Below are 72,089 nucleotides of genomic sequence, written 5' to 3' on the forward strand. Positions count from 1 at the left end.
GCTCCATTAGCACATAGAAATGAAGAATGTATGGATGGTTTCAAGAACTGTGGCAATCCCAGGAGGAGCATGGAGGCTTGGGGGACCTCTGGAAAGTCCTTCGCATACACAGAGGCTGACTGCTATGACAGAGCTGCCACTTTCCAAAGCCCACTCTTCCTTCCCTCCTTTCACTCCATGAAAACATGTTACCCTGAGGCCTGGTCTTGAGAAAAATGCAGAGGAGAAGACCTGTCACCAATGATCCAAGGACTCCCCACAAGTACATTTTGACACAGTGCCAACTGGTGCACATAATAGGTGCTCATTCAATTTTTATTGCTTGAACAGTGCAGAATATCTGAGTATGAATGACCTGCATCAAAAGAATGGAGATATCCTCTGAGTGAGCATCTCCACTTGGCAGGAAAAGGTCCAGGGAGTGTGGAGGAGAATCTATCGGGGTCTGACTCCCAGGTAGCTGATAAAACTCAATCCTCACAGATTCCTCCTCCAAAGAAAGACTCTATCTTTCCTCTAACTAAGGTGCCCTTTGCTGAGGACAGTGGGAAGCATGTGGTTCAACTGGTAGTCCTACAATTGAGGTAGATTTTAATGCAAGGATTATAGGTGTGAGATACCACACCCTTCTGATCTTGCTTTTAGATATTTGTCCCTATACCTCAACAACCACAAGCATAAACATCTTTGTATAAACTCATCATGGTCACAAAACAGGATGCAATGTGACAAAATTAAATTGTCCTTGGCAAATTTGCACTGTTTTCCATTTTGTCCATATTAAATAACACTATGACACATTATTTTGGTCAGTTTATTAGAAGCATGTATTAAAAGGTAACCCATGCTGTAAGATTTAACTAAAAAGGTAAGATGGTACCTTGGAGGTTTCTCTTCTTTTCATTCTGAAGGGACTTCCTTTTCTTTTCTTTTTTTTGAGACAAAGTCTCACTCTGTCGCCCAGGCTGGAGGGTAGTGGTGCAATCTCGGCTCGCTGCAAGCTCCGCCTCCCGGTTCACCCCATTCTCCTGCCTCAGCCTCCCGAGTAGCTGGGACTACAGGCACCCACCACCATGCCCGGCTAAGTTTTTGTATTTTTAGTAGAGATGGGGTTTCACCGTGTTAGCCAGAATTGTCTCAATCTCCTGACCTCATGATCCACCCACCTCAGCCTCCCAAAGTGCTGGGATTACAGGCGCGAGCCACCACACCCAGCCAAGGGACTTCCTTTTCTTATGCTCGGATAATTTCTAGTTATTCTCGGGTAAATTTCATTAGATATCTCAAGATTCATACTGGATAGAGGATGCTATGGACTGATGCAGAGGAACCAAGGGATCAGTAGAAGTGGAAAGGGTTGCCAAAGTTGTTTCATTTGGGGGAATTGCACGAAGGCTACCAACAGCCAGGCATTCTGACTTTATGTCTTCTGAGTAGGGAATCAAGATAGAATTTATGTCTTCTGAGTAGGGAATCAAGATAGAATTTCTCTATTAATAAGTATCTTAATGTAAAAGCTTCATGAAAACTTCTTCCCCTTTGATTTCTACCAAATAGTTTTTTAAAAAGAGTTCTCAAAAAATTCAGTGTATATGGCAATTTCTTTTAATATTAAAGACCAATTTCTCTATCATATATTTATTATACACTCCTCTTATAAAATGAAACATTTTTATTCATTCATTTTAAGATTTACAGCAATGGCAATTAACAATATAGACCAAAAGCTTCGAATTTAGCTGCATACTTTTAAAAAATGGTTAAGAAGTAAAAGATGCTTTAAAAGCTATCCATCTCAGTTCTTAAATGGCATCTAAACCTTAGAAGTCAAATGTTATAGCAAATATTTTTAAAAGCAACTGTAAATAAAACCGAATGCAACCGCAGCATAATATAACCATGTAGCCATAGATATACGATAACTCTAAACAGCAGCTTAATATTAGGACCATTAGTCACAGTGGCAAAAGTTCTTAGATATTGAAAAGAAGGTGTATTAGGTCAACTTCTAAGATGGTTCACAGTGATCCCTGCCTCCTGATATTCACAATCTATGATCAAGATAGCAGGCCATCCCAGGACAGCAGTCAAGGGAAAATAGCTGATGACCAACTGAGGCAATCAGAGCTCACCGTCTTGGTCTTCAGTTGTCTTCCCTGGACTGAGGTGGTCACTCCCATGGAGCTGGCAGGACCTGTGGTTTACTTCTAACAAATAGAATATGGCCGAAGTGATGGGATATCGCTTTTTTGATTCAATTACAAGATTGTTACTTCATCTTGCTAGCAACCTCTCTTTTTTGCTAGCTCTGATGAAGTAAGCTGCCTTGTGGGAGAGGTTCACATGGCTCACATGAGTATAGCCTTTGGCCAATAGCCCAGGAGGAATTGAATCCAGAAAACAACCACATGAGATGCCTATGTCTCTGGTGAACACCTACATTGCAGCCTCTGAGATACCCTGAGCAGAGGACCCAGTTACGCTGTGCCTGGACTCCTGACCCTCAAAAACTGTGGGCTAGCAAATGTGTTGTTTTAAACCACTAAGTTTTGGGGTAATTTGGTACATAGCCATATAGACAGAAATGTCATTCCTTTGCATCTTTATTATGGCGCAAAACCATGACTTAACGTCAGTTAGTATTGCTTAATGGAATCAACATACATATTGTTATACCGTGAATCATTTTCAGTTAAGACCACATTTCTCAGAGTTTGCCAAAACAAGCCTTCTGCCTTCGGATTGTCAGGCCACTGGAGGATGGAGCTCTTACAGATCCGCTGTCGTAGCCTCAAATACTGAGAATGCTGTAACACAGGCTCCAGCAGGATAAATATAATCACATCCATGTTCTCATCCATTAGCCTCTGCAAAGCCAAGTAAAAAGCTGTTTTAAAGTTCCAGCTTTTTGCATATTTTTTGGTTAAAACAAATACTGTTTTCTTGCTTTGGTTGATGCTCTGCATGAGGTTGTCGATGATGGCCAATCCCGGGTCCCAATCCCTCTCCTCTAGACAAAGGAGAACGTTTTTGTCTTGGCTCTCTTCAAGGTGGTAGCGCAGCTCATTTATCACCCAGTCAGTAACAGAGGCATCTTTGGTGTCATAAGAAATGTAAGCATCATAGAAAGTTTGGGATGTGGAAAGAGACCTGTAGCCTTTTACCTTAGCTAAACACACATTATATATAAACCAAACATCCCAGTAAAACAAATGGTGAGCCAGGGCAGTCAACATAACCATGGTGGTGATAAAGAAGGTGAAGAAAAATAATATCACTGCAGTGACATCTGAAACACAAGTTGTTAGCTCCAGACTCACAATACTCTTCCCTCTTTGATCCCCAGGACTGGCACAAATGACATCTACCAGTCTGGGAATTGTGACGTTCAGATGTTCATCCATCCATCTTCGGAAATCTCCAATGTCACAGGTGCATTCGAAGGGGTTTCCGTGTAGTTCCAAAAAACATAAATTGGTGGTGGTCTTAGTTTCAAGTGCGGATTTGTTGATCGTTTTTAGCAGGTTGGAACTTAAATCGAGGCGCATCAGACTACTGACTTCAGAAAGAAAGCCAGAGGGTAGGTGGGAAATCCTGTTATGACTCAGCAGCAGTGTCTGAAGGGAAGATGTAAAGTCAGATAGGCTATCAGTTAAAAAGAATAGTTTGTTTCCACGTAAGTCAAGCAACTGGAGATGAGGAAACTGCTGGAGTAATGTCCAGTTAAAAAACTTTAACATATTATCATTTATATGTAGTTCAGTGAGACTCGCTGGCAAATTAAGGAATGCTTCATTTGGGATATGCTTGAGCTTATTAAGGGATAAATCCAGCTTTGTCAGATTTGTGAGACCTTTGAAAATGGAGATATACCTGTTATCATCATCATTCCACAAAATGTCAAGGCGATTGCCACTGAAAACTAATTCTACCAGGGACTTGCTTTCCAGATTATACTTATCTGTTAAAGTATAAATGTTGTTGTGGCTCAAGTTTAAAACTTTTAGATTTGTAAAATTTTGAATAAATTCTAGATGATGTGTTACCCCTGCTATTCTGAAATAGTGTGAATTATAGCTGAGATCTAGAACTTCCAAGTCGGACAATTCAGTAAGAGCACTAGCATTATCGAAATCTAGTCTATTGTTTGTCAAATCCAAATATTTAACATGAGGAATGGCTGAAAATTCAGTTCCACTTAACACTTGAGCATTGCTATTTGCAGACAGATTTAAACAGGCAATGTCAGGAAGATTTTCAAATTGGTTTGGCCCAATGAAGAAAATATTGTTGAGGCTTAAATCTAAGGCTTTTCCATAAGCAGCACATTGTGGCTTTATTAAAGGACGGGTGAAATGATAAAAGTTCGAATGTGGGTCAAACTCAAAATCTGTTGAGCGACGTTTCAGGATATGACGTTGAAAAGAGGAACTATTTGCATAACTCTGCCTGGTATCTTTTACCAACGGTGATATTCTGTTTTCTGACAAGTAAATGATTTCCAGGTTGGGGAAATTTTGGAAAAGGTTGAAATCGATTTGCTTAATAAAATTAATACCCAAGTTGATCGTTGATAAGTTTGGAAGCTGCATCAGGGGCTGGAAATCGTCTTTTCTGAGTTCCTGGAACACATAACCTCTTAAATGCAATGCCCGTAGAGACAAAAGTTTAGAGAAGTTTTTGGAAATATTAATATGCTGTGGATAACTCCCCTTTATATAGTTAAAAGACAAGTCAAGTATTTCTAAGCGGGGCAGCATCGTTAAAAATTCCCCAGAGGCGATTTCTCCCACTAAATAGTTGAATTCAAGATCCAGCACCTTCAGATGAGGCATATTTTTAAACCAGGCAGCATTAATCTTCCTGAGGGAAGTGCTAGAGAGGTTTAGGTATTGAAGTTGGGTCAAGTTTTGAAAAGCAAAACGATCTATATTAATTGAAGCACCCCCATCACAAGGCACGCATGGAAATGGGGCATTGAAGCACCTCGGACAATTCCCGCTTAAATCTAGTAATGTTAAATTTATCAAACCCTTGAAATCTTCTTCACCAATGTATTTGATCTGGGTGTTGCTCAGAAAAAGTTTGCGTAGGGAACTTGGCAGTTTGGGTGGCACATGTGAAAGAGAATTGAAAGATAGTGATAGCAACTCCAAATTTGTCAGTGTTTCAAATACCCCATCTTCTATGTTAGTTTTCTCACAAACTTTGTTAAAATAGCAGTTCCAGGCCAAATAGAGATATTTCAAGTTTATAAGTCTTGAAATGCCCTCTTTAGTTATGTTGTATATATTGTTTTGAATGAGACTCAGTTCTGTCAAAGACTCTGGCAAACCAGAGGGTATTTGGGGTAACTGGTTGTCTTCAAGCAGTAACTCCCTTAGGTTTTTTAGGTTGAGGAATGCCCCGTCTGTGATATTCAAGCCATTTGATTGCATGCCAGGATTTCCGTTCTGGCGCTGTACATTGGGGTTGTGGTTTAGATTTATTTTAGTGAGATTTTGCAGCCCTTGAAATGATTCATTCGTTATGTGTGTGATGAAATTATCAGACAAGTCTAGTTCTGTCACATATTTGCCCACCGTTTGGGGAACTTCCCGTAGTCGACGATTGCTGCACTCTGCAATAACAAAGTCATTTCGCTTTTTCTCTTGACAAGGATAGCTTCTAGAAAAATTTTCTTCAGGGCATAACTCACAGGAACCAGGTATTAGCAGGAAAAGGCAGGTCAGCATTGACGACTGAAGGAACATGTTTTCCTAAGGAAAATCAAAAGCAGAAGCACAGTATTAGAGTAACGGTATTTGCCAGGTGTTTTGTAAATAAATTAGCAGTGCTACACCATACTTGTATGAGTTTTGATGTGTGCATTCACTTAACAATTAAATAAATTGCATCAGATTAGGTCGAGAATGATTTTACTTTTTACTATGTTCAGCTTCATGGTGCTAAAAGAAGTTGAAGATGGGCTGGGTGTGGTGGCTCACACCTGTAATCCCAACATTTTGGGAGGCCGAGGTGGAAAGATGATTTGAGCCCAGGAGTTTGAGACCAGACTGGGCAACATAGGGAGACCCTGTCTCTACAAAAATTTTAAAAATTAGCCGGGCATAGTGGTGCATGCCTGTAGTCCCAACTACTCGGGAGGCTGAAGTGGGAGGATGGCTTGAGCCCCTGAGGTTGAGGCTGCAGTGAGCCATGATTGTGCCACTGCACTCCATCCTGGATGACAGAGTGAGACCCTGTCTCAAAAACAACAAAAAAAGGAAGTTGAAGATGAAGCTCTCTGAGATTATGATGATGAGAAGACCTGGGAAGCTTCTGCAGAGGCCATTAATCAAGATACTCCACCACCATAATGTGTCTAAGCTGGACCACAGCTTTGGTTTATAGTAAGTCTATAGCTTAGCAAGCTATATATTGATAGCATCAACCTACTGACATGACACTTGATGAAACTTTGGCCAGCCCCCATGGAGAGTTCAGAGGCACTTCTAATACGGTATCATCCTAGATTTTCAAGGCAGTCATCTTTACCTTATTTATACAACTGTATCTCTCTTACTGGTATTTCCCACAATTATTCTATACTTCTATGGTGACATATATTATGTTTTCTTCTTGCATGACTGGAAAGTGGGCACCTTATGTTGATAATAAGAACAAGCAAAATGTCAGGTATTGTGCTAAGTGCTTCATAAACATTTGATCACCCGCATTAATGCTCACAGGAACACAGTGCAGTAGGTCCTATTATTATTTCTATTTTGCAGATGAAAATACAAACAGACTTAAGTACCTTTCTGAAGGATAGTATGTTGTAGCACTGGGACTTGAGCCAATCTGATTCCAAAATCATAGTTTTAACAACTAAGCCATCATGCTACACAATCTCCTTTTGAAATCCTTGTGCCTGAACAGTGCCTCAAATGTAAACAGCACTCAAAAAATTGTTTGTGGAATAACTACTACTCATATGTTCCTTATCACACAAACATTAGCATTAATAGCTATTTGCTTGCTAATTTGGAAACTTCTCTAGGGAAGACACATGGTGCTTTATATTTTTATGCACCCTCAGTAACACAGGAGAGTGCCTCACTTTCTGTTACTGTTTCTTAATAAACAGAGGGCTGAATATGTCACTTTTGGTAACCATACAATGCACTAAACAGATTAATGTGATTGGTTTGATTAAGGGTAGTAATTAAGAGAACTCTCAAAAATCTTATTTCACTGAACACAGAAACCAGCCTAGATTTTTCGCTAAAGCCCAACTCATGTCTTTATTACGGGTTAAACCAGATAAGTGCCTTTTTTTTTTTTTTGCGACGGAGTCTCGCTCTGTCACCCAGGCTGGAGTACAGTGGCACGATCTCGGCTCACTGCAACCTCCGTCCCTCCAGGTTTAAGCAATTCTCTGCCTCAGCCTCCGGAGTAGCTGGAATTACAGGTGCATGCCACCACACCTGGCTAATTTTTTGTATTTTTTTTTTTAGTAGAGATGGGGTTTCACCATCTTGGCCAGGCTGGTCTTGAACTCCTGACCTCGTGATCCACCCACCTCAGCTTCCCAAAGTACTGGGATTACAGGCTTGAGCCACTGCACCCAGCCATAAGTGCCTTTTTAAAAATACTCCTAAAATTTAGGGCCGGTGAGCTAACACCTTTATATGTCACACCTTCATTATGTTATAAAAGATTTTTATGTGGACACTGATTATTCTGAGGGTCAATAATTATTTCCCTTTGTAACAGCCAAGGAAAAGCCAGCTCCTTTTGAGATGGAAATTAAAGTGGAGCAGAACTCCCAGACATGTTCAGTTGCTAGTAGTTATTTTCAAATGCAACACTATTGTGTTGTTGCTGCTTAATGTTTAACTTGCTCTAAAACAAGGCTCTACTATACCTGGTGTGGTAGGCAGAATTTTAAGATGGCCCCCATGAATTTTGTCCTGGGTGTTACTGCTGTGATGACATTATATTATATGGCACATGGGAATTTATCTGGATGGGCTTAATCTAATCATACGAGCGTTTGAAGATGGAACGTTTTTTCTGGTTAGCGGCAGAAGGAAAAGTCAGAGGGGTAAGACGCATGAGAAGAATTGGATGCAGTATTTCTGGCTTGAGGATGCAGGAGCCCCACAACAAGGAATGCAGGCAGCCTGCGGAAGCTGAGAGTGGCTCTCTGCAGGCAGCTAGCAAGGAAATGAGGTTTTCGGGGTGGTGGTAGGGTGGTGAGTCGAACAACAACTGCAAGGAACTGAAATCACCTGACAATCTGGATGAACCTGGAAACAATTTTTTACTCAGAGCCTCCATATGAGAGCCCAGCTTGGCTTTGTGAGGCTTAGAGTGGAGAACTCAGGCAAACCTGCCCAGATTCTAACTCACAGAAATTTAGGCCAATGAATGGGTATTCTTTGAAGCCTCTACATTTGGGAGCGATTTGTTCTGCAATAATAGAAAACTAATATATCTAGATGCTATGGATTCTAAGATGATTTATGGCTTGAAAACATGGAGCTCCTGCAGAGGCAGCCATGGGTCTCCAGGCTTCACATCTGTACTGGAAGACACAGGCACACCAAAAGGAGGGGCAACGGGGCTCAGACATGCGAGGCACTTTGTGGGAGACACCGCAGGCAATGCTATATTTGCTCAGGCACCTGAGCAGATCTCAGCCTGTGTGATTTCCAAGTCCCAACATTGCTAGATTTCAAAGTCACTTCCGGACTCATCCCTGCCTTGATTAGCTAGTGGGTGACCTGGGGAGTCTATTTGATTACACTCACAATATATGAATTGGCTCCTAGTCTCATGGGTACAACAGATATGACTTAAACACATTACAAGGTTTCCACCGTGACAAAAAAGAAGTGCATGACACTGTAAGAGCCTAACAAGAGGGGACTTTGGCCTAGTCATGGCAACTGGGGAAGATTTCCATAAAGAAGTGAAACCTAGGCCGAGGTGGGCCGATCACCTGAGGTCGGGAGTTCGAGACCAGCCTGGCCAACATGGAGAAACACTGTCTCTACTAAAAATACAAAATTAGCTGGGCGTGGTGGCGCATGCCTGTAATCCCAGCTACTCAGGAGGCTGAGGCAGGAGAATTGCTTGAACCCAGGAGGCAGAGGTTGTGGTGAGCCAAGATCGCACCATTACACTCCAGCCTGGGCAACAAGAGTGAAACTCTGTCTCAAAAAAAAAAAAAAGAAAAAGAAAAAGAAAAAAAGAAAAAAAAGAAGTGAAACCTGAACTGCAATCCTAAGGTTGAGTAGGCATGTGTAAGGCACAACGAAGGTGTCAATGGAATTTTTCAGGAAAAGGGAGCAGCATGTGCAAAGGCCCTGTGTCTATTCCCGTGAGTTTCCCAGGCTGTACCTCCAGAGAAGCCCTGGGACAGGAATCCAGAGAGATGTGGTGTGGGTCTGAGACAAGGCACATCAGCTTTCATGTTTGCCATGGTACGACTGCTTGCCACAGTAGGGCCCAGAGGACTGGAATGGCACAGAGGAAGTGGCTAATGGAGATGTCGTTGAGATTCTCAGTATCTCCATGTCACCAAGTTCAGTGGACATTTTTTCAGTCCTCATCTTACTGAGAACATAAGTTTAAGAGACTGAGAGAAAGCCAGGGACTTGTGTAAAAACCAGAGTGGGCCAGGCACAGTGGCTCACACCTGTAATCCCAGCAGTTTGGAAAGCTGAGGCGGGTGGATCACTGGAGCTCAGGAGTTGGAGACCAGACTGGGTCATGTGGCAAGATCCCATCTCTACAAAAAATACAAAAACAAATAGTGGGGCATGGTGGTGCATGCTTGTGGTCCCAGCTACTTGGGAGGCTGAGGCTGGAGGATCACCTGAGCCTGGGAGGTGGAGGCTGCAGTGAGCCATGATCGTGCACTGCACTCTAGCATGGGGGACAGAGACCACCTATCTCCAAAAAAGGAAAAAAAAGACCAGAGTGGGTTTTAAAAATATTAATTAAATTGACAACTAAAAAGTGTATGCATTTATGATGTACAACATGATGTTTTGAAATATGTATACATGTGGAATGGCTCAGTCAAGCTAATTCACATATGCATTACCTCATATATTTATCATTTTTTGGTGGTGAAAACACTTAAAATGGACTCTCTTAGTGATTTTCAAGTGTATAATATGTTGTTATTAACTATAGTCACCATATTGCACAATAGAGCTCTTCAATAGAACTTTTTCCTCCTGCCTAACTGAAATTTTGTGTCCTATGACCAACATCTCTCCAATTCCCCTATCCCCAAGAATGGATTTTGATCTTCATCTGAGAAGTAATGCGAGCCTTTGAAGGTTTTTAAGCAGGATGGCACCATGCTTAGATTTATTCTGTAGTGGTCACTGGCAAGAGGGCACAGAACTTCAGTTATGAGATGATGGGAGTTTGAACTAGGGTAGTGGCAATAGAGATAGAAAAAAATGCATTCAAGAGATATTTAGGAGGTACATTTGAGAGACATAGCAATGGATGAATTAAGGGAGGTAGAGGTTGTGAGGGAGAGGGATGCAATCAGAGTGACTTCTAGGTTCCTGGTCTGTGCACCTGGATGGATGAGTGTCATTCACTGAGAAGGAAGATTGTTTGGGGAAGGGCTACTATTAATTAAGTTTAACAGGTTGCTTTTGAGTTGAGTTTGTAATATTCAAGTAGAGATGTCCAGTAGGCAGCTGAGCATGTGGGTCTGAAGCTCAGAGGAGAGTTCTGACAGAGGAATGAATTTGGAAGTCATGACAATTGAAGCCATGGGTGTGAATGAGATCACTCAGGGCAGTGTAAGGCATAAAGGATCTTCCACACTTCAGTTTTAGGAACAATTTTCTCATCTTTTTCCTAGTAATTTTTTATGATTTCATTTTCTTATCCCACTGGAATTGTTTAGGTATGAAATGTGAGGTGTAGACCCACATTATTTTTTTCTAAATGGAGACCCATTTACCCTAACGTTATTAATTGGATGATCTTTTGCTCACTGATTTGATAAGCTTCCTGTATCACATACTAACTCTTCTGCTATTTGGATCTATTTCTAGGCTTTCTGCTCTGTTTCATCAATGTGTTAGTATTTAATACATACTTGGTATAAATATGTAATAGGTATATGCATTAATGAAAAGACAAATAACCCAATAGAAAAATTGAAAAAATATATTAACAGACAGTTCACATAAAAAGGAAACATAAATTGCTCTTAAAGCATACGAAAAGACACTCAACCTCACTCAAAAATTACACCGTCATACCATTTTTCACTTATTCTGTTATGCAGTTGAGGATGTGGGGAAACAAATACTCTTAAATTTTGCTGGTAGGAGTCTAAATTAACACCACCTCTAAGATGTAGGGTAATGTGTAATATCTATCACAATTGGAAACATATACTTGGAGTCAGCAATTTCAATTCTAAAAGTAGATCCTAAAGACACACCCTCATATATGCAAATGTTTATATACAACGATGTTCACTGCAAGGGCTGTTAGCAATAGCAAAAGACTGGAAATAATCTAAATGCCTATGAGTAGTAGTCTGGGTAAATAAATGATGTTATGTTCACACAATGGAATACCATGTGGCAATTAAATGGATAAGGCAGTTCTATATTCATTCATTCATTAAATATTTATTAGGCAGGTATTTTATTTCAAGAACTGTATTTGAGTTGCAGATAAAACAATGAACAAACCAGATTAAAATACTTGCCCATTTTGAAAGATAGAGTGTTAGACAGTGGAAAGTACTGTGGAGAAAAATATAACTGGGAAGGGAAATGGTTACGTAGAATGTCCCTCAATGGGGACTTGTCTGATGCTTTTGTCATGATTCTACCGAGCCGATGGGTCTAGGGGAGGCAGATCACAGAAGTGCAGGGCCATTCTAGCCATATCATATGAAGGGTGCATGCTATCAACATGACTTTCACTGTTTATGTGTACCTTGATCATCTGACTGAGGTAGTGTTTGTCAGGTCCTTATTACAATTTTTAACTACAGATTAACACAAATTATTTTTTTAAAAAGGTCCAAGGAGAATACGTCAGGGCAAGGCCAGATTCCAGACCATTCCCTTTACGTGCTAAACAAAACATTGTTGTTAGGTAACTCATGTTTAGGTGGACACTTGGGCGGGTCCAGAGGGCAGGATCCATCTTGTGTGGCCTCACTAGCCTGGAGGTAAGGCCTCAACATCCTGTTTCAAATCCAACTCTATTTCATACGAGGCAGAGAGCAATTGAGGGGAAAATCCTCTAGAGGCTGCTAGAGACCAAAAACTGGAGTCTTTTGAGCTCTGCTCTGTTCTTTCTGGATGAAAATAGCCTCCGGGAGTCTAAAGCAGCTTAAAAGCAAATTATGGGCCATGGAAATGGCCAGAAGATTCCAAAAGACATTTTTTAGTTAAGAGCTTGAAGTTTCTAATGCTGTCCTCCCAAAAAAGTACTAAAGTAAGAAACATGAGTTGACAAATTCCAAATAATCTGATTTTGAAAAGTACATAAATGGGAAGGGCAAGAAATGGTGAACAGGTTGCTTGCAGAGAAGTTGGGGAGAACTTCATTGCTCCACCTTCTATATTCCGTGTGGGGCTGCACAGAGTTTGAATGGAATACTAATGCTCACCTTACAGGGTGCTCTGCTCAAGTCCATAGGAGTGCTGTGTAACCATACCTGGCATGGGGGAACCCCAGGTCCTAGCAGGCACTGATCTCAGAAGACAGAGCAGAGACCAAAGGCCCAGCAAGAGCTGTACCTTCTGAGCCAAGTTCTTCCTTTCAGCCACACCCATGCCTGTGACTACCAAAAGTTGTGGCTCCAAAAAGATATCAAAGGGCATCTGGTCCCAGATGAAGTGAGAAAGGTACTAAGGAGAAGTCACCCTCATTACAGCAGAACCAATCAATAGAAACAATCCAGCTTGGTAGAAGAGAAATATGCAAATAGAATAGAGAAACAGCAACTCTACAATAACAGAGAAATGGCAACTCTGCAAATAAAATAGAGGAAAAAAAAAATACCACTATGCAAATAGAGAGAAAGAGAGAGACAGAAAGAAAGAGAGAGCGAGAGAGCACAACCAACTTCTGTTGGTTGAACCTAACAGTTGGGTGCTCCCATTAAAGCAATAGTAAAATAATAGAATCCTATAAGATCAAAGAAAGTGTAGGAGAAGACAACAGTTGACAAGAATTGTCTACAAAGTTTAGGAAAATGGAAAGCAGGTGGATGAACAGTAGATGGGGCAGAGAAAAGCAGAGAAGGCTGAAGCCTACAGCCTGGTGCCTTCTGTGCTGAAAGAGAAGTCCACCCTTGATGTCAACAGCTGATGGTATAATGGGGCTCAGGCCAGGCCCCAGGGACCAGTTAAGATAAGGAAGAGGGTGCTTACTAGAAATAAGATAAGTATTAGATTGGGAGCTGATAAAGTGAAGAACCTGGATTGAGCAGAAGTGGAAGAATAGAGAATCAAAAAAGGGGAGTGTTTAGGTTGAATTGTGCCCCTAATAGATAATTTGAAGTTCTAACCCCTGGTACCTGTGAATACAACCTTATTTGAACTTTGCCTATGTCATCAAGGTAAAATGGAATCCTACTGAATTAAGGTGGGCCCTGATCCAATAACTGGTCTCTTTATAAGAAAAGGGGAATTTGGAAATAGACACACGGGAAAGAAGGCCACCCGCATGAGGAGAGAGGTGAAGGCTAGAGAGATGCAGCAGCAAGCCAGAGAACATCATGGGTTGCTGGCTACCACCAGAAGTTGGGAGAGGGGCATGAAACAGATTTTCCCTCTAACCCCTTAAGAAGGAACCAACTCTGCCAACAACACATTGGTTTCTGACTTGTGGTTTCCAGAACTGTGAGAGAATATATTTCTGCTGTTTTGATCCACCAAGTTTGTGGTACTTTGTTTCAGCAGTCCTGGGAAACGAATCAAGTAAGAGCAGAGAACAGGTAAATGACAGTCGTTCTGTGACACCCTCTGCTGAGACAAGTTCATGCTGCCAGAAAAAAGCCCTTTGCCTGGCATGCCCTTGAGCTTGCTGCAATGAACACGCTGATGATGAGGATGACTGGGTCTTTGTGGTCCAGATCTTTCACTGGGGTTGTCTTGGAGCACCCAGAGAAAAGCAAAACCCACTTCTTTAAAGAAAACATATGAATCATGAAAAAGAAAAAAAGAAAAAAAAGTCTGCCCAACTTCTCCTCTCCCTGCCAAATACAGCTATTGCTACTGAGGAAGCAATTTCACAACAGTTTTTCTGCTTTCTGTACATCATCTGTTCTTTGGTTAGGTCCACAGTACATGACCTGCCAATTTTCTTCTGCAGATTCTGAAGGAAACAGACAGCACAACAACAACAACTCTCTCAGTCCTCACCCAAATCTTTCTTCTGAAATTGGATGCTGATGGCCACCAAACACATTTTTAAAAGACCAGCGCAGTTTGAAGAACAGCTCAGAAAGTCTGCCTTCACGGAAAACTCATTCCCTGGGAATTGCAATGAGCAGACAGGCCACACCCAGAATTTGCCTGAAGGGGAGGGCTGCAGCCAGGGCGGAGACCAGATGTATGGGCACAAAGGTAGGGATGCTGCCATGTGAGGCTAGAATAAATCCCACGTAGTGTGCAGTGCAGGTGGTCTGGGAGGGGCCTAAAGCTGCTTTCCTGGAATTAACAGCCTTTTACCTTTTTAGACTCCTTTCCCAGGCTGCAGGAGCTATTTTGCAAAGATGACTCCTTCATTCTCCCTTTCAAAGGCTTCCTTCAAGGTCTCCTGGGATGGGTCCTGCTGATGTTCCCTAACACTGAAGTGTCAAGAGAACCTATTGATTATAAAATGTAATTAATCTCCTCAACTGAATTACTTAGCTGCTTCAGCGCAATGTTTGGATTCAACCAGAGTTGAATTTTTGCCAGATTGGAAATAGTTCTAATTTTTAATGGATTCTGATTCATTTGCAGTTAACAATGTTGACCACTGATACATGATGAAAGGAAATTAAGAAATGGTTATGCAGGTAGGATTTGTCACTTTAGATGAAATTTACAATTAATAATAGATACTTTATTTTACCCATGCCAAATTCAATGGATTCACTAACAACTTTGGAAGACAAAAGAAAACATGACCACATTAAGTACACTTATCAGAAATGAGATGGGTCCTGACTTAACATACACAAAAATATGAAAAATCGTGTTATTGGATGCTGGGAAATAGCGTAGGGAACATTTGTTTAATCCTCAAAAATAAATAAATAAATAAATGAAGTCCATGAGGCCCCTGCTTTACAGACATGGGACCTGAGGCTCAGAGAGATGAATGTCTTCAAGGTCACTCAGATGGTAGGTGGTAGAGTTGAAAGTGACCCTAGATTTACCTGAGTAGTTAATGAATTAGGAGGGCTGAAGCCAAGGGGCTAGTTGGCCATGATCTGGTTTCAATGATCAGCAGAGACCTGACAGCCCTATGTGGAACCTCCAAGACTCAAATGCTAGTGGCAGATTTTCCATGTTCCCTTTCTGCACTGAGCAGGCTACCACAGAGAACTTCCAGATTCTCTGTCATTCCTTAGAACCACAGGAAATCTACTGATTTTAGACATACACACCAACTAGCAGCTCTTTGTAACTGTCTGCAAAATCAACACAGCCTATATCTCCTAATGCCAATCCAGAACCACAGGTTATGCATTTAAATTACTATGTCTTATAGCAGGGTGTCCAATCTTTCGGCTTCTCTGGGCCACACTGGAAGAAGAAGAATTGTCTTGGGCCACACATAAAACACACTAACACTAACAATAGCTGATGGGCTAAAAAACAATCGCATAATATTTTAAGAAAGTTTATGAATTTGTCTTGGGCTGCATTCAAAGCTGTCCTTGGCCATATGCAGCCTGTGGGCCGAGGGTTGGGCAGGCTTGTCCTATGGTCTTGAATAGTCATAAATTGGGGCTACTAATTTAAAAATAACAAATCCTTCAACTCCATTTAATAACCCAGTTGAACTCAGAGATGTTCCATTGGAATGACGTTCCCCTCAATGGATCCTGGAGGTGACACTAAGATGCACTTACAAATGATGTCCAACATTAATGTTCAACAATGTCCATGGTTAGTTTCAAAGACTAAGCTTGGGAAATGACATCCTTCCCTGTGAAACACGCCCTAATATTCTGTAAGTCTGGGGTCTTCCATAAGACTGCTCTCTCTTTCATAAACTCTGAGGTTCTTAGGTTATTATAATGAAAAGATGAGAAGCAGTGACTGAAAGAGGAGAATGAACTCCATCAACTGCCTTCACCCTTATCTAAAGTCTCAGTTTCTCAGAGAAAGCATACTTAGAACTTCTATTTTGCTTTCTAAAATCAAACCAAGGTGGCTAGTAAATACATTTCAGCTTTTACTGGAGCATTTCTAGCCACCTAAAAAAAGGGACTGTGCTTTTTAAGAAAGACCAAACAACTGTTGATGCTCTAAGGCACTGATTCTTAACTTTGGCTGCACAGTAGAGATACTTAGGAATTCTAAAAGCTACAAATGCCAAGCCCCATATCCAGAGATTTTGGTTTCATTGATCTGGGGTTCAGTCTGGGCAGCAGGAGTTTTGAAAGCTCCCCCTCTGATTTGAGTCCATTGCCAAGGCTAACAACCTCTGCCTTTAGGCAAGAGGTCAGCCAGGTCCTTGACCTCCATTGGCCAACAGTGGGAGCAAAGTGGCCATTTTTGCAAGTTTAATTTGATTTTATTATTACTCTATTTACCAGGTTTGTGTTTTTGTTTTTTTGGTTTTGTTGTTGTTGTTGTTGTTTTGAAACAGAGTCTCACTCTGTTGCCCAGGCTGGAGTGCAGTGGCACAATCTTTGCTCACTGCAACCTCCACCTCCTGGGTTCAAGCAATTCTCCTGCCTCAGCCTCCTGAGTCCCTGAGACTACAGGTGCGCACCACCACACATGGCTAATTTTTGTATTTTTAGTAGAGACAAGGTTTTGCCATGTTGACCGGGCTGGTCTCTACCTACTGACTTCAAGTGATCTGCCCACCTCGGCCTCCCAAAGTGCTGGGATTATAGCAGTGAGCCACCGGGCCCTGACTATTTACCACTTTCTTATAATACAATTATACTGGCTATCGCAGTAGCTTACAAATATCAAGTAGAAATTGGATAATTTCAACTGCAATCCCATATGTGTCATTGGCCCAGTTGACCCAATTGCATATGGGCCACCTACAGTCATTTTGCAAAGCATCATAAAATTTTAGTGCAGAATTAATTTACCTTCAAGATCCATAATGAACATTAGGTGGGTATAAAAATTAACTTCAGGCTGGGCACGGTGGCTCATGCCTGTAATCCCAACACTTTGGGAGGCTGAGGCAGGCGGATCACCTGAGGTCAAGAGTTCGAGACCATCCTGGCCTACATGGCGAAACCCGGTCTCTACTAAAAATACAAAAATTAGCTGGACTTGGTGACACACACCTGTAATCCCAGCTACTTGGGAGACTGAGACATGAGAATCACCTGAACCTGGGAGGTGGAGATTGCAGTGAGCCGAGATCGCGCCACTGCACTCCAGTCTGGGTGACAGAGCGAGACTCCATCTCAAAACAAAACAAAACAAAACATTAACGTCAAAAGACTTAAGTGTACATTAAATTGTCAAAATTAACTCCAAGGACTTTGGGGGAAAATATATGGTAATTTTGGATGAGACTCTGGAAATCAGACTTTTCAATTACTCTTAAACCTCATTGAATTTTCTAGAAAACGTATCATTTAAAAACAAGTGTAAAGTTTGTTTTTAGTCTGACAGTTCTTGACAATAACAAAAACGGACCACCTGCTATATCTAGACAGTGTAAAATAGTAACTACAGAAATTGTAGCATGTTATTAAGTTGGTGCAAAAGTAATCACGGTTTTTTGCACCAACCTAATTCTTTAAAACTCTGACCAAGAAAAGTAGCAATTCATGTTGAATTGTAAGCCTTCAACAGTAGATTAAGCTCAGGCTTCACTAGGCTTTAGCAATTGACCTATGTATGTGAAGGAAGAGAGTTTGTCCTTTCCTACAGAAATAGCAAAGGAAAAATATTTCCCTCACCTTCTCCTCCAACCTGCTGTTCTGGAAGAGGATGTTGTCTCTGGTGGGGCGGGTAAGTAATATTTCCAGTTCAATTTCTAACTTGGAATTTTCTTATTTTCCTGTTCACATTAGTAAGATCATCACTGCATTTGATTTTCAAAATTTACTCTCTAGTTCTTTTATACTAACATATGCACAAATTAAAGATCACAGCAAAAGCCGCTTTACCTGCATTTACAGTTGTTTTGATCTTTAATTTTTATCCTTATTTGCCCATTTATTACTTTCTGGGCTCACACTATTTGCCACCAACCCAGATTTCTGGGTCAGAAATCCCATGTTCTATTGGAAAGCTTTGCTAAAGAAATAGAAGTGGCTTACCGTGTTTCTGTTGTTCTAATTTTTCATTCCGTAACTTGCAGCAGTGCAGGATGGTACCCTCTATGCAGGAGGTGGCCGAGAAGAGAAAATGGCTAACTTCCTGATGTGGGTCTATTTACCATCAGCAGAACCTAGCGCATGTGTTTTACAGAAGTTTACATGAAAAGAAGGGAACTTGTGATTGCTTAGCTGTTGCCAAATCATTAATTGACTGTGCTTTAAAACTTTGAAACTGAAGTTGCAGGAAAAAGTTGTTTATAAAATGATGTAAATACAACCCAAATCAGACACATACAGTGTATTTTTTTAGTTTTTGTGTATTTGTGTGTACAGGGGAGAAAAAGGGAACAGTATTCCATTCACTAAGAAAACTTCAGTGTATTCTTTTTTTAAAAAAGTTATCATAAATTTGTACTGAACTTAGGATTTCTCAAGCTCATCTTCCTTGTATAATTCACAGATGTAGGCGAATAACGTGAACACTGCTTCATCTTTGTTCCACATGTTTCTGAGATAGCACCAGTAGGTGTGGGTCTCCCTCCCACCAGGCTGTGGCCGCAAAGCGAGCATCTTTCTCCTGGGTGCCCCGTGCCTCCCCCAGCACCTGGCGTATAGTATAAGCTCAATGAGTGTTCATTGTATGAACGAGTGAGTCAATGGCTGAGCATTCATGAGGCTGGAAAATTTAATCTTCCCGATTTAGTCTGATAAATGGATTCAATTTTATGCTCGCAGAGCAAGGGCCTCAAAAGGTTTAACCTAGAGCAGAGGTCAGCAAACTGCAGCCTTTGAACCAAATCCGGCCCAGAAGTGAAAATATTTTTAGATGAACATTGGCAAAGGATTTGATGATAAAGAACACTAACTTTAAATTCCAACTAAGCAGAATGTTATCACCTCCAAAAATGATTCCATTCTTCTCATTATTAAACCTATGCTACAAAAAAACCTGCCTTCGATGATTATTATTACATTTTGAGTTTCATCAATTAAATAATTGTGGAAATTTTTATTTTACTCTATAAGTACCTACATAATATTCCAAATTTGCTTCTTGGCCTGTAAAGCCTAAGATATTTGTGATATGGCCCTTTACTGAAAAAGTTTGCTGACCCCTGGCTACAAGAATAAAGTTTAGAATGGGATGTGATATGTTTCATCTTGCCTTACACCCCAGGAGAGGGAGAAAACCAAATTGGCAGCAGAGTGGGCAGAGATGACATCCATATATAAATGGACTGTGGAACACCTTGTTATGAAGGAAGGCCTGTCAGCAGTCAAAGAATGGCTTGGGTGGGTATGCCTAGATGGACCTCTAAAGATCACACCCTAAGGGAATTCAAGACCTGGTGCACGGTTTAAGAAGTGATTCCTATGACATCAGAGTGTGCAGCCTGGGCCTTTGTGGGCAAACCAAAAACGTTTGTGATTGTGAACCCAAAGACCTCGGCTGGCCGCATCCCAGTCTTTTGGTTTCCCTCCAAACATTTGCTCGGAAATAAAGTAAAGAAAGTAAGTAAGAATGGACCAAGTGCAGTGGCTCACACCTGTAATTCCAGCACTTTGTGGAGGCCGAGGCAGGAGGATGACTTGTGCTCAGGGGTTTGAGACCAACCTGGGCAACATGGCAAAACCTTGTCTCTAAAAAAATACAAAAATTAGCCAAGCATGGTGGTGTGCACCTGTAGTCCCAGTTACTCAGGTGGCTGAGGGGGGAGGATCGCCTGAGCCCGGGAGGCAGAGATTGCAGTGGGCCATGATAGTGCCACTGCACTCTAGCCTGGGTGACAGAATGAGACTTTGTCTCAAAAAAAAAAAAAAAAAAAAAAGAATTAAAAATGACTTCCAGCGGCTGACTGAGCAAGGATCCTCAGAACTGGAGAGTTTGTCAGCTTTCTAGAAAAGGGGGACTCACATACTCTGGCTTCTAGGCCACCAAGTGTCAGCCAATTGTAGACCAGTCAATTGACCTTATAAAGCATGCATATATATATATATATATATGTGTGTGTGTGTGTATATAAAATGTATATATGACATATTTTTTATGTACATATGCAAGTTTATATGTATATATACACACATACAGTCTAGTATCTATGTCAAGCAAACTCATAAAAATGAGTAACTTACTTATACCAAATAAGCCTTCAGTTTTCTCCATACAACCAGTACCTTAAAAGATGAAAATGAAAATGGTATTGACACCAGGGCAGGAAGGTTGCTGAGAAGCAGAAGTTCCATCTGCTTGTAAAGTAGCCAGATGATTGGCTTCTGCCCAAGCCCAGAAACTGGTCCTTGGTGGCCAGGTCTGCTCTCCCCACCTTACACTGTGCGGCTGAAAGCTCCTGGGCATCTCCTAGACCAGTCTTTCCTTGCTCTTCCCCTTGCCATCCATGCTGACACAGATCTTCATTCCAAAATGGAGAAGACCTGTCATGAACCGCTTCTGCCAGGCAAGCCTGCCAGACAACGTGCACTTCCCAGACACATAAATCACCAGCAGATAAGCCTCTCTGAGCCTTAGTTTTCTCGTCTGTCAAATTGGGATAAGAATACTAGTATCTTTTTCAGATGCTGGCTTCGAGGATTAAATTGCTCATATTGTGGAACTCTTAGAAAAGTAGCTGGCACAAAGTGAGTGTTCAACTAGTAGAGCTAGAATTATTATTACTACGCTTGTTGTTACAGACTTCACACATTCCTGGACTGTTGGCAACAGCAGGCCTGAAGAACCACTCTTGGAGCCTTCCCCAGCCCTGGACACAGCCCTTTCCTCTCAAGTCAGTGATGACCAGACAATTCATAAGGCGGCAAATGGCTTTCCCACACTGGGGCCGCTTCGAAGTACCACATATGGAAATAACGTGCAACCCTGGAAAAAGCTCAAGGTCTGGGAAAACACCAAGTGCCTGGAATCAGTTGTTTGTTGTGAAATCGATGCTAAATATATAAAAAGCTAAAGTGAAAGGACTTATGTGGAAGAAACTTTTAAGTCAATGATTTGGATGAAGAAATGCACAAGAGGCTTCCTTTACACAAATCTCATGTGATCCTGGTTTCAAATGGGGGTGCAGAGTTCCTGAGAGGACAGCTACTGTGCGTCCGCGTTTGGGAGCCACACTGTGGCTTCCTTTGGCCCCTTTAAGCGGCTGCCATTCCCTGGCCAGGGAAGACACAGGTGAGATAGGCCACAGGTGCTTCCTGAAACTGTCTGCTCCTGCTTCCGCTTGACCTTAGCTTTGCAAATCCTGAGCGCTTTGTGGGCACCTCTGGGATGCAACTTGTTGGTGTCATGCCCACTTTGCCAGGTCCTGCTGGCAGATATGGGCTGCTTGTCTTCTTTGTCCTCAGGTCCCCATGTCCCTCCTGATGGTGTGTGGCCCAGATGGGATGGAGTCCTCTGCACCAGCACTTACTTAAGGCTCTACCCACCCACCACTCCCATTCTCTCTGCTTGTTACTATAATCCCCATTTTCAGAGGAGGAAACAGGCTCATGAAGGCTCAGTCATTTACCCAAATTCAGCAGCAAAGCTTGGATCTGAACGGAAAGCTCTGTCGTACTTGCCACTTCCTCTGCTGGATGACATTTTGGTGGCTCTGTGTTACATTCTCTACCAGGCTGTACACCTTTTGAGCCCAAGGGCTGTTCTATCCATCCAGCCTGGTCTCACACATGGATGTTGGTGAAAATGGATGGGGATGGATGGATGGATGGATGTTGGGAAAATTAAAGGGAAACACAGAGGACGAATGGATAGAATTAAGGGAAGTTTCTTTTGTATATAAATTTTTTCTGATTATAATATTATTACATGGTCCTAAACATCCAAATAAAGGAACGTAGAACACATCAGATGAACGCTCTCCAAATTCCACTCCTCAGAGTTAACCATTATTAATGGTTTGGTATATGTTCTTCAAAATTTTTCCTACGTATATACTGATATATAATGGCATACAGAATTCTTTTTGAAAACTTAGTTCACACGATACATGCTATTCTGCATCTTTTTTTTCCAGCTAGCATTCTGGTTTGGATATGCAGATCTGTCTTGTTCTTTTTTTTAAAATGGCTATGCGCTATAGATGGTTATGCATGTAGCATTTTACTTAACGAATCCCCTATTGATTGGCATTTGTGCTTGTCCTAATGTTTTGAAATAACAAACAATGCTGCAACAAACATCTTTGGAGGGAAGATAATTTTAAAAGGAGTGTGTTCAGGTGAGGAGGAAAAGCCAGCAGGATGGAGAAGAGTGGTCACGTGTGCAACGGACAGAGTCAACCTCCTGGAGCCACTTTCCCAAGTAGGGAAAGTGAATGAACCAGGGACAGTAGTGGGTGGGCTTGCAATTTAGGAAGGGAAGGGTCACCTCTCCTTGGAATGAGAACGGATGCAGATAGGCTCTGTGAGGCAAGAATCTGGGTTTTGTGAGATGATGATGAGGTCGGTGACATAAAACATGTTTGATGTAGAGAGGACAGAATTTGAGGACGCATCCATTGGTGGACAGATATAGGAGGCAAGGCTGTTTGCTGGGGACAGGGCATCTGGTAGAGGGATCAGTACCAAATGCTGAAAATATGTGGGAAGGTTTTGGGGACACTTGATTCAAATATATGAGGGCTGTTTGAAAAGCACAAGAACAACCTGCTAGATTTGAGGCCCAAGGCTTGGCGTGGAGAAGATTTGAGAATGGCCATTCCTGTTATATAGGCTACTTCTCCACGGGATCGTCATTTGATTCCTCACAGTCTCAGGACCCCTCTGCCCTTCCCCCCCAATATGTTTTATTTCCTCTTTTTTTCTAGTTCTCTCTTGCAAGTCTTCGTATCACCAGAATCAGTGCTTTTAGCATTCGAGAAAGGCATTTTCGTTTCTTCCTTTCTGCACCTGCACCTTTTTTCAGGGACTTCAGAAACGCCTTCACGAGTCAGCAATGACTTGAAGATCCAGCCAATGGCTAAGATGTTAATAACCATGCTGCCACAAGATGGCGCCCACCACCCAATATCTCGGACTTCCTGATCAAACAGGTAGGTACTAATTTTTGTGTGGCAACGTACAGTATAAAATTGTATTATTTTATTTTATTTTGTCATTTTATTTTATTTTATTTTATTTTATATTTTAAACAGGGTGTCGCTCTTTCACCCGGGCTAGAGTGCAGTGGTGCAATCACGACTCACTGCAGCCTCAAACTTCTCAGCTCAAGTGACCTTCCTGCCTCAGCTTCCCAAATAGCTGAGACTACTGGCACACACCACCATGCCCAGCTAAGTTTTTATTTTTTGTAGAGACGGGGTCTTGCTATGTTGCCCAGGCTGATCTCAAACTCCTGGGCTCAAGCGATTCTCCTGCCTCAGCCTCCCAAAGTGCTGGGATTAAGTTTATGAAATGTGCATATGTCTAAAAGGTTTGCTTCAGGTTTTTTGTTTGTTTTTTGTTTTTTTTTTTGAGACAGAGTGTGCAGTGGCGCAATCTCGGCTCACCGCAAGCTCCGCCTCCCGGGTTTACGCCATTCTCCTGCCCCAGCCTCCCGAGTAGCTGGGGACTACAGGCGCCTGCCACCGTGGCCGGCTAATTTTCTTTTTTTTTTTTTGTATTTTTAGTAGAGACGGGTTTCACCGTGCTCTGGATCTCCTGACCTCGTGATCTGCCCGCCTTGGCCCCCTCAAAGTGCTGGGATTACAGGCGTGTGCCACGGCGCCCGGCAGGCTTTTGAGCATCTTCAGTTAAGGAAATCCAAGTTTCTAAATAAAAACAACTTTGATGCATAGTTTGCCCTATAGGCACCAAAGTGCTTAAGATGTAAGAAAAGGAAACACCATGAAACGATCTTTTGCTCGTCCCATTTTGGGACAGAGGATTTTAACTATGTTCTATGCTAGGGAGGGATCAATTTTATAATTGATGAATCGTATAAAATCAAGCTCAGGATTCCCAATGTATCTTCTAAATCTATTTACTGAGTTAAATTTTGAAAACAAAACAAATACAATTACGCAAGAAACATACCCAGGTGACAAATGTTCAAATAGTTAAACATATGTCTGATGTGTGTGCTGTGACTTAGTCCACCAACTGAAATGTGCAGAGATGTTTGTTTTTTATGGCTCCATTCCGTGTCTGTCTCTGAGCTTTCATCCTGCCTGACTCTCCAGAAGATCAACTCAGACCCTCAGAGGAGTGGGGAGTGTGAACCCCCCAAAATTTGAGACAGGTCTCAGTGAACTTAGAAAGTTTAATTTGACAAAGTTAAGGATGCGTGCTTGTGACACAGCTCAAGAAGTTCTGACAACTTGCGCCCAGGGTGATTGGGGCACAGCGTGGTTTTACACATTTTTGGGAGACATGAGACATCAGTCAATATATGTAAGAAGTACGTTGGTTCTTCCAGAAAGCGGCGAGGGGGGGGGGGGGGACGACTCGAAGCAGGGAGGGGGCTTCCAGGTCACAGGTAGGTGAAAAACAAACGGTTGCATTCTTTGAGTTTCTGATGAGCCTTTCCAAAGGAGGCAATCAGAATATGCATCTATCTCAGTGAGCAGAGGGATGACTTTGAATAGAATGAGAGCTAGGTTTGCCCTGAGCAGTTTCCAGCTTGACTTTTTAGCTTAGTGATGTTGGGGGCCCAAGATATTTTCCTTTTACAGGAATCCTTGACTCCCAGGATTGGGTACAGCTTCTGAGTCTGATGCAGTGGCAAACCAGAGTGGGGTGTGTGGAAGCGGAGTACACAATTGATTTTTTAAATTCAATTCCTTCATCCCAACTCTGTGGAAGATTGATCATTTCTCACATAGAGTTGGCAGGGTCCCACTTTTCTCAGGTCTGACAGACCTCCCCTGATCTATTAATATTACCTTCCTCTCCTTCCCTTTTCACATCTTTCTCCAGAAGGGGCAGAGAAGCAGCCCTGTTCCTTCCCTTCCTGGACACCTGGTTGATGCCTTAGAGTTGCTTTGTTCCATGGGCTCTTCTGTGATCCCCTAAGGCCTTTAGGCCTTCCTGTAGAAGACAAAAGCCAACTAGCTTGATTCCCCTGCACATGCACCCCTGAGGCAATGCGTATAGAGTTTAGGATCAGCTTGAATGGGGATGAAGGAAAAGAGAAGAGATGGCATTCCCAGTGTCATCTCAGTGCTTAAGGTTATAAATATAAATTGTGTCTAGAGCAGGGTTTTGCAAAAGTTCATCTTTAGGTCATCTACATCAGGATCATCTGGGTGGGTTTTTATTTAATACATAGATCTCAGGACTTTGCCTTCAGATCTGTTAATCCAGGGGCTCTAGCATAAGGCCCAGGCACCCATATGTGACTCTATTAGTCAGTCAAGTTTGACAACCGCTCAGTAGAGCAAGACCAGCATCACTTGGGCCCAGCTTGTAAGAGATGCAAAATCTCGGGTTCCAGCTCCATACCTACTGAATCAGAAGCTCAGAAGTAGGGCCCAGCAATCTGGTTTAACAAGCCCCTCAGGTGATTTTGATGCCTGCTAATGCTTGAGGATCTGTTGCAATCAAGCAATGATTCTGAAGCAATGGTTCTTAACTTTGCCAGTATGTTGGAATCGCCCTCCAGCTTTAAAATCCCAAAGCTCAGTCTGTAGCCCAAACCAATTAAATCACAATCTTTATGGTAGAACCCAGACATAGTCTTTTTTTAAAGCCGCCCAGGTAATTGGAAGGTGCAGGCAAAGTTAAGGGCCACTGTAACAGGTGGAGGAGTTGATACCTAAATGACTAGGACTGGCCAGGTGTAGAGGCTCACACCTGTAATCCTAGCACTTTGGGAAGCCAAGGTGAAAAAGGATTGCTTGAGCCCAGGAGTTTGAGGCCAGCCTGGACCTTGTCTCTACGAAAAAAGTAAAAAAACTAGCCAAGTGTAGGGGCACACGCCTGTAGTTCCAGCTACTCAAGAGGCTGAGGTGGAGGATTGCTTGTCCTCAGGAGGCAAAGGCTGCAGTGAGCCGAGACCTCACAACTGCAGTCCAACCTAGGCGACAGAGTGAGACACCGTCTTCAAAAAATAAATAAATAAATAAATCACTGAGACTGTCTCAGAATAAATATATACTCGCTGCTGGGATAACGTGGTGTTATCCTCACCCTGAAAATCTCTGTGGTTGTAAACCTTGTCATTGATGGGACAGGGTCATCTTCTGCCTGAGTGCCTGATTTAGCAGGTCTGAGGTGGAGCCTGAGAGTCTGCATGTCTAATGAACTCCCAGGGGATGCCCATATTGCTGGTCCAGGGACCATGGTTTGAGTAGCAAGACCCTGCCCAAGGTGTCCATTTGTCCCATTGCCACAAGAGCGTTCAACTGCATCTTTCCAGCTCAGCTCTATTATTTGAGCTCCGTAGACTATGGACACCTACTGACTCAGCATCTCTATCCACTTGGTGATTCGAAGGCTCCCAAATGCCATATGACTAAGATACACTCTTTGTCTCCTGCCCCCAAATATGGTCATCTCTCAGTGTTGCCTGGTTCAATTAACTCATTTTTCACATCTCACCTTGGGTGACCTTCCTCAGGGCAGCCTGCCCCTCCTGCTCCCTGGTTTCGCTCCCTTTTCCAAGTCATCACATGAGAATTATACACTCTTATAGAAACCTCTTCCTTTCCTTCATCACACTTGAATCTCCTTCAGCGCAATAATCTGATTAATGGATTTCTGAATAAGCTCCAGGAGAACAGGGACTATTTCTATTTTGGCTCACCAGTATCTTCTCACCCTAAGCATCATGCCAGGCCCATGGTGGGCACACCATAAATATTTATTGACTGACTGAATGAATGGATGGATGGATGGATGGATGGATGCAATCAACAGTTTCTGAATATTACATCTATGTGATGCAGAATACAAATTTCATAGCTATATTCTATACCATTTCAGAAATGCCTAGGGGAAATTGTAGAACCCAATGAATAGTAATGAGTCTTGGAAATTCTTCTTTTTTTTTTTTTTTTTGAGATGAAGTCTTGCTCTGTCGCCCAGGCTGGAGTGCAGTGGCACAATCTCGGCTCACTGCAACCTCCATCTCCCGGGTTCAAGTGATTCTCGTGCCTCAGCCTCCCGAGTAGCTGGGACTACAGGCATGAGCCACCATGTCTGGCTAATGTTTTGTATTTTTGGGGGGTTTAACCATGTTGGCCAGGCTGGCCTCGAACTCGTGACCTTAGGTGATCCACCTGCCTCAGCCTCCCAAAGTGCTGGGATTACAGGCGTGAGCCACCGCACCCAGCCAAGTCTTGGAAATTTTATCTTTAGCCCCATGAAGGTAGGGACTTTGTCTATCTTCTGTACAGTAGATTCATAATGAGGGGAAACCTGTAAGCTTTGGTCTCTGTCCTGCAGGAAAGAGTCTTTTTCATGTCATGAGTCCAAGCACAGCACCATGTTTTACAGACTTGGCATCTCAGTGTAGACAACCCGGTTGAGAATTTATTCATTTATTGTTGCTTCAGGATGGTACTTTAGAGGAACTTTTCTCTTCTCCCTACATTTCGAAATCAACCCCTGAAATACGGAAGGGTGGGGACTTGTCCCTCTTCCTCTTTATTCCTTGCTATGCTTCTCACGAGAGACAGAGTGACTTGTGGGATTGGTGACAGTGGGGAAACTGTCCCTGCTGCTGCTGCCTCAAGTCTCCTGGCTCTTGTTCTGTCAGGACAGCCTGCCTATAGGCGGAGTGCACCCTCTCTTTGTTTCTGCTGCCCTAAGGTGAGCTCTCTGTGACAGGAATCCTTTGTTCTGGATTGATGGCTTGCGTTTCTCCTTTGCTACCTGTGATGGAGTGGAGGCACTGGAGAGTTGCAAGATTGCAAGTCCAAGCTATGGCCTATGGAATTCATGCACCTGCTCACTCTCAGCCACACTGTCTGCAGTGTGAATTGCTCAGCTGGAGAGGGTGTGAGTAACTAGCTACCTCAAGCCTCAACAATTCTGAACACTTAGGTTTATAACTAATCTATACAAAACATGGCTATGAGCTTATCAGTAATTCTAACACACACACACAAATATATACACGCTTGCATGTATATGCATGCATATACACACAAACATATATGGATAGGTATATATGTGGGTATACAGAATATATATGTGGATGTGTGTGTGCGTATATATATCTCAGCAAGTAAGCACCCCAATGTCTTTGACTTAACTAACAGGCGTGAAACACCCAAGCATCAAGCATTCCAAGTGGAATTCTAAATTCCCAGGTGAATTTCACAAAGGTTAGACTTGGCACAACTTTGGAGACCAGTGCCGCTTATAGGCAGGTAAGCCCTGCCGGGCCCATTCTCAGAAGAAACCACTTCATACCTTTGTGTACAAACTCTGCTATTGTCTCCTTCAACATGGCTTTTAAAATGAAGTTTTATGAAAACATCTGGAAGAATTTAAACTCACATGTGACCATGGAGAACACCAGTTATACCCAGAGTCAGGGGGAAATCAGGAGTAGGGGGTGGGTAGGAAGAGGAAGAACTCAATGCTGATGCTTGCAAGTACATTCGCAGGGTTTTATGTAAGTTAACATTTGGCGCTACTTCATACTTTTGGAGCTTCTTGTGGGATCACAGGAAAAAGCAGAATTGGGGAAATCTGGGAACTTGGATCAACTAAAAGGGACTTTCCTCGGATAAGCTACAAGCAGGAAGTGGTCAGCGTTCTTATGGTAGAGAGAAGGTTATGGAAAATGAAAACTTGTATTTAAAAAAGCCTACAGAGATGACCTCTGGGAATCTGGGACATTTCTGGAAACTTTGATGAATTTAAATCTAGAGAAAACAGGAGTTTTGATTGAGAATATGTAACAAATGGAAGAGCAATAACTTGAGTGTCACCCTTTAAATTAAAAAATTGTTAAATAATGTATGAATGTAGTACATGAAATGTTGAACATAAACTTTATGTACAGGATAAGTGATAAGTAGCAACAAATTTCACAGATACTGTATACTAAAAGAAAAATGTTAAAGATTTTCACTGTATTAGCCTCTTGAGATTATGTAATTGATTAGCCAGGCGCGGTGGCTCACGCCTGTAATCCCAGCACTTTGGGAGGCTGAGGCAGGCGGATCACCTGAGGTCGGGAGTTCGAGAACAGCCTGGCCAATGTGGCAAAACCCCATCTCTACTAAAAATACAAAAATTAGCCAGGTGTGGTGGTGCATGCCTGTAGTCCCAGCCACTGGGGAGGCTGAGGCAGGAGAATCTCTTGGACTCGGAGGTGGAGGTTGCAGTGAGCTGAGATTGTGCCATTGCACTCAAAAAAAAAAAAAAGAGAGAGAGAGATTATATGATTGATTAGATATCCAAAGTAATAAAAAGAATTTAAAAAGTTATTGTTCATGGAGTGTTTGATAGATGTCAGACCCTGTGCTGAGTACTTTCTATGGTTTATCTTACTTAGGTTTACAATTAATCTATGCAAAACATGGCCATCAGTAATTCACTAATTCTAATTATCAGTAATTCTAATACACACAAATGTATACATGCTTGCATATATATATAGACAGCTATATATGTGTGTATACAGAATATATAGGTAGGTATGTACGTGTATATATATCTTAGCAAGTAAGCACTCCATCGTCTTTGACTTAATTAATGGGCATGAAACACCCAACCATCATGCCCGTTCAGCAACTGTCTTCGTGAACTGACAAGTCAAGTAGGCAAATAGGATGAAAATGACCTAAACCCTCAAACTGTCAAGTTACTGCAGGCTTCAAAATGCCATTTATAGGGTGGGGGGTGGTGACAGAAGGGAATGGTTAGCGTTTGGATTGCTTGGAAATATGAGAGAGAGAGAATGTTCAGCTAGAATGTGCAAGAAAGATACTGATACTCAAATACAGTTTTAAAATGGGGGCCACAGTCTATAAAAAATGGAAATGTAGCAAAAAGAGGATCGGTCACCCAGTTAACTCAAGGCTATACATCTACATGTGCACCGGCAAAAGGAAATTCATGACTGGCCCCATTTTGAGACTTAAAGCAAAAGCAATGGAAATAAATGACAGAAACAAATATTCACTAGTCTGTGGCCTTCAACTTATTTTTCATTTTCATTTTTATTTTTTATTTTTGGCCTTCAACTTATTTTATTTTTATTTTTATTTATTTTTATTTTATGTTATTTTTTTTTGAGACGGAGTCTCGCTCTGTCGCCCAGGCTGGAGTGCAGTGGCCGGATCTCAGCTCACTGCAAGCTCCACCTCCTGGGTTTACGCCATTCTCCTGCCTTAGCCTCCCGAGTAGCTGGGACCACAGGCGCCCGCCACCTCGCCCGGCTAAGTTTTTGTATTTTTTAGTAGAGACGGGGTTTCACCGTGTCAGCCAGGATGGTCTCGATCTCCTGACCTCGTGATCCGCCCGTCTCGGCCTCCCAAAGTGCTGGGACTACAGGCTTGAACCACCGCGCCCGGCCGCCTTCAACTTATTTTTAAACTGCCCTCACATCAGTAAACATTTAACACACAGTCCTACATATTTCTATATTAATACACTGGGTATATGATAAAAATAGCCACAGACATACTTTTAAAAACATGACTATATCTGTTCTTACATTTTCTTCCTACATTCCCCTTTGGAAGCCCATGTAAGGGTCTCAGAAGCAGAATATCAGCATCCAGGAGGGATTTCCTACCCCACTAGGTGGCGCTTGGCACCATATAAGTAAAACCACAGCGTCTATCTGTAAGATGTTAGGGAAATTATGGTAAAGACATCCTTTTACCCACAAATGTAATCAGCAACTCTATCAGGACTTACGGGACTTCAATTCCTTTAACCACTTGCTCCTGTCTATCTAATTCTGCCCTAGTGTTCTTGTTCAAATTGTCTTCACCTTTGGGCCCTAAACAGAACTGCCAGTCCTATATAGTTAAATTACATCTGTCCAAAAACAGTGCCCAGTGGGAAGCAATTTGAGTTTAAGTGCAGCTCCACTCCTGGGAAGTAGGCTGAGAGCACCAAAGTTTATACACAAAAGGAGGGAAATTGAGCACAGCTAGGGGGTCTGGGCTTTCCTTGCTAAAGTGATCCCTGTAATAACAGTCCCTGGTGTCCCAAAGGAAGATGTGGTGCTTCCCAAACTGCTCTGCAAGCCAGTTGCTTCAAAAGTATTGCAGGGATGCGGACTTCTGGGTCCCAGAGATTGAGCAGTTGACTTTACCTCTCTGATCTTACCTTTATCTCTGAGTTAACACATCATCTTTAAGACGGAGCTGCTAATACTAGCCTCACAGAGGTGATGTGAACATTCAAGGGAATAAATGAAGCATTTAATTTGCATTTTCTGCTTAATAGATGTGACCTCCCTTCCTCCTTCCCTTCCACCCCTTACTCAATGACATTGTCGGGATACCAGTGACTTCATCTTGAACCCTTCTTCCTAAGATCCTCCTCACTCCCTCCTTGCCTGTCATTCCCTTTGTGGGCCTGCCCTCATGAGTAGGAGCCAAAGTTGGGATTACTTTAAAATGCATCTTCTCCATTCAGAACATGCTTCTTGTGTTCTGTTTTCTTCGGTGGCCTGTTCTGGAGAGTTGATCATCTCACAGATTAATCCATCACGATGTGTTAATGGACAGGAGTGATGTGTTAAAGGGCAGGAATAATGTGTTAAAACAACCCTTGAAAGTTTGTAAATTAACTGGGAATTTTAGTTACGATGCCTCAATCCAAAGGCAAAGAAATCAATCATGAGAAATGTAGGCCCAGAAGAGAGATGGGAGTTATAAACTGTTTTATTTAATGCATGTCACCTGTTACTAAGTTCTGTTTGGTGGGCCTCCATCTGGACCTGGTGCAGGGATGTTACCACCATCCAGGGGTGATAGCAGGACAACAACCTAGTTCTGGCTCCCAAAACAGCCCAAGCAATCTTCTCAGCAGTGTGGTCCATCTGGACAATGGGCCTCAGATATGGGTTCATGGATATGTTACTACAAACTTCTTTTGCTCAAGTCAACTCATGCAATTCACTGTTATGAAATCCCCTGGAATCTATGCCTCACGGTGTTGTCTTGGCCAGTGAGAAGTAAAGCAGCCATGTGTCATACAAGAGCAATATGGCTTCCTAGTTAGCCGTCTCTGTCTAGTCTTAGCCTCAGTAGTTGCCACTGGCCAGAAGAATATTGAGAGCCATTTTCTGTCTGTGGGAGCCGCTGTCTGGCTCATCTTTGCTCTAGGGATGTCTGACAACTGTCATGAGGCCCCCAGGACTTCCCATTTCCTTCTGGATTTTACCAGACTATTTTTAGTGAATGTTCAGTGTGAGACACTGTAACGAGAACCCTCTCAGTCATTTTAAGTCTGAGCTTTTCCAAAACGTTTAATTAATATAAATCCCCAAGAAGGGGCAGTGATAAACATATGAAGACATGCAACCACTGACATCATGACAAACATGTTAGAAATGAATTACAACCTGAGATTAGGGGAATCTTAAAGACTGAATTAGTGCTTGAAAGTTGAGATAAGTAGAAAGAGTGAATTTGCATGTGGCAGAGAGTCCAGCCAGTGTCACCTAGGGAAGATTCCACGGAGCCAATTTTAGAAGATCATGCTCACTGAAGCAGGTGGGGGACATGTGTGTGAGAGAGACATAGGTTTCCAACCAAAAGTGCACACAAAACCACACCTTCCAAACAGAAGCATCCACCTGCAACAACGGCTGTCTTCTTTTCATTCTTGTACATAGCTTGACACTTGCCGTGGGTGTCTAGAGCCAAAAAGGAAACTGAGAGGGAGGGGGAGGCAAAAGAAGAAAGGAGGGAAAGAAGAAGAAGAAGGAAAAAAAAGCCTGAAACAGTGTGAAACTGCCCTATTGTGATTTCATTCTCACTGGCGTGGGTGGCCCCTATGTCACCAGGGCCCTTTCCACACCATCTTATGAGTCTGGGACTTATTTTCTTTTTAACCCTCCTTCTTCATAGCGTTGGTTGGCAGGTGGGTTGTTCTCTTGTTCACCTTCAGTATATTGTTAACTTGGTGAAATGGATTAATCTTTGTCTTGGTGTTGTCTGAAGCACATCTCTGTTTGAGTCCCCTCAATCACGTTCTTTGATCGTTTCCCTCCCACATAGCTATTGGACTTTGGAGGGTACAAATCATTCCCAGTGTTTCTTAGGGTCAAGGGCTTCACCTTCCAGTAGATGCCAGGAGCAGCATGTGCTATAACTAACTGCTTCTAGAGCACAGAGACCCGAAGCTCCAAGGAGGGATGTGCTCCCACTATCTGTGACTAAGCCTTTCCCATGAATAGTGTTCCTGCTTACTGAGCATGTGCAGCAGAGGCGGAGGAACAATTCCAACCTCAACTCCACCCCCATGTTAAAATTGGGCCATAAATAACTAGCAGGATGTACAACCTGGTCCTCTTGTTCACCCGAGTTAGGATGAGAAGCAGGAAGTAAATAAAAAGCATATCTTATGGGAGGTGGAAAGGCATTATAAATAAGAAGAGTGTGTGTCCTTGCTATCCCCATCACAGCTTCCTTGGAGATGGGCACAAGTTACCCACACTCTTAGGTCGCCACATCCCCTTGCATACTCTATATTCCTTGGTCACATGTAAGAGATGATCTGGACCTAAAAGAGTGTCCAGACAGATGGAGCTGGAAGTAGACCTGCAAATGGGGCCGAGAGATCCTGACTCAGGGTCGGGGCTACAATCAGACTCATCCTCTCTCTCCTCTACAAACTGCAGACACATGTTTTGCCTTTTTCTCATCCATAACATTTGCCCTGCCAAGTGCCTCTCTTGGCTTGGATTCTAAAAATACCAAGTCTTGCTAAGGTGTAGTATCTATCTGAAGAGAAAGGACACTCCCTGGCCAAGTCAAGGTTGAAAGGGGCTTGAACCAACACTTGATGGTGGAAGCAGAATTCATGGAAAATCTGAGAGTCCCTTCTGGGGTGGAGCCAACCAGAGGCCAGTCAGCAGAGAAGCCCCACATTCAGAGCTTTGTGGGGACCATCTATGAACAGCTCCAGTCCTACAAAGCTGCACTGAGGGCCCTCAGAAAGTTAAAAGTATGACATGTCAAGATTACCAAAGAATTCCGATAAAAACCATCTGTTAGTGTGCTGTTATTTTCCTATAACAAACCACCGTACTTAACCTCATGTCAAAATACTCTGTGGTTTCTGAGTTGCATTATTTTCATTTTCCCTTCCTCTTGATCCATTTCAGAAAGTGTTTAAGTTGTCTTCAAGTGATTTTATGTATTTATGTGTTTCAATAGAAGACAATTTATAATGGCGAAAAGCTGATTTTTTAATGCCATTATCCTTGTTCTCACGGAAGAAGAACAGAAACTATGAAACACAATAAAGCTTACAGAAGTTGTGAAACAGTTGACTCCAGCAATTCAATTACCTCTCTATTTATTCCAGAGATTAATTTGGGAATTTGTGACCCTTACTGATTAAATGTCCTTTGGAAATAATTCATTTAGTGTGTACTCACAGGTAAAGTAAAGCCTTTGGCACTGCCACATATGAGGAAAATATGATGTCTTCAATCAAAGGCTTGAACACATGCACGCTGTTTTCCAAATGGCACAAACACCATTGTAGATCACTTCTTCCATGAAATAAAGCAAATTGGTCAGGTTTCAATCTTTGAACTCATGAATTTATACCCAGTTGAAAGTACATGCGTCTTAAGAATGTCTTGGTTCTTTCTGTTGTTTTCTGTTGTTTTTGAATCTGATAGTTGAAGTTCAAAACTGAAGCTTTCTCAATGTGAAGGTCTATAAACTTTGGTTTCTTCTCCCATCCCCCAGCAAAAAATGAAAGGAATCCATATAATTGGCATTCAAATAATTGTCATCTCTGATAAAAGTATAGATAAATACACACTCTTGGAGTCCTCCTTTAGGGCTTACCGTCAAAACCATCTAACACTGCTGTATCAAGCGTGCAGGTATTTACAAATGTATGGCATTAGTTAACAAAACAGTTTGAAAGATATTGGATGAGGAAATTTTACTTTGGATACAGTACTTTGCAGTGCAGATAAAAACATTTAAGCAGGTAAATTATCAAAGGTAGAGAATATCCCTTTGTATAAAGGCAGATCATTTAAATATTTTTCCATTTGTAGGTGGACCATATCCGTTTATGGTAAGGATGTGTCTTTCTTTCTCACTGTTTCCCTATGGAAGCCAGGAGCAGGCCCAGGGGAAAAGAGCAGGAAGCACTGAAGCAGCAACCACCTGTGTGGTGCCCACACTCGATCTGCACAGAACAGGGCCCTGGATGACACAGAAGCAATTGGTTAAGAAGTTGACTGGGTTTTGTTTGTTTGTTTGTTTTTTGAGACAGAGTCTAGCTCTGTCGCCCAGGCTGGAGTGCAGTGGCACAAGCTTGGCTCACTGCCACCTCCGCCTCCCAGGTTCAAGCAATTCTCCTGCCTCAGCCTCCCAAGTAGCTGGGATTATAGGCACCTGCCACCACGCCCAGCTAATTTTTGTATTTTTAGTAGAGACAGGGTTTCACCGTGTTGGCCAGACTGGTCTTGAACTCCTGATCTCGTGATCCACCTGCCTCGGCCTCCCAAAGTGCTGGGATTACAAGCATGAGCCACCGTGCCCAGCCAGTTGACTGGGTTTTTATTTCACTAAACTAACTCTAGTACATTTTGGTCTCATATAGACAGAGCTTGAGCTTTTTTTTAACCCTATTTCTGTATATACCAGTACTTTTTAAGGGTAGAAATGCAGTTCTTCTCAATGTCATGATTGTGTGTATATTTAATCATCACAATTACAGGAGCATCAGAGCCCTGTGTTTTTTACTTGGCACTCCTTTCCCAACAGTATTTTATACAAGAGCTGAGGGGAGAGACTCAAGTGCAAATAGAGACACAGAGACATAGGAAAGAAGACTCAATGCATTATATAAATTCCATCTTTCCAACTCCTGTGACAGATGTTGGTGACTCCCCCGAAATATGGGCAATCTCATTTCTTGAAGAATTTCAAAACACGCTTTTGGTGTGACATACATGAAAACAATTTAAACCACCAGGCATCTCCTTGGTAAGCTAGGCAGTCGTGTTTTGCAAAGAAGGGCTAGACTGTTTCCTTGAACACCTGACTATAGGCCACGTGATTGTCTGTGGCCAGGGCGTTCTTTAGACACTGCCAGAAGTATGGGTGAGCCTGCGGGTTTGTTGGCCACTCAAGGACAGAACTCCCACAGAGTCTTTTCCGGAGCTGGAGGAACTTGGACTTCTGAAAGGGCTTCTCAAGAAATATCAAGATAATCACATCAACTTTTTCATCCATGAGCCTCTGATGGGACAAGTAAAATGCTATCTTAAAATTTTCGGTCTTTGCATACTTGTCTGTCATCACAAACACTGTCTTTTTGCTAAGCTGTATGCTCTGGGAAAGGTTTTCCAGAACTGGCTGCCCTGGTAACCAGTCCCTTTCCTCGAGACATAAATTAAAATGTTTCTCTCTTGGGTCTTCCAGTTTGGCCACCAGCTCAGCCAAAACCCACTCTGTCACAGCTGGGTCTTTAGTGTCATACACAATGAAAGCATCATAGCAACAGTCTGGTGATATTAGACGCTGATACCCCTTTATCTTGGCCTTACAGAAATGGTAAATATACCACACATCCCAGAAATAGAGGTGACTTGCTGTCATCATCACCATGAGAAAGAGAGATACAGATATGGAAAGTGAGAACAGAATCAGGTTAGTCAGATCTAACTCACAGGTATACAGATCCAGGGAGATCACACTCTGGCCCTTGTGTGCTCCTGGCCCCACGCAAGTCACGTCTGTGGCCAGGTAAGGAATAGTCACCTCCGTATGGTTAACCCACCAGACAAACCACACAGCATCACAGGTGCACAAAAACCGATTATGATGCAAAAGCAACATCTTCAGATTGTTGAGGACATTTTCTGGGAAGCTGGTCTTTTGGATCATCTGGATTTTATTTGAGCTGAGATCCAGATATCGCAACTGGAAGGCATCTTGTAGAAAATACTTCGTCAGACTCCTGATTTGATTATTCTTAAGAATCAGATTCTTGAGGCTTCTGGAACAGTTGGATAATCTCTCAGGGACAGTCGTCAGTTGGTTGTGGCTGAGGTCCAAAGTTTCCAGGTTCTTTAGATAACGGAGTTTTTCCCAAATGAAAGATTTGAGCCCATTTTTGGCCAAAGAGAGATTCTTTAGATTTGGAGGCATACCATCAAAAACTCCAGAAGGCAAGAAACTTAGGGAATTTTTAGAGATGTCTAATTCCTCTAATTTTAGCAGATTCTTGAATAATTGTAAGTATCTGTTATCACCATCTCTCCATAAAACATCTAAGTGATTTCCTCTGAATTCCAGAGTTCTAAGAGACTCACTCTCCATGGTCCTGCTGGTGGAGGAAGAGATGTCATTGTCGTTCATCATCAGTTTCTGCAGAACCTTTAGGTTCTTGGTAAAGTTTAGCATATGAGTAATTCCTTCTGATTGAAAATAATGGCTATTACTGCTTATATCCAGAACTTCCAATTTGCGAAGCTCTTCAAATGCTGTTGAATGGAGTAAATCAAGCCGGTTGTTGGAGAAGTCCAAATATCTCAGCTCTGCTAAAGGTTGGAATTCACTGCCATTAAGAGTTTGGCTAATGAGATTTCCTGACAAATTCAGGCATTTGAGGAAAGAAAGATGCTGAAAATCAGAGGACTTGATAAAAAATATACTATTTTTACTTAGATCCAAGGTCTGCCCATACTTGTAGCAGCTTTCATTAACAGACGTGAAAGAAGCCTCTTTGTTTTTGAACCTGCAACTCCTTGCATACTTATCATATCTGAAATAATATAATTGTTCCAGGACCTGGGGTTCATAACTTTCTACAGAAGTTCTGGCATTTGAGCAGAAGCCAACTTCACTTGAATCTCCTGAAGGTGATATTTTATTCACTGAAAGATCTATGACTTTCAATCTTTTAAATTGTTTGAACATGCTGAGGTTAGCAATTTTTATAAAGTTAGTACCAAGATCAAGAACTTCAAGATTTTGAAGATTATGTAATGGAGAGAGGTTAAAGCTTTTCAGCTCTTTGAAGACATATCCTCTGATCCGCAGAATTTTCAGGCTTTTCAGTGAAGAAAATGCTTGTGATAGATTCATAGATGCACGATAGACCTGAAGTTCAAAATTGAAAGACAGATCCAATTGGATGAGGTTGGGGAGAAAATGCAGAAATTTGGCATCCCCAATTTCTTTGGCCAAGAAGTTTTGGGACAGATCTAGTTCCTGGAGATTGTTGATGTTCTTAAACCATCTTGGGGGCACATGCTGAAGAGAGTTACTGTGTAGACGTAAAACTTTTAATTCTGTCAGCGCATCAAAAGCATTTACAGGGATCTGTAGGGGAGAATTATTTTTACATGGCATACAAGGAAATGGGGCATTATAACAACGAGGGCAATTTCCACTTAGGTCAAGAATTTGTAATTGGTTGAGGTTATTAAAATCATCTTCTTGGATTTCTGCAATCATGTTGTTGTAGAGATATAGTTCTGTTAAAGTAGATGGCAAAACAGTAGGGACGGTTGTGACATTGTTATCTTTCAGGGAGAGCACTTTTAACTTTGTCAAGTTTAGGAAGGCATCTTTTTCTATTGAATATGAAACATAACAAGGATTTCGATAATAACAGTTTTGGCCCAGGTAGAGTATTTCTATGTTGGCCAGTTCTGTTAGATTCTCTTTTCTGATGGAAAAGATGTTGTTGGCCTCAAGGCTGAGAAGCTGTAAGCTGGGTGGAAGGCCCTGCGGTATCTCTAGAAGCTGGTTTCCATCCAGGTAAAGGGATTTTAAATAAGTGAGTCCACTAAAGCTTCTGGGTTTAATCTGCAGCCTCCTGGGGCACATGTTGCTTTTTGACCCCAATCGAATAGGTACACAGTTGCATCTGAAATCGATCTCTACCAGATGGACCAGTCTGTGAAAGGACGCTGGGGAGATGTCTGGTATGTGGTTTATGGTGAGGGTGAGGTTCGTAGTGTTGGTGGGAATACCTCCAGGAATTTCTGTCAAATGCTTGTCTGTGCAGTCCACGATCACATGGTTCTTTGAAACATCCAGAGTGACATCACAGGGCAGAGTTTTAGGAAACCATCTAGCCCCAAGGAGTTTGGAAATTAGGATTATGTTAAAAAGGATAAGAATTTGTCTCTTCAGTGTCCACACTGGAAACATCTGAAAGTATAAGAAAGAACAAATCATTGCTCTAAAACATACGAAGAATCAGAATTAAAATTTCCCATTTGCTGCATCTCTTTTGCAACATTTTAAAAACAAATAATTCAGGCCTTGTTTCCAACTGTCTAAACAGTAGCCCCAACCCCATGACTGTATTTGTCAATTACTGAGATTTGCAATTATTTAGTTACATATTTAGCTTTTAGCATCTTAGCTTTTTAGCAAAATAGCTTTCAAGATGGTAGAAGCAGCATTTTCCTATTCATTGTTACATGGAACACTAAAATGACAGAGCCATCGATTCACTGCCAAAGTCTGAAATTTGGAAGGTGAAGAAATGTTAGAATATGGATACACCCAGGAAAAATAACACATGAAGACTTCAGTGCAATTGATGTTGACCCGCTAAACCTGCCCGGGTACACATTACTTGAGTCTTTCAAAATATTTGAGTCTCAGAATATTCTAAGATTCCCATTTTACAAATGAAGACATCACTCAGCAATATTAACTGATTGGCCCAAGGTTACCTAACTAGTAAGTGGCATTTGATTATAAAACATAGATTCATGCCATTCTGGCACTGACATTCTATAATCTGGCTCTCATCTTGGATTGTTTTTGGAAATAATCTTGCAAATTATCCCCTCCAAGGGGATTTTAGGATGAGCATTTTCCCTACACATTGAGTTTACATTACATAAATTTGGAGAGGAGACAGTAATAGAGTCAGGGCATTGACTGGGTGATGCATAATCAGAGGAACCATATAATTGATCCATTAGTATACTTACAAGAGTGAAGTGGGGCTGTTAATAATTACACCAAGACTATAGGCATAAACCAAGTCTGTCAGGCAAACTGCGACATATGGGAACCTACCCATAAAGGTGGTTCTTGTGCATCCAGGTTTAGCATGACAGACACTGGGACCCTAGGGAGAAAGGCCCTAAAAGGGAATATGGGAAGTGCAGAAGAACTTTAATAATCACCTTATTACCTTCAACTGACTCTGCCTTACAGAATACTTTAACCGTGGACTTGCTCTCAAGTTTCAGGATTTCTAGCAACGTCTACTCCAGAACACTGGTTTTAGTTTAGTACTTACACATGGAGTGGTCCAGCCTGTGTCTCTACCATAGGGATCTAGCTCAGTTAATGCTTTTATCTTCCCAAGTGACTGAATCAACCAATCATGTTGATATCTAAGAAACCAAATGCCTACTTCCACCAGATGTGGTGACTCATGCCTCTAATACCAACGCTTTGGGAGGACAAGGCAGGTGGATCGCTTGAAGCCAGAGTTCAAGACTAGCCTGGGCAACAAAGCGTGAGACCCTCTCTCTACAGAAAAAAAAAAAAAAAAATTAGCTGGGCATGGTGGCACATACCTGTAGTTCCGCTACTCGGGAGGCTGAGTTGGGAGGACCTCTTAAGCCCAAGAGTTTGAGGTTGCAGTGAGCCGTGATCACACCACTGTACCCCAGCCAGGGTGACAGAGCAAGACTCTGTCTCAAAAGAAAAACAAAAAAAGCCTACTTCCTTTAATTCCTATAATTGGAGGTAAATAAGCAATTTTTTTTTCTCCAATGCAAGATGGCTCAGAAGGGCTTTTTCATGTCTAAAGTTTGTTGGAGTTAGACGTACAAAATTGTCTTTTCTTCTTCTCACCACCCTATCTTTTCCTCCCCATCATTAAAACCATTGAGAGTCCAGTTGACCTCCTTCATTGTTCTTAACATCCTCCTTGGTGTGCGGTTTTAGCTGACATAATATCAACTGAGATCCCTCTACCCTTGGTCTACTCCAAAGCCTCCTCTCTCACTTTCCCAGTCCACCCTATCTATCAAGCTTCCCAAACCTTAATCAATCAGTTTCTTGCTCTGAGCTCCTTGAAATTGTTTCCCAGGCTCAAGCGATCCTCCCATCTCAGCCTCCCAAAGTGCTGAAATTACAGTCATGAGGCACTGCACCCGAACTTCTTATTTTATTTTATTTTTTACAGTATGAGCTGAAGCTTTTTATCATGGCATCCAAAGTCTTCCATAATTTGTCCCCTGTCTACTTGTCTGGCTTACCTGATTGAACTCCTCTACTAGCCTCACTAGTCGATACACCCAAGTTCCCTGACTTGCAAGTCCCTCTGTTTGAAGTCCTCTTCCCTACCATTTTCACCCACCAGAATTCTAATTATCCTTTAAGGCTATGTTTCTCAAAAGGAGCACTCAGATAGCTCAGAATATATGGCAATATGCCAGTGGGTACAGGAAGCCCTTAAATAAATATGGTACATCTTTCTAGAGCACCAGTCTTTCTCAGAGATTTAGGAAAAATGTTCACTACTCAGGGAGGAGGGGTTGAGTCAAGATAGGGGGATGGCTATCGTCCCTCATAATAGGATTTTATAGTCCCTGATAATAATATTTGTATAGTTATAGAATCCCAGGCCCTGGACCCAACCCCTGCTATGCTTTTGTCCAAAGACATAATGGGTTCATAGATCCCACTATTAGGAGGCAATTGGTAATGCTGCCCAGAGTGATACTGTAAAGCAGAGAGGGGAGTTGTACTTCAGAGGGGGCCAACATGGATAAGTGACAATCATGAACCAGGTCCCTCTTCCCATCCCATTCTCATGTACCTAAATGAGACCCTGGGAAGAAGTGGGAGGATCGCTGAGTTGAGTTGAAAACATGAAGTGATTGAGACAACAGTCCTCATACCACATTTCCCAGGTTGTGCCTAGTTTAAGTGTTTTCGTGATCAGGGAAAATGGAGGCTGTAAAATGAAGGAAGTTTAGTTGTAGAAAAATAAAGTCACCTTCACCAGTGGTGTGATGATAAATGTTTAACAATCAGCTTTCCCTGATTTGTTGTCTTGATTTGTAGCATTTGTCAGTTTCTATAGTGGTAAATATTCCCTCCATGGCCAATTTCAAGTAGGGTCCAGCACACCACTGGCCTTAACACACCTGAGATAATGACTGTGAAATTTTTAGTCTCTATACACTGACATATTATAAATTAGAATGCAAATTAATCAGAAAACCTTCCCCCCCACCACCACTTATTTCTAAACTTTTTTCTCGCACCTGTCCACTTTTCTCTTTGACTATTACCACCTCCCAACTCCAATTAGTCATTAGGTCTCATCTGGACCACTATGCTAGACTCCAAATTGTTCTCCCTGCTCCCCTTCTCCTCTACAATTCATTCATCAAACAGCATCAGAGTGTTCTTTATAAACCTGAATCAGATCTACTACAATGTCTTCCTATTACACTTTAAATGAAATCCAAAGTCTTTACCACTGCTTATATCAAGGGTGTTCTGACTTCAGCCTACCTCTCTGACCTTGAGTCATCCTTCCCCTCCTTTACCACATATCAGCCATCTGGTCTGTTTTCTGTTCTGCATTCAAGCCAGCCTTGTAACCACCACAGTCTTGGCACTTGCTGTTTCCTCTTCCTGAAATCATCTTTCTCCTCCTTTTCCCACAGCCCGGTCATTACCACCCCTTAGTTGCCTATTCAAGTGACACATCCTCAGAGAGGCTTTCCCTGACCAACTTATCTAAATACCTTCCCATGTAAGAATAGTGATAATAATAGTAATAGTAGTTAACTTAGGTAGCACTTACCATATGCCAGGCATCATTTTAAGTGTTTTCCATATATTAATTCATTTAATCCTCACAGTAATGGATACCACAGGTCTTCAATCCCTTATCCAAAAACTTTGGTGCTACATGTGTTTTGGAATTCAGAATTTTTCAAATTTTAGAAGGTAATATGCTACATGTACCCTAGATTATGTAATACCTATTGAGTCCTGGGGCAGCATTCCATAATGAAACACACAAAATTTCTGCAGTGACACATAAGATTGTCCACTCTAAGTGGAATTATTTTTTAAAAAAACTCAGTTATTTATTCTTTGTTAAAAAGAATAAAGAAAAAATTCAGTTCAGGTCAAGATCTACCCTCAAATGCATTCAGATCATATTATGTTTGCAATCAACTGAGTTAGGACAAAGCTTTTGGTTTAGAGTTTTGGAATTATAGACTATTATCATTATTATTATTATTATTATTATTATTATTAGAGACTGAGTTTCACTCTTATTGCCCAGGCTGGAGTGCAATGGCATGATCATGGTTCATTGCAACCTCCACCTCCCGAGTTCAAGCGATTCTCCTGTCTCAGCCTCCCAAGTAGCTGGGATTGCAGGTACGTGCCACCACGTCTGGCTAATTTTTGTATTTTTAGTAGAGATGGGGTTTCACCATGTTGGTTAGGCTGGTCTGGAACACCTGACCTCAACTGAACCACCCACCTCGGCCTCCCAAAGTGCTGGGATTACAGGCATGAGCCACCGCACCTAGCCTAGACCTCTATTATTATCTCCATTTTACAGATGAGTCAACTGAGGCACAGAGAGGTATATGCACTCTGTAATTGACTACCCTGTTTGATTTCAGTCATAGCCCTTACCGCAGTCAGAAATTATCTTGATGATTTATGTTGCTTATTCGTATGATGTATATTCTGTACAAGAATGTAAGCTGCAAGAGGGTAGAGCCTTTTGTGGTCTCATGTAAAACAATGCCTGGCACTTAATTAGGACTTTGTTATGTTTGTTAGATACATGAATGAAAGAATGAATGCCTGCATAAATGAATCGTGAAGTAAAGAAAAATGAAAAAAATTCTCCTTGGAGTAGTTTCCTTCAGTCTATACCCCCAGACCAAGCACAGGTCAGATTTCTGTCTCTTCTATCTGCCCAGGGATTTCTTGGGGGAAAAGGTTTAAGAAGCTCTGTTTTTATAATGTCTCATTCAAAAACACTTTCTTCAAAAAACCTTCTGGGATCAAACCAGACAGAAGTAATCACTCCCTCCTCTCACCCCTACTGCACTTATTACATGTGAGGTTGTGAAAAGCACTCTGGATGGAGGGTTGGAAGAACTGGGTTCTAGTCCTCTCTTGGTAGTTCATTACCCATATGCCCCCCTGAGGCAGGTTCTGTGCCCAGTAGAAGATTCCCTGCAAAAGAATGATGGACACAGAAACAACAATATGGGACACACTAAGGACCTAGCCAGTGGATCTGGACCAGACAGTGCCCCAACAATTCCTTAGCTAGTAATTGTTCCAACTATCTTGTGAAAAAAAGTTTATAATACATGTTAGAATTCTACTGACTCATATTCATTCTTTCATTTGACAGATGCATATTGGATACCTACTAGGAACAGGAGATGCAAAGTCTCTGCCCTTAAGGAGCTCAAAATCCTGTGGAAGGGAGAAAAAAAAACACACGTCTAAAATACAATGCAGAAAGACCATTAGTTCCTTCCAGACAAGGTGCTGCCACTTGTATATGTGTAGCTGAACTGTATGTTGTTCTTATTCCAGGTGATAGTTATTGGTTTTTTTTGGTCCTTAATTTTGATTTTGAGCCTGAATTTTGATACTCTCAATTCTTTTTTCTCTCCATAGAGTCCAAAGATTGCTACACATATCTCAACATGTTTTCTGCCTTTCTCTCATCTCATAATGACAGAACCTCCATTTGTAGTTGGGCATATATCGCTCTGAAAAATAATTATATCTCCCAGACACACTTGCAGGTAAGTGTGGCTATATGACTAAGTGACACCCAATGAAATTTGGGTGGAAGTGAGGTGTACAATTTCTGGGACATGTCCTTAAATGGTGGGGCTGTTCCCCTTTCTCCTGTCTACTTCGACCTGGCTTCTTGTAATATGGATGTTGTAGCCAGCCATCTTGGGCAATGCACATGAGAAAAATGAGCTAGGGATGGTACAGCAACCAGGTAGATGACCCAGAGAATCCAGATCCTTCCTTATATGACCTCAGAGAGCAGAGCAGAAATAATGGCTTGGAACTGCTGACTGCCAAGAGTTTATGAGAAATAAAAATATTGTTATGCTAAGCCAATGTCAATTGGATTTTCTATTGCACAAATGCAAACCTAATTTTAACCAGTATAGAATTTGGAAATAAGTTACTGTCCATGAGTGAACCTAAAATATGGGATGCGGATATCATCAGGCTATTAGCAAGACTCAGATATCAGAGTCTGGAAAGCTGGGTGGCCCATGTTATGCCATCGCAAGGTATCTGATAAAACTGTCACCTATGCTATCTTGGAGGGCAGAACACATGCCAACTGTGACTTTACTCTTAGGGGAAATGATTTGGCAATATTCATAATGATGATGTGTGTTGGTGGCTTCTTACTGTTTTTAGCAGTCTTACAAAAGAAATGAAATAGGACTGAAGTTAGCCAGTCCGCAAGCACGGCTAGAAGGAAATACAGTTTTGCCCTGGCTGCAACTCTACACTTTAAGTTGAGTAAGATATCCTGAATTTTAAGGCTTTGCAGGGTGGAAAAAGCCAACTTCTACTGTAGTTTACCCCAAAATAAAGCAGATTTAATGGATACAGACAAAGTAGCAATTTAGATGAATTAAGTGTGTGCCCATGGGCATTTTCTAAGCACTTCCCATTAAGCATTTTCTAGTAGACAGTGAAAGCCAGTCCAGGGCAAAAAATTTGATTGAAGAGTGTGGCCTTCCCCTTGACTCATGCAGCCTCAGGGTAGTTGATTCAATTGAGAGAGGGGAGCACTGACAAAGCATAGAGTCTTTAGACTTCAGACTGTCTAGAACTACTCTAATGTCATAGTCACATGTGGATCCTTAAATTTAAATTAATTAAAACTCAATCTCTTAGTCACACTAACTATATTTCAAAGGCTCAAAAAGCCACTTAGGCTAGTGGCTGCTGTATTCAAGGGTACAGATAGAGAACATTTTCATCATTGCAAGAAGTTTTATTAGATAGCATTGGTCCAGACCAATAAGTCAGCAAACTTATTCTGTAAAGGGCCAGATGGTAAATATTTTAGGCAAAATTGAGGATATTATAGAGGTACTTAAATAACCATTTAGAATGTAACTAATTAGAATAGTAAAACCTGTTCTTAGCTCACAGGTCATTAAACAACAACAACAACAACAATGACAGGTAGTGGAACAGATTTAGCCCATGGGTCATACTTGGCAGACCCCTGGTCTAGACCAAACCTTAGGCTGTGATAAACTTGTGCATGGAATTAGTTCTAAGCAAATTCATTCCAAGTCTATATTATTTAATGCTTATCCCAATTCTAAGAGATATGCTCATTTACAATGAGGAAAGTGAAATGAATGCTGAGGTGAGACCTAGGTGATTGAGACAGAGCTGGCACTCTTAGCCACTCTGCTATTCTACTTCTCGAGATGTCAACTCAGTCATTGTCCCTATAGATGGAGAACACTTTGAGGTCCAGAAGCCTTGTTTGTCTTTACATATACTCCATCATTAGGATGCCCGCCACATAGTGAGTGCAAGCTAAATATTTGCTGAGTAAACCAAGGCTTTGAACTTTCTTAAAATCCCGTAGAAGACTCACATTATACTAGTATAAATAGTAAGGCTTTTTCCCTGAAGATCAGATTTTCACTAGGTGACAAGGAGAGACCAGGAGGGTTTGGGGCCTCTGAAGGACGGATTGAAGTGGGGAGCATCCCACAGAAGAAACGAGGATGGTATCATTGGAAGGGCACGGAAAGTGGAGCTGCAGATGGACTCTTTCATAATCCTTTTTCTCAGACGCTCTGTCCCTTTGAACCTGAAACCCCAGTGAAAGCACAGAGCTCATTTGTCTCTTGTAGGAAGAGACACAGTCAGGATGGGGCTGCCCTTGTCCTATGCTCAATAGTTGAGCCCAAGCCCACTGACCCTTGGAATGCTTTATGCCAAACAAAACATCTTTTGGCTCTCCACACCGGCTGCACAGGAAATCTGGAACTCGGAGATATCAGCAAGTTTGCATTCCAAGATCCATGCCAGAAGGAAGATTAACTGCAATGAGAAAGTTGGGCTCTGATCAAGCAGGTGAGGGAAAAAAATGAACTCACTATTTATTAGAGTAGTAAAACCCATTCTTAGCTCACAGGTTGAAAAAAAAAACAGGTGATGGGACAGATTTAGCCCACAGGTCATAGCTGGCAAACCTCTGGTCTAGACCAACCCTTAGGCTGTGTTAAACTTGTGAACGGAGTTAATTCTAAACAAATGAACAAAGCATTTCTAGATTTATTTAAAGAGAAAGTATACCTAAAAGATCATCTAGAGAAGATGACTTAAAAGTGTGAAATATTCCTTTATTCCAATGGAAATTTCCTTCAGTGTAGAAATTTCTCCTTTCAAGCCATTGGAAAGGACCTGCTTCAGACTTAAGCTGGAACCTTAGCTTCAACTATCGTTATTTTGAGATTTAAGGGTTCAGCAACAAGCCAAGTCTGTTTTTCCATCTGATACAAGTAATCTATCTTATTTTATTTTGCTTTGGGGTTTTTTTTTTCTTTGTAATGATTGCCTGAAGACACACATCTTTTAGTAATTTGATTTGTAAAATAGCATAGTGTACCATGATATAGGCCTGACTTTGGTAATGAATCATAGCTAATTACACATGCAAATACACTGGGTAAATTTGGATGCTCAATTAGCAAACTAATTATTATAAAAATGGGAATGGGTGATTTTATACACACAGGTGTTTCTATTTTCTCAATATATCATCTCTTTAGTTAAAATGGAAAATATAGAATTTATATTGAACAACCATCAGACCATGATTTGTGTGTTTTTTAAAATAATGGCTGCCTTTTATTACTTATGGCGTGCCAGGTTCTAAGGCAGACTTGTTTCTATTACATCATTGATCCCTCATACTGAAGTTGAAAGGCCATACAAATATTCTCATTTTATTGATGTGGAAGCAGAGATCAGACAGGCAATTTCAAACCAAGATTCAGACTCATTGTTGACCAATTCTATTCAAGTTGCCTCACACAGTTACAGCAAATGCACTTGGTATAATGTGTGTCTGCATTTTGATTAATTTCCTTTTCAGTTCAAGGATTCTTGGTACTCTAATGCTTCTATTTTGTGCCACTTAGGGGTTTTGGGAGATAGAGAAATTGGTTTGTTTTTATAAGAAAAATTTGCAAGTATTAAAAAATGGTGGCTGGGCACACTGGCTCACACGTGAAATCCCAGCACTTTGGGAGGCCAAGGCAGGAGGATCACCTGAGGTCAGGAGTTTGAGACCAGCATGGCCAACATTGTGAAACCCCATTTCTACTAAAAATACAAAATTAGCCGGGCATGGTGGCGTGCACCTGTAATCCCAGCTACCCGGGAGGCTGACGCAGGAGAATTGCTTGAACTCAGGAGGCAGAGGTTGCAGTGAGCTGAGATCACACCACTGCACTCCAGCCTGGGTGACAGAGCAAGACTCTGTCTCCCCCGCCCAAAAAAGGCGTATTTATGTTTTGAGTGGGACCAACTTGAGGGAGAAAAAAGAAAGATATTTTTAAGATTTTTCTTAATGAATTGCATCCATTGTCCATTGTATTAGTCTGTTCTCATGCTACTAATAAAGACATATCCGAGTTTGGGTAATTTATAAAGAAAAAGAGATGTAATGGACTCACAGTTCCACATGACTGAGGAGGCCTCACAATCATGGTGGAAGGTAAAGGAGGAGCAAAGGTACGTCTTACATGGCATCAGGCAAGAGAGCGTGGGCAGGGGAACTGCCCTTTATTAAACCATCAGATCTCATGAGATTTATCCACTATCATGAGAACAGCATGGGAAAAACCTGCCCCCATGATTCAATTACCTCCCACCAGGTCCCTCCCATGACATGTGGGGATTATGGGAGCTACAATTCAAGGTGAGATTTGGGTGGGGACACAACCAAACTATATCATCCAGCAATGTTACGTTAGGGCAGTTTGTAAATTTAGAAATTTAAAGGCACATTGAGCTTTACCTCCATAATGAATTATATGCTCACACAGTCATTCAACAAACATTATTGAGACTCTACTCTGTGCAAGGTACTGTGCTAGATAAAGTAGGGAAATCATGATGAGTCAAACACCATTGCTGCTCAATTAGGAACCAAATACATCTGCTGCTCTATCATCAGAAGTTGTGTGTATCTCTTGAGCACAGAACTCTCTCTCTGCTGTCAGGGAAATCTATGGTGAGAAAAAACAATATATTGTGGGGCAAGGGCTAAATCAAGCCTAAAGGTGACACTGCTTTCCCACTCTTCAAACAAAAGTTTGAATAAACAACTCTTCAAGGTGGCAAAACCTATCCACCTGGATGCACTATTTTGATGGCAAGACTGAAGACCATATTCAAGATTGAATTTTACTGATTTTAGATCTGTATTAGATTCCTACCATAATGTTTACAGTTGTAGAGATCTGATTACTAACAGGAAAAAAATTTATCAAGCTGTTTTTAACTTCACGCTTTCCAAATAGCATTTTTATCTTCAAAACTTTGTAAACTTGCAAGAGATGTCTGGTTGCAATCAGAGGAGTGAGAAGGACATGTGTATAACTGGGAACTATTAGATGGCAAAAATGAGGAAGTGAAGGTAAGCGGTTTGTGTCTTGCGACAAGTTAGAAGACTGGGATTAGTCTGATTTCTCCTCGTGTTTATTTATTTTCGGGGTTAGCACCATATGAACTGAAAGTCAGATTTGTTTTCAGTCTCTCTGTCTGCTACAGGGCTACCAACTGAATTATCCTGAACCTTGACTTTCTCATCTACAAACACTGGAGTTTAGCTAACTGACCTTAATGGTCCTTTTCTATTGTGCTTATTCTATGGCTCTAATGGTTGGTGTAGAGCCCCCTGAAACTTATCTGCCAGGGTCTGTCCTCAGCTGGGAGTCTTCATAACCCCTGGAACCTCAGGCTGCTACTGTTTCAAAATGGTCCATGCAAAGCTTCAAACCACCATAAACCTTCTAAGAATTCCACAGAGGGAGGAAAAAAACAACTAGTACGTGTTTTGTTTTTCTTTAAAGTAAGCATTATATGTCTTATGTATTTATTTATTTATTTTTGGACAGAGTCTCACTCTGTTGCCCAGACTGGAGTACACTGGCTGGATCTTGGATCACTGCAATCTCTGCCTACCTGGTTCAAGTGATTCTCCTGCCTCAGCCTTCTGAATATCTGGGATTACAGACACCCGCCACCACTCCCAGCTAATTTTTGTATTTTTAGCAGAGACAGGGTTTCACCATGTTGGCCAGGCTGGTCTCGAACTCCTGACTTCAGGTGGTCTGCTTGCCTCGGCCTCCCAAAGTGCTGGGATTACAGGCAAGAGCCACTATGCCTGGCCTTATATGTCTTTATATAAAATGATTGTATTAGTTTGATTCAGCTCTCTGAAATAGTAAGAATGGGAAGAATTACATGACAATCCATTGATTTGAGAGAATGGTTAAAAATGAGAAATTACCAATAGTAAAATATCAAATGTCCCTTAAAAAGAATGTGGTAGAGCTGTGGGTATTGACATAAAAAGCTATGCATGATCTACTATTAAGTTACAAAAACTAAAGGGGATTTTAAAAGCAGCATTGAAATAACATATAGCATATAATGCCTTTATTATAAATATATAGGCATATATTTGTATTTGGAGAGAAAAGTAGGAAAGAATACACAAGAAACCTTTAACAGCAATTTCTTCTGGGCAGTGGTATGAAGGGACCTTCCCTGGGGACACAGGGACTTCTATTTTTATGTTATACCCTTCTCTACTCTTTGACTTTTTAACATAAAGAATATATTTTTTAATTAAAACTTTTAAAATCAAATTACAGAGGAAATAAAACCTCATCATAACAATGTAGAAGGAAATTGTGAAAAAGGAAAAATTCAACAAGTACTTATTGATGTCTGCAACATGCCAGGTACTCTTCTAGGTGTTTGGGACATCAGCAGACAAAATAGAAAAGATTTCCACTCATCTGTAGCTTATGTTCTCTAAATAATAAGCACAACAATATATAACTGTCAGAAGTGATATTGCATGTCAAGTGATAAGTGTTACTGAAAAAGAAAACAGGGCAGAGTGAAAAGGATCAGGAATGTGGAGTAGGAATGTGATGATAAATAGGGCGGCTTGGATAGGCATCATTAAGAAGTTGATATCTAAACAAAGACCTCAAGGAAAGGAGAAAGTCATCCATATAGACATCTAGGGGAAATGCATTCCAGACAGATGAATTAGCCTAGAGCAAAGGCCCCAAGGTGAAAACATGCTGGAATATTCACAAAAATGGCAACGAGGCCAATATTGCTGAAGCTGGGGGAGTAGGAGAACAATAGGAGATGAAGTCAGAGAGGGAGTGTCCCCAAGCATGTTGGGCTTTCTCTACCATTCCATGGAAGGTGGTCTCTGCTCTGGGTAGAATGCAGATGCATTGCAAATTTTTGAGCTGATAGTCAGTTGGTCTGACTTACATTTGAGAAGGATGCTGCTGGCTGCTGTGTTGAGAATAGACAGTGAGGGGCAAGGGTGAAAGCAGGGAGACTAGTCGAGAGGCTATTACAGTCATTCAAGCAGAAGTCCCAGGTGGCAGTGCTGGAGGGGGCAAGAACTGGCCGAACACCAGATATGTTTTGAAGGAGTAGCTAAATAAAATATGACTTCAAAGTTCTTGGAAGAATGTAAAGAGAGGGATTAGAGACAGCAAACATTTCTAGGAGGTTTCCTGTCAAGAGGACCAAAGACATGGTGGGTAGTTCACAGGCAATACAGATTTCACCTTGCGCGTACTGGCACACACACACACTCTCTCTCTCTCTCTCTCTGTTTCTCCCTCTCTCCTTTTCTCTCCCCCACTTGCTTTGGAGTCCTGAGTCATCACCCTTGTAAGACGCCTGGCTATACAACAACCACCATATCAGGGAGACCACATGGAGACAGAGACACCTGAGGAGCTGCAGCTGCTCCGGCACCTAGCTGTTGCGTCTCCCAGCCCAGGCATCAGATCTGGAGAGTGAGTCTTCAGGTGACTCCAGTCGCAGTCACCGCCTGACTGCCACCTCAAGAGAGACCCTGTGGGAGAGCTGCCTAGTGAGTCCAGTCAACTCCTGGACCCATGACAGAAAGCAGTATATGATTGTTGTTGTTTGAAACCATTGCATTTTGAGGTGATCTCTTATGCAGTGATAGGTAACTGGAGCAGGAGTCAGGCAGGACATATGGGAGCAGATGGTCTAGGTAGGTACATAAGGGGGAGAAAGAGTAGAAAATAGAGAGTCCCCCAAGAGGGTTGGAGAGTTTTCTGGATGGAGAAGTAGAGTATCATTGCAATAAGGAATTCCCCCACCCACCACACCCCAGCAAAAGAAACCCTCACCTTTCTGTATTGAATCGGCATACATGCCCCTAACAGTCTATTATATATTCTTTGCATAGCTGTTATCTGGCTACGATGGATTATTTTCAGCAGAATTCTTGGCAAAAGGAAATTTATCTTCAGATGAGACTATTTGAGGCCTGGGGAACACTTGCATTTTTATAGTAAGTTAGGAAGGATTTGCTGCTCTCCTGACTTCACTCTTTTACCCAACTAACCAAGCAGTCAGAAAGGTCCCTGGGCACCCCCTGGGCTACAACATGCCAGCCCTGAGAGGACCACAGCCCCATACACTCAGCTGTTCCTCCAAGCAACTTTCAAGATCACAGGGCAGGAAAAAGCCTAGTTGCCTGAGTTTAAAAGGAAATGTTGGGATCTGCATTTCTAAGAGAAAGAGTTGCTTGAGCCAAAATGTGTGAGCGAGGGGCTTTCTGTGATGGCTGGGAGCCTGCAGCCAGGGTCTGGGAGAAACCAGAGGGGATGGCTGCCTGGCTGAAGAAAACTGAGAAAGGGCATGGAAGAAGTAAGCAGTGGGGGGGCGATTGCTGGAAACCCTTGCCCTCAAATTCATTGACTTTTTGCCATGTTTATATCACACTGAACTGTTTGGTAACTAGAGATGTGTTGTGTATGTCTCTCTAGAGAATAACCAAGCACTGTGAATAAGAGAAGTTGCTGAAATGCTATTCATTTTATAGACAGAGCCTCTGCTAGGAATTTCCCAAATAGATTTATTAACAAATATCCCCTATTTGTGAATTTTGAAATATTTTAAATTTTAGTTTAATCTCTGTAAAGTACAAATGCCATGAATATCAGTTTCATTATGTCACCAAAACATTTAAGTACTAAGATGTAAACCACTTGCTTTTTTTAAAAAAAGGAGAGAATTATCATTTGCTTCCTATCATTTTAGCCCAACAGACTTAGTTTTCAAATTAAAAGAATAAAAGGATATAAAGTTGTCTTACATAAATTAGGAACTCAACAGCTATTATGCATCACAACAGTCACCAAAGACCATAGGACCCTCCAACTTATTTGACCTTATACCTTATCCTCTTGTTTTCTGTAAGCCACAGACTGACATACTTTTTCTGTAAAGGGCCAGTTAGCAAATGGTTTAAGCTTTGCAGGCCATCGGGGTCTCTGTCACACTACTCAACTCCTTGAATAGTTTCCCATCGTAGTGCAAAAGCACTTATCAACAATATGTAAACAAATATTCAAACAATAAAGCTATTTGTAAACACTGAAACTTGAATTGAATATAACTTTTACATGTCACAAAATAGTAACTTTGCTTTGATATTTTTCAGTCTTTTAAAAACAATTTAAAAAACAAAACAATCTTAGCTCATGAGCTGTACAGCAGGTAGGATATAGCCCATGGGCTATAGTTTGCCAACCCCAGCCCTAACTTTGGTGAGTTTCGGGGATATACATTATTTATTCTTGGAGTGCAAAGGTACTGGCTGGTTAATCTGTAATTATGATTTTTAATTTTAGTACAGCATTCCAAATTTTTAAATAATCAGATTGTATTAATTTAATAAATAGATTACTTAATAACTGTTTTTTTAGCCATAAAGAAATTTCCTATAGGTTAAGAGCAGAATAATGTTTTTACTTTTAAATTTGCTGAACTACTATTGACATTTTGGGAGATGTTCCCTTCTAATAGTAATTTCCCATCCCTGCATCTATTTCATATGGTGAGAAGCATTGTAGTAATATCCAAGGCTTTGTCAATACAAAAATTTGGTTTTAAATCCTTGTTCTGTCATGTAAGAGCTCTCTGACTTTCATAAATCACTTGGCCTCATGAACCTCTGATTTGCTAACTGTAAAATGGTTATAAAGTATGGATGTTGAGTGAAATTAGAATATGCAACACATGTGTTTATGTAAACCATCATCACAGATTATCCAACATTTAGTAAGCATCTAGTATTTGTCTAGCAGGTAAGTAAAAACATCAGGAATACATGGCACTTATCAATTTGTAGTTTGCTTTTTTCATTTAACATTATACCATGAGTGCTTTCTTAGGTCATTCAGTATTATTTTAAAAAACATGATTTGATGATTACATAATATTCCATTTAATGAGTGTACTACAATTAATTCACCCCTTCCCAACATGGGACATGAGATTTTTTTTTTTTTTTTTTTTTGCCTGGTTGCACAGACTATCTTGGTAAATAGTTTCCCATGTACATGATCACTTCTTTTTTTTTTTTTTTAATTATTTTATTGTTTGTTTGTTTTAAGTTCTGGGGTACACGTGCAGGATGTGCTGGTTTGTTATATAGGTAAACGTGTGTCATGGTGGTTTGCTGCACAGATCAACCCATCACCTAGTATTAAGCCCAGCATGCATTAGCTTTTTTCCCTAATGCTCTCTCCTGCCCCACCCTCCCCCAACAGGCCTCAGTGAGTGTTACTCCCCTCCCTGTGTCCATGTATTCTCATTGTTTGGCTCCCACTTATAAGTGAGAACATGCAATGTTTGGTTTTCTGTTTCTGTGTTAGTTTGCTGAGGATAATGGTTTCCAGCTTCATCAATGTCCCTGCAAAGGACAGGATCTCATTCCTTTTTATGGCTGCATAGTATTCCATGGTGTATGTGTACCACATTTTCTTTATCCAGTCTCATGGTCACTTCTTTAAGAAGAGTTCCTAAAAGTGTAATCTTTAGATCAAAGGATCTGACATATGACTCAATACAGTTGAATATTTTTCCTGTGCTTTTTTGCCTTTTGAATTTCTTATATTGAAAATTATTTTCATGTCTTTTCTTAGAAGAGATATACTATTTTCCCTTTGTACTTGAGTAGGAAGCCATCATATCCAGCCTCACCTTTATCGTGTGTGTGCTGGGCTTGGTCTAGGAACAACAGAAGAGTCTTTAGCACAGCTTTCAGAGCCACCCAAGCTCCTTAACCTCTCAAAGCCCCAGTTTCTTTATTTCTACCTCACAGGGCTACTTTGAGGCCAAAATAGAATCATGTGTATCTAGCCCTCAGCATGATACTTGAGTGATCAAGAAATGTGGGCTCTCTGTATTACTATCATTCCCATTATGCCCTCAAGGGGCAAAGACAGATGTGGGCATAGGTTTGCATTAAAATAGACATCTGGGTTTCTAGGAAATGAAACCATAAGCAGTTGTTTCCTTTGTAACAGTAGCCCCATGGTTAATGCTTCATTAGAACTTTGACACAAAATGAGCCTAGGAGCCAACATTCAGATCTACAATGTGTCTGATTTAAGTGACAAAATAATTTCAGAAAAAGGCCATTGACATCTTTTTCCGAGTAAGTTTTGGCATACCTAATAACTCACACTTGCATCATACCACTTGCAAGTGACTTGAAAAATAGTCTATTATTTGAGCCTCACAGTAGCCCTGGAAGGCAACTGGGGAGGGATTCTAATGCCTATTTTGTAGTCAGAGAAATTGAGTTTCAGAGGACTTTGATGACAGGCACAAGACCCCTCAACTAGTGACTGGAAGAGCCAGCGCTGACAGACTCTCCTTAATTCAACTTAATCAGGCTCCACTACACCCCTAAGCTTCAGCCTTTGGGCTTCATGTCCATCTTTGCATTGCCCAGTTTAAGCAGAAATCCTGCTAAGTCATTTTATTGATAATCCACTCCTCTTGGTATGTGATCACCCTCAATATCTGATCAAATTCCTCATCCCCCACCATCCCCAGGTGAGGTCTGATCACCCTGGCCTGTCTTCAGCAAGAATCCTGTCAGGTCGGTTTAGCCAGAATCCCTTTTACCCTTGATGTTTCCTCTTAGTAATTTTCCATCCACTGACCCACACTCTACTCCTTGGCCAGAAATCTTTACTGGTCTTTGGCTGTATTCAAAATTGAGCCCCTTTCTATACTGAGGTCTCTTTCCACCGATTGCAATAGTCCTGAGAGTATCTTTATCTACTGTCCAAATTTAGTTTTCTTTGACAGCACTCAAGCCCGGGGATTTCCCGTATTTTATTGCTATGAGCCTGCCTACACACTTTCATCCACACAGTCATTCAGACAACACCATATGCTGGAAAAAGCACAAAGTAACTTCAGTAATTCAGTGATTTGTTATGGCTTTAAAGCCAAAAATGTAAGCTGAAGAAATGAGATCCATAGAAACCATGCCCCCAATTCAAACATCTGCTGCTCCTCCCCACAGCACATATTTAATTCTTGTAGGAAGTTGGACAGAGCAAGCATTGATTAATCTGAAATTGTGAAATGCCCCCTTCATTAATGCCAATTATGAAATATCAGGAAGCACTTTCCCCCAGCAAATAACCTAAGTACAGATTCTTCAACATTGCTCTTGCCAGCTGGTTTCAGTTGTTTCCACAAAGATTACAGATAACACTTTTTAAGGTTCTCTGAGCTGTTCTTACCATTTTTAGTCTTCTTCCAGAATGGAATGTAGAGGTCTGGTTGAAGAGAGCAGAGCATGAGATGTGCCAAGATCAGCTTGAGATGGACCCAATAGCATCAACTAAGAGAAAGAGAAGATATCAAACTTTACATTTCAAAGACAGCAAAATACTGTAGCTTAAAGACATGCTGCGATCATTGCTTTAAAATGCACTTGAAACATCTATTTACAGTATTTACTTCCTCAAAGTTAGGTAGACTGGAGACATATTCCAGAAAACCATTTCTAACGTTACTGAAAGTCTAACTTTATCTTTGAAGAATTGACATTTTAGACTACCACATTTTTTATTTATATTCTAAAAAAAATTTTGTGCATATGATTTCAGTTCCCTCTCCTCTCCTCCCCACTTCCTTATAACAGCACATACATCTACCTACTTAAATTATCTATATGTGTTCCAATGTTTAAAATACCTTTCTTGATGGTATGGAGTGATCCTAATCTCGAGTCTTCTGAGATGAAGTGATGGGTGGCAGGAAGTGTAGAGTCACAAAGACTCCAGGCAGCCAGCCCTGGAGTTTCCAACTACAAAGATCAGGTCGGGGGGCGGGGAGAGGAGAGATTATTTAAGCCACCCCAGATACGGGCTTTGCAAAAGCACCGGGTTCCTCTTATTTCTACCACCACTACTGGGGCAATGTCTTGTCTAAATCCAAACAACCCTATAGACCAAACTTCTTTCATTTTTATAGCAGGGTTTCTCGCCCTCAGCACTATTTACATTTTTGACCAGATAATTCTCTGTTGCACCATAGGATGTTTGGTAGCATCCTTGCTCTATACCCACTAGATGCCAATAGCACTGCCCCCTTCCAGTTGTGAGAATCACAGATGTCTCTAGACATTGCAAACTATCCCCTAAGGGGCAAAAACACCTCAGATTGAGAACCACTGTTCTATAGATATATTGCAGACATATCTAAATTTACCTTATCCTGTCTTAGACCCAGCTGGAGAGGATGCTGGTTTTTAAGCACTGGAAAAGCTACCAGTTGGTTCATTCATTTTCCTTTAAAAAAGTTCAGCTGCATTCGCTTCTCACAGTGTGGGCCCCAAGAGAATTGTTCCCTTCTTAACTGAGTATTGGACATTTTGTAGGTAGAGCCAAAATATGGTAGTTATGTTTAAAGTTCTTTAATCTACTTAGTCCACATGGAGAGAATTTGGATGATGTAGAGTGTGGCATGGGGACATCTGAGGATAATGATCAGGGTTAACATATACTGGGCTGAAAAGTCAATGGTGCGATAGAGCAGCTCAAAAACCAGATACAGTAATAAATGACATTTATTGAGGGTTTGTTATGAGCCAGACACTGTTATGACTTTATATGTATTATCTCATTAAATACTAAAACTATATAAAATAGAGATCTTATTACCCATTTTTTACAAATACTGGAATTCATAACAGAAGAAATATTGGATTTGCCTCAAGTCACATAGCAAGTTATACCCACGCAGGCAGTAAAAACCAAATGTCTCCTTATTAAACCACTCTGCTATGCAAATGATATGTAAAAATCAATAGTTTTCTCATACATAAATAATTACTGATCCAAATTGGTAATAGAAGAAGAGATTCCATTCAAATCAGTGAAATCTGAAATGCTTTGGAAGAAAACTGATGGGAAATGCACAAGAACTAAGGTGATGGGGGGAGGATGGGGACTATAATGCTTCACCTGGCAGATGCAAGCTTTCTCTTTGCCCCACCAGACCCACTGTCCCAGCCTTTTAGCCTGTTCTGTGTCCCTGGAGGCTGAGCTATATGTGCTTCATCAGTAGCCCCTTGCTCACTGACTTCTGGTTGGGTTTGGCCAATGGGAGGCGGTGGTTGGAAACTGAAGGGCAGGAGGAGGGAGAGCAGAGCTGCCTCCCTCTGGCTCCCTCCGCCTGGCCCTGTGTTGGCTGCAATCCTCTAATGAAGCTCTTGTTCGGTGATGCTCTCCTCCCTGAATTCCAGTAATTGTTCCTTCTCCTTCAGCTTGAGGTCGGAAAGACTCCCCTCTGAAGTGCTGCATCATCCTTTCTTACTTCCTTAAATCCTGTCCAAATATATAAATAGTCACTTTGCTGAACTCATCAATTTCTCACTTTAACACGCCGTCTGTTTCCTGGCAGGACCCTGCCCAGACACAAAGACATAAATAAATGAAGACAAATAATTGTTATTGGGGCTACAGGCCACAACATTGTAAAAATAGAAATGTTGCTTAAATTGATTTGCAAATGATGTGTGATCCCAATCAAATACCAATAGGATTTCATGCGATACTTGCCAGACTGATTCTAAACCGGGTTGCATTTTGGAAATCAGCTGGGCCTTTTTGTTTATCACAAAGATTGGGGTTACATTATCAACAAATATCATCTCCTTTCATATAACAAAGGGCACATTACCAAATATTTGTTATAAAAGTGAGGTGTTGGGTCTGACTGGGGTAAGACCACATGTGAGAATAGCCAGATAATTTCTGAATGAAAATAAAAGGGGAGGATTTCTCTTCCATATCTGTAAATGCATTATAATGCTGTATTGCCTCCAATGGCATAATACCAGTGCATCAATGAAACAGAGAAGAGAGCAGAAATAAGTAAAAGCACATATGGGTGTTTATAAAGTCACATCAATGGCAAAATGGATTATTGGGCAACTGGCTTGGAGTTTTAAAAAAATCAAGCTATTGTCCAACCTCATTTGTCTATTTATTTATTTATTTATTTATTTATTTATTTATTTATTGAGACACAGTCTCACTCTGTCACCCAGGCTGGAGTGCAGTGGCGCAGTCTCTGCTCACTGCAACTTCCGCCTGCCAGGTTCAAGCGATTCTCCTGCCTCAGCCTCCTGAGTGGCTGGGATTACAGGCACCTGCCACCAAGCCCAGCTAATTTTTTTGTGTTTTCAGTAGAGACGGGATTTCACTACATTGGCCAGGCTGGTTTTGAACTCCTGACCTCGTGATCCACCCATCTCAGCCTCCCAAAGTGCTGGAATTACAGGCATGAGCCACCGCGCTGGCCAAACCTCATTTCTTGTATCAAAATAAATTTCGTGTAGTTCAAAAATTTAAATGTAAGACATTGAACTTAAAAGTATTGAAAGAAACTATAGGTCAATATTTTCTCTAATCTTGAAGTAGAAAAGTAGTGCTAAGTATGACGATAACAGCAAACAAGCAAGGAACCAACAGCAACAACCCCAGAGTCTTAAAGAAAACGTTGAAAATTTGACTACATAAAAATATACCATTTATCTTTAAAGTGAGGGATGAGGCTGTATGATCAATAAAGACACATCCAGGTTTTATATGGTAAGATCCCAAGAGATTATGATATTATGAATTTAGCATATATAGTTTGCTTTCTTGCATGGTTATTTATGGTTGGTTGTTTGTTTGTTTGTTTGGGGACGGAGTCTCGCTCTGTCCCCAGGCTGGAGTGTAGTGGTGTAATCTCAGCTCATTGCAACCTCCACCTCCCGGGTTCAAGCAATTCTCATGCCTCAGCCTCCTGAGTAACTGGGACTACAGGTGCACACCACCACACTTAGCTGAGTTTTGTATTTTTAGTAGAGACGGGGTTTCACCATGTTGGCTAGGCTGTTCTCGAACTCCTGACCCCAGGTTATCCACCCACCTAGGCCTCCCAAAGTGCTGGGATTACAGACACAAGCCCCACCACACCCGGCCTGATTATTTATGTTTCGTTCATATCTCCTAGTTCCCCCAATGATATCACAGACTCCTTGAGTTAAGAATGTGTTGTCCTCAGCATCCATTCTAGGTACTTAAGAGATCACTCTTTATGATGATGAAAATGAAAGTGATCATGAAAATAAGAACAATTCAATTAATTAGGCCAATTTTCAGAGGTAGATCATTAGGCAGATTAATTGATTGAAGCGACCAGTCATCTAATTATAGTCACTAGCTGGTTGAATTTACTAGGAGTTTAATCAAGTACAACTTGTCTAGTAGTCAAGCATCAATAAAGCCTATGTTTTCTTATTCAAAAGATACCAAGTTCTTCTTAACTCAGTATGGTGGATTCAATAGCTGAGTGGTAATTGGTTTTCTAATAACTGATATTATATCATTCTACTTGAATTCATTTATATTAATATACTAGTTTTTAAAAGAAAATCTTTTTTCTTCCCAACTTTTTTACTTAAAAAAATTTCAGATATATCGAAAAGTTGAAAGAATTGCACAATGCAGCCTGTATAGCTGCCTGAATTCAACAATTGTTGATAGTGAGCTACATTGGTTTTACTTTTTTGTATGTGTATATAATGTATTTATTTCCTTAATCATTAAAATGTTGCAGACAACATGACATTTTAACCTAAACACTTAAGCCTGTATCTCCTGAGATAAAGATGACACCTAAGAGGATTAATAATTTGTAATATTGGCCAATCTGGCAAGGTGGCTGAATAGGAACAGCTCCAGTCTCTGGTTCCCAGCGAGACCAACAGAGAAAGCAGGTGATTTCTGCATTTCCAACTGAGGTACCAAGTTCATCTCATTGGGACTGGTTAGGCAGTGGGTACAGCGCACGGAGGGTGAGCAGAAGCAAGGTGGAGCATCACCTCACCTGGAAAGTACAAGGAGCCAAGAGACCTCCCTCCCCTAGCCAAGGGAAGCCATGAGGGACTGTGCGACCCAGCCTGGCTACTACGTTTTCCCCATGGTTTTTGCAATCGCAGATCAGGAGATTCCCTCATGTGCCTACACCACCAGGGCCCTGGGTTTCAAGCACAAAACTGGGTGGCTGTTCGGGCAGACACCGAGCTAGCTGCAGGAGTTACTTTTTGTACCCGAGTGGCACCTGGAACTCCAGCAAGACAGAACCTTTCACTCCCCTGGAAGCCAGGGAGCCAAGCGGTTTGGCTCAGTGGGTCCCACTCCTACAGAGCCCAGCAGGCAAAGAGCCACTGGCTTGAAATTCTCACTGCCCACACAGCACTCTGAAGTGAACCTGGGACAATCGAGCTTGGTTGGGGGAGGGACATCTGCCATTACTGAGGCTTTGATAGGTGGTTTTCCCCTGACAGTGCTAAGGAGGACGGGAGGTTCAGACTGGTCAGAATTCACCACAGCACAGCAAAGCGGCTGTGGTCAGACTGCTTCTCTAGATTCCTCCTCACTGGGCAGAACATCTCTGAAAGAAAGGCAGCAGCCCCAGTCAGGGGCTTACAGATAAAATTCCCATCTCCCTGGGACAGGGCACCTGGGGGAAAAGGCAGCTGTGGGTGCAGCTTCAGCAGACTTAAACTTTCCTGCCTGCCTGCTCTGAAAAGAGAGCTGATCCTGACGTGGAGGATTCTCCCCCAGCACAGCACTTGAGCTCTGCTAAGGGACAGACTGCCTCCTCAAGTGGGTCTCTGACTCCCGTGACTCCTGATTGGGAGAGATCTCCCAACAGAGGTCAACAGACACCTCATACAGGAGAGCTCCAGTTGGCATCAGGCCAGTGCCCCTCTGGGACAAAGCTTCCAGAGGAAGGAGCAGGCATCAATCTTTGCTGTTCTGCAGCCTCCACTGGTGATACCCAGGCAAACAGGGTCTGGAGTAGACCTCCAGCAAATTGCAGCAGACCTGCAGAAGAGGGACCTATTAGAAGAAAAACTAATAGAAAGCAGTAACATCAACATCAACATAAAGTACCCCCACACAAAAACCCCATCCAAAGGTCATCAGTCACAAAAATCAAAGGTAGATAAATCCACAAAGATGAGAAAAAAACAAGTGCAAAAATGCTGAAATTCCAAAAACCAGAATGCTTTTTCTCCTCCAAATGATCACAACTCCTCTCCAGCAAGGACACAAAACTGGACGGAGAATGAGTTTGACAAATTGACAGAAGTAGGTTTCAAAAGGTGGGTGATAACAAACTCCTCTGAGCTAAAGGAGCATGTTCTAACCCAATGAAAGGAAGCTAAGAAACTTGATAAAAGGTTACAGGAACTGCTGACTAGAATAACCAGTTTAGAGAGGAACATAAATGACCTGATGGAGCTGACAAACACAGCACGAGAATGTCGTGAAGCATACACAAGTATCAATAGCTAAATCAATCAAGAAGAGGAAAGGATATCAGAGATTGAAGATCAACTTACAATTATAAGGCATGGAGACAAGATTGTAGAAAAAAGGATGAAGAAGAAGGATCAAAGCCTCCAAGAAATACGGGACTATGTGAAAAGACCAAATCTACGATTGATTGGTGTAGCTGAAAGTGACAGGGATAATGGAAACAAGTTGGAAAACACTCTTCAGGATATTATCCAGCAGAACTTCCCCAACCTAGCAAGACAGGCCAACTTTCAAATTAAGGAAAAACAGAGAACATCACTAAGATACTCCTCGAGAAGAGCAACCCCAAGACACATGATCATCATATTCTCCAAGGTTGAAAAGAAAGAAAAAATGTTAAGGGCAGCCAGAGAGAAAGGTCAGGTTACCTACAAAGGGAAGCCCATCAGACTAACAGTGGATCTCTCTGCAGAAACCCTACAAGCCAGAAGAGAGTGGGGGCCAATATTCAACATTCATAAAGAAAAGAATTTCCAACCCAGAATTTCATATCCAGCCAAACTAAGCTTCATAAGCAAAAGAGAAATAAAATCCTTTCCAGAAAAGCAAATGCTGAGGTGTTTTGCCACCACCAGACCTGCCTTACAAGAGCTCCTGAAGGAAGCACTAAATATGGTAAGGAAAAACCAGTACCAGCCACTGCAAAACACACCAAAATATGAAGACCAATGACACTATGAAGAAACTGAATCAACTAATGTGCAAAATAACTAGTTAGCATCATGATGACAGGATCAGATATTATTAACACATAATATTAACCTTAAATGTAAATGGGCTAAATGCCCCAATTAAAAGACATGGACAGGCAAATTGAATAGAGTCAAGACCCATCAGTATGCTGTATTCAGGAGACCCATCTCATGTGCAAAAACACACATAGGCTCAAAAGAAAGGGATGGAGGAATATTTACCAAGTATGGAAAGAAAAAAAAGGGGGTTGCAATCCTAGCCTCTGATAAAACAGACTTTAAACCAACAAAGATCAAAAAAGACAAAGAAGGGCATTACATAATGGTAAAGGGATCAATACAACAAGAAGAGCTAACTGCCCTAAACATATATGCACCCAATACAGGAGCACACATATTCATAAAATAAGTTCTTAGAGACCTACGAAGAGACTTAGACTCCCCACACAATAACAGTGAGAGACTTTAACATCCCACTGTCAATATTAGACAGATCAACAAGAAAGAAAATTAACAAGGATATTCAGGACTTGAATTCAGCTCTGGACCAAGCAAACCTAATAGACCTCTACAGAACTCTCCACCCCAAATCAACAGAATATGCATTCTTCTCAGGAACACATTGCAGTTATTCTAAAATTGACCACATGATTGGACATAAAACACTCCTCAGCAAATGCAAAAGAATGGAAATCATAACAAACAGTCTCTCAGACCACAGTGCAATCAAATTAGAACTCAGGATTAAGGAACTCACTAAACACCACACAACTACATGGAAACTGAACAACCTGCTCCTGAATGACTACTGGGTAAATAAAGAAATTAAGGCAGAAATAAATAAGTTCTTTGAAAGCAAGGAGAACAAAGATACAACGTACCAGAATCCCTGGGACACAGTTAAAGCAGTATTAAGAGGGAAATTTATAGCACTAAATTCCCATATCAGAAAGCTAAAAAGTTCTGATATCGACACCCTAACATCACAGTTAAAAGAACTAGAGAAGCAAGAGCAAACAAATTCAAAAGCTAACAGAAGACAAGAAATAAGATCAGAGCAGAACTGAAGGAGATAGAGACACAAAAAACCCTTCAAAAAATCAGTGAATCCAGGAGCTGGATTTTTGAAAAGATTAACAAAATAGGCCACTACTTAGACTAATAAAGAAGAAAAGAGAGAAGAATCTAATAGACACAATAAAAAATGATAAAAGGGATATCACCACTGATCCCTCAGAAATACAAACTACCATCAGAGACTACAATCAACACCTCTAAGAAATAAACTGGAAAATCTAGAAAAAATGGAAAAATGCATGGACAGACAAACTCTCCCAAGACAAACCAGGAAGAAGTTGAATCCTTGAATATACGAATAACAAGTTCTGAAATTGAGGCAGTAATTAATAGCCTACCAACCAAAAAAAGCACAGGACCAGATGGATTCGCAGCCGAATTCTACCACAGGCACAAAGAGGAGCTGGTACCATTCCTTCTGAAACTATTCCAAATAATAGAAAAAGAGGGACTCCTCCCTAACCCATTTTATGAGGCCACCATCGTCCTGATACCAAAACCTGGCAGAGACACAACAAAAAAAGAAAATTTCAGGCCAATATCCCCGATGAACATCGATGCAAAAATCCTCAATAAAATACTGGCAAACTGAATCCAGCAGCACATCAAAAAGCTTATCCACCACGATCAAGTCAGCTTCATCCTTGGGATGCAAGGCTGGTTCAACAAATGCAAATCAATAAACGTAATTCATCACCTAAACAAAACCAATGACAAAAACTACATGATTATCTCAATACATGCAGAAAAGGCCTTCAATAAAATTCAACATCCCTTCATGCTAAAAACTCTCAATAAACTAGGTAATGATGGAACATGTCTCAAAATAATAAGAGCTATTTATGACAAACCCATAGCCAATATCATATTGAATGGGCAAAAGCTGGAAGCATTCCCTTTGAAAACCGGAACAAGACAAGGATGCCCTCTCTCACCACTCCTATTCAACATAGTATTGGAAGTTCTGGCCAGGGCAATCAGGCAAGAGAAAGAAATAGAGGGTATTCAAATAGGAAGAGAGGAAGTCAAATTGTTTGCAGATGACATGACTGTATATTTAGAAAACCCCATCATCTCAACCCAAAAACTCCTTAGGCTGATAAGCAACTTCAGCAAAGTCTCAGGATACAAAATCAATGTGCAAAAATCACAAGCATTCCTATACACCAATAATAGACAAACAGAGAGCCAAATCATGAGTGAACTCCCATTCACAATTGCTTCAAAGAGAATAAAATACCTAGGAATCCAACTTACAAGGGATGTGAAGGACCTCTTCAAGGAGAACTACAAACCACTGCTCAAGGAAATGAGAGAGGATACAAACAAATGGAAAAACATTCCATGCTCATGGATAGGAAGAATCAATGTCATGAAAATGGCCATACTGTCAAAAGCAATTTATAGATTCAGTGCTATCCCCATCAAGCTACCATTAACTTTCCTCTCAGAATTAGTAAAAAACTACTTTAAATTTCATATGGAACCAAAAATGAGCCCATATAGCCAAGTCAATCCTAAACAAAAAGAACAAAGCTGGAGGCACCACACTACCCGACTTCAAACAATACTACCAGGCTGCAGTAACCAAAACAGCATGATACTGGTACCAAAACAGAGATATAGACCAAGGGAACAGAACAGAGGCCTCAGAAATAACATCACACATCTACAACCATGTGATCTTTGACAAACCTGACAGAAACAAGCAATGGGGAAAGGATTCCCTATTTAATAAGTGGTGCTGGGAAAACTGGCTAGCCATATGCAGAAAACTGAAACTGGACCCTTTCCTTACACCTTATATAAAAATTAACTGAAGATAGATTAAAAACTTAAATATAAAACCTAAAACCATAAAAACCCTAGAAGAAAACTTAAGCAATACCATTCCGGACACAGGCGTGGGCAAAGACTTCATGACTAAAACACCAAAGCAATGGCAACAAAGGCCAAAATTGACAAACGGGATCTAATTAAACTAAAGAGCTCCTGCACAACAAAAGAAACTATCATCAAAGTGAACAGGAAACCTATAGAATAGGAGAAAATTCTTGCAATCTATCCATCTGACAAAGGTCTAATATCCAGAATCTACAAGGAACTTAAACAAATTTACAAGACAAAAACTAACAACCCCATCAAAAAGTGAGTGAAAGATATGAACAGGCACTTCTCAAAAGAAGACATTTATGCAACCAATAAACATGTGAAAAAAAAGCTCATCGTCACTGGTCATTAGAGAAATGCAAATCAAAACCACAACGAGATACCATTTCATGCCATTTAGAATGGCAAACATTAAAAAGTCAGGAAACAACAGATGCTGGAAAGGATGTGGAGAAATAGGAAAGCTTTTACACTATTGGTGGACGTGTAAATTAGTTCAACCATTGAGGAAAACAGCGTGGCAATTCCTCAAGGATCTAGAACCGAAATACCATTTGATCCAGCAATCCCATTACTGGACATATACCCAAAGGATTATAAATCATTCTACTATAAAGACACATGCACACGTATGTTTATTGCAGCACTATTCACAATAGCAAAGACTTGGAACCAACCCAAATGCCCATCAATAATAGACTGGATAAAGAAAACGTGGCACATATACACCATGGAATACTATGCAGCCATAAAAAAGAATGAGTTCATGTCCTTTGCAGGGACTTGGATTAAGCTGGAAACCATCATTCTCAGCAAACTAACACAGGAACAGAAAACCAAACACTGCATGTTCTCACTCATAAGTAGGAGTTTAACAATCGGAACACATGGACACAGGGAGGGGAAAAGCACACACTGGGGCCTATCAGGGGGTGGAGGGCAAGGGGAGGGAGAGCATCAGGACAAATACCTAATTCATGTGGAGCTTAAAATCTAGATTTCTGGTTGACGGGTGCAGCAAATCACCATGGCACATGTATACCTATGTAACAAACCTGCACATTCTGCACATGTGCCCCAGAACTTAAAGTAGAATTAAAAAACTAATAATTTGTAATATCTCATATAGTTCTGTATTCACATTTTTTCAATTTGTCCCCAAAATATCTTTTACAGCTTTATTTTCTTTCTGATTCAAGAACTACTCAGTGTTTACATAGTGAGTTCGGTTGTGTCTCTGTAATTTCTCTACAATCTTTGCATATATAATAACTTCTTAAAAATGTATATCACCGCCAAAGATAACTTTAAGTTTTGTCACAAAAGTGTTACCATGACTGGCAGACCTGTATTTCTAGTTATATGCTGGATTGTTTTATATGTTCAAACAGGAACATTTTCTTCTAGGACAAAGCCTTAAGATTTTGAAACACTACTGTGTTAAAGCTGAACAACAGAAAAACACACCAAACCTGACACTGTTGTTTAAGAGCTATGAGAATTTTCTGTCTCCTCAAAAGAGAATGAGGCAGTGACGTTTGTTATATTCTTTGTTTCTTTTGCTTTTCTTTTCTTTCCCCTCGAGACATTTTGAATGGGGCTGTTAGTTGGCAAATATAAGACAATAGCTTTTTAACTTTTTCTTCAATTTTGCTGGAAAATACATAGTCATATGGTAAGAACTTCTATGTAGTAAATGGAAAAATAGAGACAGAGAAAACAAGGAAGAAAGGGAGAGAGCAAAGGAAAGAAAGAGAAAGAAAGAGAGTTGGGGGGAGGGAGGGAGAGAAGGCAGGCAGGCAGGAAGGAAGAAAAGGAAAGAATGAAGGACAGGAGAAAAGAAAGAAGGAAGGAAAGAAAAGCAGATTGAATGGAGCTTTTGGTTAGGCAAATATTAAACAAAGGCCTTTTTTATTTTTTATTTCATTTTAATACATATTTGTGTGGTACAGAATTCTTATACAGAGATGGAGTGTGTGTGGAAGGGAGGGGGGGAGAGAGAGAGAGAGAGAGAGAGAAAGGGACTGTGTAGCGTGTCGGAGGTCCCCAAGACTCTCCCGCCCCGGGCTTGGTGATCCACTAGGAGTCGCAGGACTCAATAGAGTATGGTCACAGCTATGATTTATTGCAGTGAAAAGACACAAACCAAAAGCAGCAAAGGACAATGGTGCATGAGGCGATGCCCAGAAGAAACCAGGCCCAACCTTCCAAGCATCCCCTCCCACTTTAGTCACACGAATGTACTTGATTCCTTCCGCAACAAATTGAGAAAACACATGCCAACTGCTCTCTACCAGGGAGGCTCGTTAGAGATTCAGTGCCCATGGTGTTTACTGGGGGCTGGTCATGTAGGCACACTCTGCCCAGCACGTACCAAAATTCCAGCCTCCCAATAGGAAAGCAGGTGTGCAGCAAAAACCATATTGTTTGTACAAATGGTGTAAGAGCACTGAGCCACTCTTCTCAGTTCTGGGAATGGTGGGAACCACCCTGAAATCCAAGTTCCCAGACATGAGCCAAGGGCCAACCTTACAAGCAGGGCTTTCCAAAGAGAGCAGTCTCAGGCCTGCCATGTGTGTTGGTTTTTTGTTTTTGAGATTGAGTTTCGCTCTTGTTGCCCAGGCTGGAGTGCAATGGCGCGATCTTGGCTCATTGCAACCTCTGCTTCCAGGGTTCAAGCGATTCTCCTGCCTCAGCCTCCCGAGTAGCTGGGATTACAAGTGTCCACCACCACTCCTGGCTAATTTTTTGTATTTTTAGTAGAGACAGGGTTTCACAATGTTGTCCAGGCTGGTCTCGAACTCCTGACCTCAGGAGATCCACCCGCCTTGGCCTCTCAAAGTGCTGGGATTACAGGCATGAGCCATGGCACCCGGCCACCATGTTAACTCTTTTCTGTACAGATAAATGTGTCTATACATACATCCATGCATATACATACATACATAAATACATAGATACAGAGTAAAAACCTTTCTGCTCTTCTTATAGACCATCCACCCAATCCCACACTCATCCCCACAAGAAACCATTCTTATTGGTTCCTTGCTTATCTTTCCAGAGTTTCTTTAGGCATACTAGCAAGTAAAAACATATTCTTCTGGCCCTGCCTTTGTCATACTTTGTTAGCATATACTCTCTTCCTCTCTCCTTTTTTTTTTTTTTTTTCATTTGCATTTCCTTCTGTACCTTTATCTCAGGGGCATCTGTATTTTTTCTTCTCATAGCTGGAAAACATCCCATTTTCTGGATGTTTCACAATTTACTTAAGCATTTCCCTAACGGACATTTGGGTTGTTTCTGATCTTTGGTATGGCAAGCACTAGTGCAATAAATACCCTTGGGCCTCCGAAAGACCTTCTTCTGAAGAGTTAGCTGTGGCTCCAGTGAACTACCCCAGTCTGAGTGATGACGTAGAAGATCCTACCTTATTGGTCTAGTCCCCCATCTGTAAGTTAGCTCAAGAGAGATCACTGGATGGAGAGGATACAGTTCTTCTCTTTATCTTGTGAGAATTGGCCTCTCACTGGCTGGGGCACCTCATACTTTGTTTTCTAGGTCTCGTCGTATTTCTTCTTTCCTTTTAGGTGGAAATGAGGAGGAGTGGGAACAGCCCTTGGTGGGTAGGTAAGGTTTAGTGTAGGGTTGCCAAATTTAGCAAATCGGGACATGCTTCTACTAAAAAATTATTTTTTATCTGAAATTCAAATTTAATTGGGTGTCCTGTATTTTATCTGGCCACCCAGTTTAGTGCCATATTTTATTCTATTTTATTTATTTATTTTTAGAAACAGGGTCTCACTATGTTTTCCACATTGGCCTTGATCTCCTGGTCTCAAGCAATCCTCCCACTTCAGCCTCCCAATATTTTTAGATTATAGGCATGAGCCACCATACCCAGCAGTACCATATTTTAATCTAGAGATTTAAACATTGAAGGACTCCGGGGGTGAATGCTCTGAAATGAAAAGGAAGATCAGACTTGATCAGCATCCAGAGTGGCGATTAAACAAAGATATGGTCATGGACAGAAGCCCTAGGTTTGAGTCCCAGCTCTGCCAATTGACTCAGGCATAGACATCAAAGTGGTTCAATAGAAACTTGGCATTGGCCAGGCATGGTGGCTCATGCCTGTAATCCCAGCACTTTGGGAGGTCAAGGCGGGTGGATCACCTAAGGTCAGGAGTTTGAGACCATCCTGGCTAACACGGTGAAACCCCATCTCTACTAAAAATACAAAAATTAGCTGGGTATGGTGGCAGGCACCTGTAATCACAGCTACTCGGGAGGCTGAGGCAGGAGAATTACTTGAACAAGGGAGGCGGAGGTTGCAGTGAGCCGAGATTGTGCCATTGCACTCCAGCCTGGGGACAAGAGTGAGACTTCAGCTCAAAGAAAAAAAAAAAAAAAGAAACTTGGCAACATAGCAGGATGGCAAGATGGCTGCCTCTGCTTTTGCTGGTGTGATGAGAGCAGCTTCAGGAATCTATGGCTCCTGAATATTTTTGCATCTCCAGCCCACCGAAACTGTGCCAGGAATGCCTCTCTTATTTCTGCATTGTCTACTGGACGTTTTAGTCATATTCAGACACCATTCATTTCCTCCACTCCCAGGCTTATTACATCTGTCAGAAACTTGACATGTGGGCATACTTCAGTGATCCCCAACAGAGTGGCCCCCTTGCTTCCAAGTGTCCTGAAGCTGCCAGTCAGAACTGTAATATACATCAGTACACAAAAA

The 72,089-nt window shown here is 41.4% G+C and overlaps 2 protein-coding genes and 1 pseudogene across 4 annotated transcripts; 1 reads left to right on the forward strand and 2 right to left on the reverse strand.

The window, feature by feature from the left end:
• Nucleotides 1–1,657: 1,657 nt before the first annotated feature.
• TLR8 (toll like receptor 8) lies at nt 1,658–18,651 on the reverse strand. Of its 2 annotated transcripts, none has more exons than XM_009197196.3 (2): nt 18,518–18,651; nt 1,658–5,759 (listed from the first exon to the last, which is right to left on the reverse strand). In XM_009197196.3, exon 2 carries the CDS (start codon nt 5,751–5,753, stop codon nt 2,637–2,639), a length of 3,117 nt encoding a protein of 1,038 aa, XP_009195460.1. In that variant the 5' UTR covers nt 5,754–5,759; nt 18,518–18,651; the 3' UTR covers nt 1,658–2,636. The 2 variants fall into 2 exon arrangements, with proteins under 2 accessions (XP_009195460.1, XP_009195461.1); XM_009197197.4 differs by lacking the exon at nt 18,518–18,651 and adding an exon at nt 14,730–15,798.
• A 14,220-nt stretch (nt 18,652–32,871) lies between these two features.
• On the reverse strand, nt 32,872–58,255 carry TLR7 (toll like receptor 7). Of its 2 annotated transcripts, XM_021932909.2 has the most exons (4): nt 58,000–58,255; nt 57,543–57,643; nt 45,039–45,084; nt 36,303–39,786 (listed from the first exon to the last, which is right to left on the reverse strand). In XM_021932909.2, exon 4 carries the CDS (start codon nt 39,784–39,786, stop codon nt 36,640–36,642), a length of 3,147 nt encoding a protein of 1,048 aa, XP_021788601.1. In that variant the 5' UTR covers nt 45,039–45,084; nt 57,543–57,643; nt 58,000–58,255; the 3' UTR covers nt 36,303–36,639. The 2 variants fall into 2 exon arrangements, with proteins under 2 accessions (XP_003917455.1, XP_021788601.1); XM_003917406.5 differs by lacking the exon at nt 45,039–45,084 and having other exon boundaries at nt 32,872–39,786; nt 58,000–58,254.
• A 13,532-nt stretch (nt 58,256–71,787) lies between these two features.
• Nucleotides 71,788–72,089, forward strand: part of LOC101019992 — a 1,487-nt pseudogene continuing 1,185 nt past the window's right edge.

Source organism: Papio anubis, chromosome X (genome assembly GCF_008728515.1).
Source record: "Papio anubis isolate 15944 chromosome X, Panubis1.0, whole genome shotgun sequence".
Classification (NCBI taxonomy): Eukaryota; Metazoa; Chordata; class Mammalia; order Primates; family Cercopithecidae; genus Papio; species Papio anubis.

Excerpts from the sequence above, each read along its gene's own strand:
- TLR8 (XM_009197197.4), bottom strand. The coding sequence starts at position 14,786 with ATGAAGGAGTCATCTTTGCAAAATAGCTCCTGCAGCCTGGGAAAGGAG. Across the intron at positions 5,760-14,729 it reads TGGGAAAGGAGTCTAAAAAG|GAAAACATGTTCCTTCAGTC; the intron begins GTAAAAGGCTGT and ends GATTTTCCTTAG.